At 36.8% G+C, this 58,122-nt stretch overlaps 2 protein-coding genes across 2 annotated transcripts; both read left to right on the top strand.

Moving 5' to 3' along the window:
- The first annotated feature begins 718 nt into the window (after positions 1 to 718).
- Positions 719 to 35,879, top strand: OCLN (occludin). The gene is made up of 9 exons (XM_034441185.3): positions 719 to 851; positions 3,381 to 3,459; positions 4,220 to 4,919; positions 6,360 to 6,518; positions 18,913 to 19,049; positions 25,747 to 25,944; positions 28,356 to 28,527; positions 30,214 to 30,255; positions 33,337 to 35,879. Exons 2-9 carry the CDS (start codon positions 3,410 to 3,412, stop codon positions 33,430 to 33,432), a joined length of 1,554 nt encoding a protein of 517 aa, XP_034297076.2. The 5' UTR covers positions 719 to 851; positions 3,381 to 3,409; the 3' UTR covers positions 33,433 to 35,879.
- Positions 35,880 to 40,938: 5,059 nt separating this feature from the next.
- On the top strand, positions 40,939 to 55,747 carry GTF2H2 (general transcription factor IIH subunit 2). Its single transcript, XM_034441184.3, has 16 exons — positions 40,939 to 41,297; positions 42,356 to 42,431; positions 42,543 to 42,620; positions 44,810 to 44,846; positions 45,531 to 45,617; positions 46,388 to 46,438; positions 47,516 to 47,570; positions 47,801 to 47,906; positions 49,115 to 49,205; positions 49,365 to 49,452; positions 51,062 to 51,169; positions 51,885 to 51,948; positions 52,531 to 52,634; positions 53,762 to 53,864; positions 54,372 to 54,411; positions 55,345 to 55,747. The coding sequence occupies exons 2-16, from the start codon at positions 42,376 to 42,378 to the stop codon at positions 55,462 to 55,464; spliced, it is 1,188 nt and encodes a 395-aa protein (XP_034297075.1). The 5' UTR covers positions 40,939 to 41,297; positions 42,356 to 42,375; the 3' UTR covers positions 55,465 to 55,747.
- The last annotated feature ends 2,375 nt before the right edge of the window (positions 55,748 to 58,122 follow it).

The following is a 58,122-nucleotide window of genomic DNA, read 5'->3' as shown; positions in this document are numbered from 1 at the left end:
AATTCTGAGAGTTAAAGCACTCATATCTTAACATGGCTAAAGTTGAGAAACACACAGTGCACCTCACATCTTATAATTCTGAAATGGGGGCTGCCTCCCTGAAGATGAAAATTCCTTTTCAACAAAACTTTTCTCTGTGCCGTGCAGTGCATAGTTGCGCATTATGATTCCAGTGATAATTTACAAAGAAGTAAAGAAGATATAAACCCCATCTGAAACTTTCCATCACCCAAAAAGGTATATAGCACCAACTTTTCCGAAGTGGCTGTCCAGGAGCGCCTCTTCTTTCTTTGAGATCCCGCCTCCACGGAAACCAGGCAGGAAAACAAATTGCTTCCCCTTGGAAGGGCTCGCTATCTAGAATGGCTACAGTAAGAGGAAAACGCTGGACGAGCCTTAGTCTAATTATTTATCAACCGGGCTGCTGGTGCTTGTGGTTGAAACTGTCAGAGGGCAGCGAAACAATCCCTGGAAATAAATCTTCCTTGCGTTTAATCGGACTCTCCCGCCCTGAAGGACTCATCCGACCAACCTACGGGTTGCCCGCGGGCGAGTTTCAGGTGTTTGGGTCACACGGAGAGACAAAGGCGCTTCTCTTCGCATCTCAGCCTCTTGGGTGCCTCCGCGCCCCGCCCCCGAATTGGCCTGGAAGGAAGCGCTCGGCCAATGGAGCCGAGCGGGGCGAAGGCGCCTCTCCCCACCCTTTGCTCAGGTATGTAGGTATTGCGCATGCCCTCTCCGGGCTTGGGTGTGGCTGGCGCGCGATAGCCTGCCTGGGCTGCCGAAGGAGGCGATGCGCCTCTTAAAGAAGTGCGAAAGCGCAACAGGTGTTGGAGCTGCGTGAAGGCGAGGTAAGGGTTGGCTTTCAGCGGAGCTGGTGGTCAGGGCTGAGCGGCATTAGAGGCGCTCAGAGGAGAGCGCGTGAAGGGGAGCCCGGGAGGAATTCTTTCCCGAATTCTTTTTGCTCTGAATTGACTCTGATCTGAGATAAGTGTCCCTGTGCCTATCGCAGTGGCGCTAATTTTAGGGCTTGGGAAAGTATGTCGGTCCCACGGCCTCTGAGCTCCGATCTCTCTGGATCAAACTAGTTCGTTCAGGCTTCTCCTAAAGTTGAGCAATAGTGGCTGGAGGAGTGGGGAGGGGGGAGAGCCGAAAGGAACGCAGGAAATGGGGGGGGGGGTTGGGGGTGGAATGTGCCTTGGTTTTCCCTTTTATTTTTCTCCTCAAGTTTCAAGGGATATTTATTTATCCCTTGATAAGGATCCCTCGGGGATATTTATGCTAAGTGACAATCAACTTTATACTTTTGAAGTTGGAGGCTGCGTTTCAAACAAGCAAACTGCATTTTTGACTTAGCTTGATACGTGTGCTAAGCCTCAATCTGTCTACTTTTCCTCTGGAAAGGATTTCTGTTAAATACCCATTTATCAAGACTTACTGTGTTTCCATATACCAGTAAGCTACGCTCCTTAGTTGTAGCAAATATAGCTGCATTTCGCAGGTGGCGAGATGGTTTTTAAAAGTTGGCAAATATCTCTGTAGTTATTCTACTGCTCCCTGTTATTTATTTTCTTGTAAGAAAAAAAACACCCCAAAACAGTGCGATATCATGACAAGTTATAAAAAAATTCCTACATGTTCCATAGCATTTTACGATTGAGAAGATTATGCCACATGAAAGTCTTGTCAGGAAACATCCAAAATTGTATGCTACCTTAACTTTTGTACTATACCTACTCTACATAAATTTCTTGATAGCAGTTTAAGCATTTTGATTAACATAGTACATACAAACTGATTCCATAGCCAGTTTTTAAAGTGCCACGGTTTTCTTCTACTGATACATTGGAAAGCATCTTCTAGTAATGTTAATGCCTATTTTTCTTTAGTATTAATTTGACTTGCAAGTGTGTCCAATTTAAATATATCTGGCAGGTACTTGGATTTTTCTGCTCTTTAATGAAGTCATTTTGTATTTTACATTGAGCTGGGTTTTCCAGTATATGGTTGCGAACATCTTTATCTTCTATCTATCCCAGTGCAATAACCATATTGAATTCTACGGTATAGTGCAATATCGGATTTTCAATTTCAATTATATAGAATGTAAAGGATGTATGTTTGTATTTTTATTTTAATAGTTATAATGTACACTGGAGACAGCATTTAATTTTGTTGTATCATGTGCAATGACAATAAAGTAAATTAAACTAAACTTTAAGTTTGCTCTTAAAGAACCAAAGACAAATCTTCAAGAAATTTGCTAAAAAATGAAGTCTTTACTATTAGGCTCTATTACCTATAACAAGAACCCGTTTCTGCCAATGTTGCCATTTTGTCCATTAATGTGATTCCTTTAATAATCTTCCTTTAATTTATTCAGATATGTTTTAAATAAACATATTTATGATATTAATACTTTGGTGTATTTATGTAATATAGCAATTTATATGTTACTATCATCCTAGTTCTGGTTCATAGTTGTAAAACATTCTGCACAGTATTATTTTTTTACTACATTTTATTAAAAAAACAACAGGTGCTTTGAGAGCAAGAATATTTTTCAGTAGATTTGAACTATTTTTCTGTTTTTGAGGTTTAAAAAAGTGCATGCCTTGTCTATAGTGTGATATAAGTTTTTTCTGATTGTTACTTTTCTTGAAAGAGGTGAAAAATGGTTTCATTAATAAAAGGAGCGTTATGAATGGAGCTTCTTTGTCATTTCCTGCGACCTCCTTATTTATAAAATATGTTCAGAATGCGAAACTGCAGTTTTTATCTAGACTAAAAAGACTACTTACTATAAAAACTTTGAGCAAGCGGAATTTATGATGCATATTTCAGTGGAAGTCTACATATGTTTGAAATAAATATCAGAGAATGCAGAAGAATTAATCTCCAAATTATACCTCATTTTGGGAATTATCTCATTTAGTGACCATTACAATGGTGATGGAAAAGTAACCTTGCAACCTATCCTTGCATTTCTGGTACAACCTTGGCAAGTGCATAAAGCAAAGGAAGTAAGATCATGAGCATAGTTCAGTTTCACTTAGAGACCACTTTACTTATGAAGTGCTGAAATAATTGGTCTCAATTATGGTCACAGAGTGAGGAGTGCCTGCATTTCTGTTAGATTGCATAGTGAATCTAAATAGTCTGAATTACCAGGATAAATTATACAATTAAAAATAGGTAACTGAAAATAGCTCTTTGCAATATAGAGAATTAATAATTTAACTCATCATTCCAGGTATTCTTGGCTAAAAGATTTGTGTTGTGCCCTGAGCTTAATCTTGAAAATTAGCATTTCATAAATTTATTAGCATTTTGTTTCAATTAAGTTATTAAATAACTTATTGGTATATTTTTCTTTATAGGTAAAAACGTCACAACCCAAAGTTCCACTATGTCACCAAGACCTTTTGAAAGTCCTCCACCCTATCGCCCAAATGAATTGTAAATATCTATTTCATTTACTATAGATAAGTAAAGTACACTATTAAAATATGGATTCTGGCAGTTTTTTCCATTGTTGATATAATTTCTTAATTCTTTATAATGACAAAGCTATTAAAAAGTATGTACAATGATTAGTGTAGCTAAGATATTCTGTAGCACCTGCTCATTTTGTTAAAAACTTTTTTATATTTCCAAAATAGCTGAATATTTCACAGCAGACACACAAATGTTTGGGAGCTTTGAATCTCATGTAATACAAATTTGAGCTGAAAGGGAGGTAAAATGTACTTCCTCAGTGACAGAAATATCACAATAATTGGCCATAGCTTCATTTAACCAAGGTATTTATTTTAATGGAAGAAATATTCATTGCTGATCCAGACTGACAGCTCAATTTAATGAATATGTTAATAAAATATCTTTTCCGTCTCATTTTCTAATTTTCTTCCATATGTGTAAAAAGCACCATTTATGGAAATGACTTCCATCTCACCACATAATTCCTTACTTCATTAAATCTTTTGGTCAGACATTATCATCTGAACACTACTTAATGATAAACTTTTTTGGAAGCAGCAATAAATCTTATGGACTTTCTACATGCATTTGTAGATTGTATTTGATCATCGCAGATTATGCATGTGAATATGTAGCATATATAAATATGTTCTGGAGAAATGTAAAGAAGTTAAACTGGATGTTTAATGTTATTTGCTTTGATAAAATAGTGTCTTAATAGTTTCTTTAATCTTTGTAGTGTACCTTCACATTATTTACCAAGCAACAATACATTTGGTGGTGAATTCCATTCTCAACTTATGCACTCTCAACCAGCATATTCTTATTATCCGGAAGATGAAGTGCAACGTTTCTACAAGTGGTCCTCCCCACCAGGAATAATCAAGATCATGTCAGTTCTCATACTAGTCATGTCTATTGGGGTCTTTGCTTGTGTTGCCTCTACTCTGGCTTGGGATATGGACATGTATGGAGGTGCACTAGGAACTGGTTTGGGATATCCTGGCTATGGAGGTTTTGGAACCAACTATGGTGGATACATTGGCAGCAGTTTTGGAAGTTATGGTGGCTATAATAGTGGATATGGCCTTGGAGGAAATTATATTGATCCACGAGGAGCAAAAGGCTTTCTACTTGCAATGGCAGCTTTTTGCTTTATTGCTGGATTGATGGTTTTTGTGATTGGTGTTACAAAGACTAAGATTGCCAGGACAAGGAAATATTATCTCTTTGTGATAATAGCAAGCTCTATATTGCTCTTCTTGATGTTCATTGCTACAATTGTATATACACTAGCAGTCAACCCAACTGCACAGTCTTCTGGATCAGTGATCTACAATCAGATCTATATGTTGTGCAGCCAGTTTTACACACCCGCAACTACTGGACTCTACATAAATCAATACTTATATCACTACTGTGTGGTGGAACCTCAGGAGGTATGTAAATAAATTAGTATCATCCCCAATGCAAAATATTAGTTGTATTGAAAGTAAAAATAGAATTAAAACTTAGTTTTATGCAGAAATGATTTCACTGGTCTGTCCAGGACACTGAATGTTAGCCACCCATTTTTGTAATAGTATGATTTTTTTTATTCTTATTATAGGGAAAAAACAAAAAAAATGGAAATGTCTTGGTTCTCATTCCTTATAAACAGATTCTGACACAATGCTTGCTAGTTGTTTTGGGGGGAATCTTGGTGTGCTCTGTAAGCTTGATTATTTTCTTGCAGACATTTCATGACCCAAACTAGATACATCATCAGTGCTCCAACATTTATTTTACCTACCTCGAAAGGATGGAAGGCTGAGTCAACCTTGAGCCTGGTGAGATTTGAACTTGCAGTAATTGCAGGCAGCTGGTGTTACTTAACAGCACTTTAATCTGCTGCGCCACCAAGGCTCTTAACATCAACATTGTTGATGTTTTGCCTAGAACACCCACAATACCTGCCATTAACTATGGGATTATTGAAATTCTAGTGCAGTTCATTAGGAGAATACTACCTCCATAGCTATCTAGTTTAGATAAGAATTAACCTACAAAATGATGAGGTGGAAACTAAAACTTATAAATCATATAAGTGCAGGATTCCAACAGTGGTTTGACTGTATTTGTATACCATTATATGCTTGTATCTTTACATTTTCAGTCCAACTCTTATGTCCCCCAATTAAAATTCTACATATATAAAACCTTTTGCTAAATATATTGGCTGCAGTTGTATCTATTTGATTACACTAACTTATGCTATTGCCAAGGGAAATTCTGGAAATGGATAAGAATTTTAGATATATCTAATGCAATTTGTGCAAGCTTAATTCTTTGTAAGCAAACCAATATGAGTGCGGAATCTGGAATTTATCTGATCATTAAAAGGCTTTTTATAATTTTATTGAAAAAAGTGAACTTTATTACATATTTTGATTACTATATTCAAAATGTATGTATTTGACTAGAAAAATATACTGTAGATTAAACATGGAGAAGATTAGATTCTTTTTTCCAAAAGCAGTGTTCCATCAGACTGAGCTCAGTAAAATAAATATGAAGGACATATTTATTTACTGCATAAATATTATTGTTAAAATAGTGCATGCTATGTGCATTCATGTAAATAATAATGCTTATTTAAGAAGCATTTTAAGATGTTTAAGAAGCTCTTCCCCAATTTGTTTAGTTTTCTCTATAAATCAAAATTTCCCAATAAAGTGGAAACAGCAGGTTGAATATATTTTTGAATCTTGCATTTTTCAGTTACCATATAATGATTCCATGTTGTTTATTTGTAATTTGAAAAAGACAGACATTCTATTTAAGATTATTTGTGGTTGTAAAAGCAGTAGACTAAACATACTAATCTGCTTTTTCCCCAGGCTATTGCCATTGTATTAGGTTTCCTGATTGCTGCAGCTTTGGCTATAATAATATTTTTCGCAGTAAAAACCCGAAGTAAAATAGGTTACTATGGCAAAATGAGTATACTCTGGGATAACACAAAAGGTTATGATGAAACTCCTAATGTAGAAGAATGGGTAAGTTAACTATTTAATATTTATTTGGGAGTGTTGCAGTGTTTGTGTTTGTTTTATAAATATGTGCCATGCTGAAATATGCTTTGCAGTAATGTGCAGGTGGTAAGGCAGAAATAAGACAGAAATATTTTTTATCCCTACTGGAATTACATTATAGCCAATTGTGAATATTCATCAATATCCGTGTTTCTTAACCTCAACAAGTGTAAGAAGTATGAACTTCAAGTGCCAGATGACTGGGGAATTCTGGGAGTTGGTCCAGACTGATCTACGTAATAGTTATTTCTCCAATAAATAGTTGCTGAATTGTTGGAAGGGGGAGGTTTATAGAGAAATAAATGAGAGTGAAAAGAGAAGAATGAGTAAATATGTAAACAGCTGCAAAGATTGCTGCAGAAAAATATGGTGGTCTTTAGGATTTGTCACAGGATCAGCTGGGAGCATATGTGCTGGCTGCCTCCTTACTGATTTTAGTCCTTTTTATAATGGCTAAATCAAGGCTCTCTCCTTTCCTTCTCTGCCAGTTATACCTTAATGCATCTCTGTTTTTCTCTGCTGGAAGGCAGTTGGGAATGTATCTACATCAATGGGTTTCTATGAGAGAAAAAAATGAATTTTATATGAATGAATGAATGAATGAATGAATTTTTATTATGTCCTCTGGCCAATCAGGATAATATATGCAAATAAGCAATTGCTTTTATAAGTAGAATTTATATGTTATTTTATAGGCAATTCATTTTAATAAGTAGCTATTCAATTTATCTTGCATCTTGGCCTTGCTTCTATTTGAGAGGAGGAATGTAGGTTTGGGCAGATGTCAACCTATCTATACATCCATCCAGCTGCATGCAAATCTGGTCAAATTGGTTTCAATGGATTCCTGGGTGAAAAGAAGTTGAATCAATTCCACATGACACAAAGTTAAACAGACCATTTTTTACTATTTATGTACAGTTTATGAGCCCCAAATAAGAAAATAATGAATATGAGAGAACACTTTAGCCACTTCATTATTTTATTACCGTGTTTCCCCGAAAATAAGCCCTCCCCTGAAAATAAGCCCTCCACCGAAAATATTTAAAGGCATGCACAGCCTATCCCCGCCATTTCCTCTGGTTAGGGTTAGGGAGACAGAGCTGGAAATCAGGTAAGACGGCAAGAGGAGCCCCGTCTTGTTCCACACACCCCAAAATAATAAGTCCTCCCAGAAAATAAGACCAAGTGCTTATTTCAGGGTTCAAAAAAATATAAGACAGGGTCTTATTTTCAGGGAAACATGGTAAAAAGGTAACAGTTATAAGAAAATGCTCCTTATTTGGTTGTTTCATATGGGAAGCCACATTTGCAGTTTAAAACATACTGAATTGGTGGGTGAGGGATTTCGTAATCCACCTGTGAAGTTTTTAAAGGGAAAAAAAAAACTTCAAGGGGCACAAAGTGCTAGGAGTGCCCCTCACCCTAACTGAAGGTGTTGACCACAGGTTAGAGGGTGAGGGGCATTCCTGGCACTTTGTGCTGCAACCAATAAAATGATGAGGTTATTCTTGAACAACTCAAGTACACCAGCCAAACAGACTACAGCAATTGAAGCAATATTGGCAGGAAAATGTGCCTGGACGTTGTGTTCATGATACCCTGGACAGTCTGATCCATTCCAACAGACTAACAGATTAACAGAGTTGGGAGGGACCTTGTAGATCATCTAGTCTAACCCCCTGCCCAAGCAAGAGATCCTACACCAGGGGTGTCAAATTCAAGGGCCAGGGGCTGGATCTGACCTGCGGGGTACTTAGATCTGGCCTACGGGGTTGCCCTGGAAACAGTGAAGGATTGGCCCACAGTCCTTCTGCCAGCAAAAATGGGCTCCTGAGCTCCATTTTCAGCTGCCACAGGCCCCTTCAACTCTCTGGCAGTGAGAACAGAGCTCGGGAAGGCTTCATGCCTCTCTCCCGAGCTCCATTTTCACTGGCAGATCATTGCAGGAGGCCGTGGCAGCCGAAAACGGAGTTCGGGAGCCCATTTCTGCTGGCAGACCGTTTGGGCCACCATAGGCTCCCCCAATAGGAGTGATGTCAAGCTGGCCATGCCAACCTTGGCCCCTCCACCCCAGCCTCCCATGGTCAAATACAAGCCTGATGCGACCCTCAATGAAATCGAGTTTGACACCCCTGCTCTACACCATGTCTGACAGATGGCAGTCCAGTCTCTTCTTGAAAACTTCCTGTGATGAAGCTCCCACTTCTGAAGGTGAGCTGTTCCATTGGTTGATTGCTCTCACTGTCAGAAAATTTCTCTTATTTCCACATTGAATCTCTCCTTGTTCAGTTTCCATCTATTATTGCTTGTCTGGCCTTTAAGTGCTTTGGAAAATAGCTTGACCCCCTCCTCTCTGTGGCAGCCCTGCTATCCAAAACTGATTATTGGCCTAAATGAGGCAAGGTACCACTGTAGACAAGCTCTTAGGTAAATCCCGTTTTTCTTCTACCCCCATGTTATTTCCTGTGTCACTGGCTGTCTCACAACCTCAAAACATAAGAGGCTTCCCTCCCTGGACTTAAAAGGTTGGCATTACAACTTTTTCATCTAAAAACAAATAGGCATTATAGATTGAAATCAATTTTTTATAGTGTTAGAAATAATGAGGTAATTTACTTTCTTAATTGTCCAATATGTAGAGGACTTGGAAACTAAAAATAGTAGAATAAATCTTGTATATAAATTGCCTGTTTGTGTTTGTACTGTGCATCCCAGCCCCTTTTGACTTAACTGCAACATTGCTTTTGCATTGACCTTTATCAAGAAGCTTATTGTAAAGAGAATGATTACTTCATCTAGGGCTTTAAATGAGACAAAGTGAATGTTTCGGTGAGACAGTTTCAGGGCGTGTACTTTATTAGCTAATGAACTTGTTTACTCATGTTTCACCTGATAGAGGAGAGAGTAAAACCGAACAGCAAATCAAATCCTAGTGAATAACTTGTAGCTGTGGTTTTTGTATTTATCACAGAACAGTAATTTGTATTTGTGCGTAAGTGTAGACTCTTGATTAGTTCCTCGTCTCATATTATGATTTTAGTCTTGGTAGTAGTTTTCTTTCAATTCTGTTGACACTTGTTCTTGTTGTTTTGCTTTTTGCTTTGCAAAATAAATAGGGAAGAAAACCACATTCTGATGACTAACTTTTACTTAAGGTTTATGTGTTTGTCATGGACCAATCTTTCGTGGAAATCATAGCAAAGGCTATGTAAAGAAATGTTTTGGAGAAAATCTGTCCGCACAGGAGGCTTGTTGGAGGGTGGGAGGAGCACTACTGCTTCTTTGCACTTGTGTTGTCATTTTTTTTTCTCTGTTTCTTGGAGGACTTTGAAATGTACATAACAACTTACTCAGAATTACTCAGTATGCGGAGCCATTTATAGCACATTAATCCATTTCTCTTAGATTATAATTGCTAACCAAAATTGCCTGAGGATTAAGCAGAAGACCGCAAGATTGATGTTGTCTTCTTTGTGTCCACTAAATGTCCTTGGTTACAGAGACTAAATACAGTTATTGTAACTGACCAAAACATTAAATGGCTTCAGCAGTGCTGAGTGTGTTGAGCTGTAAAACCTGGGGAGGTGAGCTGTCGCAGGATTTGCAGTAGAGAGAGTCAAATCATATAAAGTGCTTTATGTGCATCTGCACAAAAGTCATTTCCCACAGTTTGGAGCTGACTATGCCCTTACTGCATTTGAGCCCAAAAGCAATTGAGGCAGAGCCATGATTGCCAGGTCAATCTGAGTCTGTGAAGCTGCTGGAAGTTGCTTCTGAAATGTCCCAAATCATTCTGAGCCCCTTAAGCAGGCTGGGTTTTTTGGACATAGTAATTTCTCTATAGTCATGATAGCGAACCTATGGCACGCGTGCCGCAGGTGGCACGCAGAGCCCTCTATCTGGGCATGCCCGCCATCGCCAGCAGCTCTTTGGATTTCTGGCACACCAGCTGGTGTTTGCGCACGCCAGAGTGCCAGAAACCGGGAGACCAGGTGGCTGGTGCACAGGACTCTGGCTTGCATGAAGACCAGCTGGAATGCGTGTGCCGGAAACCTGAAGACTAGGTGGCCGGTGCGCACATGCACAATGGCCACCTGGTCTTCCAGTTTCCAGCATTCCAGGGTGCACGTATTCCAGTTTGGGCACTCGGTGCCAAAAGGTTCGCCGTCACTGCTCTATAGCATTTTCAAAGCAGAATGGAGTATCATTAAAAAAAAACCTCTCATTGAGAGGTGTCAAGCACTGTTACTTGCCTTAGTTCAAATAAGAATGAGTAGTTTTCACTTGGAAAGGGAAAAAAGTTTCTTTAAGGATAAGAACAAGCAGAATATGCTTCTATTTTTTTCCCTTGCATTCAGTAATAGTAATGCCTTAGTTCAGTGATGGCTAACCTTTTTGCTGTCGTGTGCCAAAAGTGGGGGAGCACAGGGGGGCACACGCAGGCGTGCCCACATCCATAATTTAATGCGTCCTGCGCATGAGCACGCAACCCCCCCGTGCTTCCCCCACTTTTGGCACGTGATGGCCCGGTGGGCCCGATAGGCCTGTTTTTCACCTTCCCCAAGCTCCAGAGGCTTTCTTAGATGAGCCTTGGTGATGCAGTGGACTAAAGTGCTGTTAAATTAAGCTGCCAGCTGCCTGCAATTAGTGCAAGTTCGAATCTCACCAGACTCAAGGTTGATTCAGCCTTCCATCCTTTCGAGGTAGGTAAATTGAGGACCCGGATTATGGGGGCAATAAGCCAACTTTGTATAGAACAACACCACTTGGGGGGGCCGAAAGCCCTAATAAGCAGGTATATACAAAAAAGTATGCAGGCTATTGCTATAATGCATTGTAAGCCGCCCTGAGTCTATGGAGAAGGGTGTCATATAAATTGGACTAATAAAATAAATAAATAAATAAAAACGGCCTTCCCCACCCCCTTGGAGGCCCTCCAGAGGCAGGAAACGGCCACTTTCCTAACTTCCGGTGGGACCAGAAGTCCCATTTTTCTCTCTCCCCAGACTCCAGAGGCTTTCTAGGAGCCTGGGGAGGGCGAAAATGGCCTTCCAACGGGTCTGGAAGGCCTGAAAATTAGCTGGCCAGTGCACGCATGCATGCTGGAGCTGAGCTAGGGCAATGCTCACGTGACCATAGATATGGCTCTGTGTGCCATCTGTGGCACGCGTGCCATAGGTTCGCCATCATGGTCTTAGTTTCTCTAATGCATTCCTTTGGTGTTGAAAAATACCATACGAAAGTGAGACTGTTATCTTTGTTTGGATTTAGTCCACAGAGATCTAATACTGTGCCTATACCAGTGATGGCTAACCTTTTTGCATCCTGTGCCAAACGCGTGGGGAGCTTGGGAGGGTCACGCATGCATATGCCCACACCCATAATTCAATGCCCCCGTGCCCTGCCCCCCCACACATGCGCGCCCCACACTCCCCTCACTTTTGGCACGTGACAGCAAAGCGGTTACCAGTGGGCCTGGTAGGCCTGTTTTTCACCCTTCCCAGGCTCCAGAGGCTTTCTTGGAGCCTTGGGAGGGTGAAACGGTCTTCCACACATTCCCGGAGGCCCTCTAGAGGCCCCTACACTGGGCCCAGAAGGCCTGGAAATCAGCTGGCCGGTGCGCACATGCATGCTGCAGCTGAGCTAGGGCAACACTTGCGTGCCCACAGATATGGCTCCACGTGCCACCTGTGGCACCCGTGCCATAGGTTCACCATCACGGGCCTATACCATACATCCCCCCGCTCCCAAAACAAAGCTCTGTGACATAGTGTTATTTCTTAGATAATGTTCTGTCTGCAGCTAATGCCAGAATTAGTGAATCACTATAATGCTAAATTACACAGGGCCATTGTGGTGTTGTATGTAAGGCATGTCCAACTTGTGGCCCATGGGCCGCATGCGGTTCTGGACAGCTAGTAATCTGGCCCCATAAGATCACGCACGGATGCGCTCACACACACACACACATACGCACACACACGCACACACACTTGTTATTTATATACATTAACTATATTATATATTTTATGCACAGCCTGAAACAATTCCTGTTTACTCATTGTGGCCCAGGCAAATCATAAGGCTGGACACACCTGAAGATTAGATTAAACCAGGGAGATCTAGATTGAAATTCAGTCTCAAGCATGCACCTATGCAGGCTGTCAGATCAATGTATCTTATAAGGATGTCATTGTTGAATTACCATATATACCATCTTTGAGTTCCAGGGGGGATGGGCAGGATTTAAATGTAAAAATAGTAGTCTAGAAATAAATTTAGCATGTAGATTTAGTCTAATACTACTTATTGATTTAGTAGTCTAGCATTGTAAGAAAAAATCTATCATTAAATTGAGATATTTTGCTTATTGTACTAATTCTTCTTAAACACCACAGTTTATTAATACTTCCTGGTTTGTGACCACCTATAGTTGGTGATTGCATATTTAACAGAAAAATGTCATTTACCATGTGACAGGATATGTTATTAGGAGCTCTGAGTGGGTGTCTATTCAAGGATTCCCAGATTGCTAAACCATTGCTTAGTTCATACTATATATGAATGGGCTTTATGTTATTTGGGAACAATAAGAAACATCCACATGATTCAGTGTTCCATAAACACCTCCCAAACAATTTAGCTAGAATTCTTTCATATATGACAGATAAACTCAGCATAAATTTACACCTGAGCATGTAGATAGATCTACCAAGAATAGTTATATGATACTGGGTTCACATTGAGATTTTATATTTTTAAAGTCTAAGTGTTAAAATGTAATCTACCACATTCTTTCTTTACATGTCTATTCTTCCTTTACTCTTTTAAAAACATTGTATACCATTTGTATGGCTACTCCCAAAAAAATGACTTTTTCATAATTTGGGCTATTTGCTTATAGTAGCAATACTCCCACCACAAAGATCAACAACAAAAACAATAAAAACACTTATGTATTCTGGTTTTATTCAGTGCAGAATGCTGGGAACATGGGAAAGACTCATTGCTAGAGAATCCTTTACAATAAAGTAGTTTTCCCCGGCTTTATATGTTAAGTTTTTCTTTGAGTAATTTCATTTTCACAGAGTAAAAAAGATAAACCTATGTAATATGAGTTTTCTTCCTCTCACCCCAGATGAGTCCACTTACCTTGTTATATATTGTTTAACCATAGTTTATTGAAACATTGTGAGCTGCTTTACATATAATGTAATCCATAAAGTACAATTTGCAGATCAGATAGCTCATTTTATATATCACACTAACCCAGAATCAAACCAAGCCTGGTATGCTTTAGCAAAATACAAGTCCTCACCAGAGCTGGCTGCTTCTATTGCTGTGCTCTGGAAATCTGAAGTGCTAACCTGTGTATGTGAAACTTGTAAGCTATTAGCAAGTCCTTTTCAATTTAAATTTGTCCCAATTCTTTTTGAGATGGTAATGTCACGAAACAAATCAGAGAAGAATGTCAAACACTTAAAAATACCTTCCCCCTTTTCTTTGGAAAAAATATTTCTACAAAGCTTCATAAAAAGCTTGAAAAACCAGTTGTGCTGTCTTTTTTGTTTTCCCTTTCTGTTAGAGGAAATCCTAAAGTGAACCTAGACTGATACCAGTTTGAGAGTTAAGTCTATAAACACTGAATATTAGCTGCAGTTTGAAAATATGCTTTTGTGCTATGTGGTTATGCTTATAACATATACTAGCTTATAAAATATAGTAGGCTAAAGCCATATCCTTAGTGGTATCTTAGGTCCATGTACATATTAAGCAGCTATTGAATAATCTTAACCTAAGTACTGTTGTCAGCAAGAAATATTTTGCCCTGTTTATAATGTGAGAACACAGTTGAAACGTCAGTTACCTACCTCGGGAGATCCTTGATCTTCTAAAGCAACTAGAGAAAGAAATTACTACAATAGTTTTTAACTTACAACCACAAATTGAGCCCAAAGTTTGTATGGCTAAGCAAGACAGTTGTTAAGCGATTTTTTTCCCATTTTACTTTCTTGCCACAGTTGTTAAGTGAATCACTGCAGTTGTTAAGTTAGTAGCTCGGTTGTTAAATGAATCTGGCTTCCCCATTGGCTTTGATTGTCAGACGGTCATAAAAGGTGATCACATGACCCAGAGACACAGTAACTCATAAATACATGCCAGTTTCCAAACATCTGAATTTTGATCATGTGACCATTGGGGTAGTGCAGTGGTCGTAAGTGTGAAAAATGGTCATAAGTCATTTTTTTCAGTATCCTTGTAATTCTGAATGGTCTCTAAATGAATGGTTGTAAGTTGAGGACTACCTGTATCAATAAACGGACATCTGGCAATATGTTTTTGTTGAAAACATTTGGCACAGCACAGTGCACAAAAACCCTAAGCCGTTATATGATTTGTGTAGTGTATTCATTATGTATTTGGAACCTGTTTTTTGAACTTTGGCAGTTGTGATTTATTCAATAATTATTAAACAATGGTTTATATGATAGATGAATTGTAGCTCTCTCTTCATGAAGAATATATTTTGTCTTTAGAGTTTTGTGATAAATTGTTTTATACAATATTAAGACACAAAAAACAGCAAGGCTTCAGGATTGTTGCCTTTTTGTAATTAAACATTTGAATAAAAAATATAAACTAGAAAAATAAAGGAATATTTCACTCTAATAAGCCCTAAAAATCACGTTTTGGACATGTGATGTGACCCCCAGAAAAATACAGCATACTTCACTTAATCCTCCAAGGAAAGATTGAAGGCAACTGAGGTCCAGGCAGAAAAAGAACATCATGGCTTCAAAATCTAAGGGACTGGTTTGGACAAAATTCAGCAGCACTTTTTCGTGTGGCTGTTAATAAAAATAGGATTGCCAACATGATCACCAATATCCGATGACGGATATGGCACAACAAGAAGAAGAATATATACGAAACAATTAAATTATAATCCAGGTTTAATTTCTGATTATAGTAGAATAAAATTCAGATTTACTTTGAAGACACAAAGTTATTTTGAAGATTGAAGATTCCTCCACAGCTTGTTACCATTTTTCCAAGGACGCAATAATTTTCAGCACGAAGCTCAACAGTCTTACAGCAGTTAACATATATAAATCTACCTCAGTATACAGTGGTGCTTAAAAGTTTATGAATTCTTTTGAATTTTTAATATTTTTGCATAAGGATGATCTAAGATGAGTTCTATTCTCCATACAAGTACTAAAACTAGTTAAAGAGATCCCAATTAAGCAAACGTGTCAAAATCATTACACTTATCACTGATTCTAGAGGGAAATGGTCCAAAGCTACATAATTGTGTGTGGCAACAGTAGATGAACTTTTGCTTTCAGTACTGGTTTGTCCAATCGCCCCCTCTCCTGCCGTCCCGTCCCGGGCAGCAATAACTGCAACTAAATGTTTCTGATAACTTGTTGGCCTTGTACATCAGCTTGGAAGCATTTTAGCCTTTACAGAACAGCTCCAACTCAGGGATGTTGATAGGCTTCCTAAGGAACTCAGGTCCTTCCATAACATTTCTATAGGTTTAAGGTCAGGACATTGGTCTTGGCCATTCCAAAACATTAACTTTCTTCTGCTTGAACCATTCTTTGCCATACAACGTGTGTGTTTTGGGTTGTATGATACACTTTCTTGAACTTCAGTTCATGAATAGATACACTGACATTCTTCTACAGAATTTGCCGGTACAATGTTTTTAACTCATTTATTTAATTGGGTTCTCTTTATCTAGTTTTAAGATGAGTGATGGGAATAGATTGTTCTTAGGCCATATTTATGTAAAAATATTGAACATTCAAAAGGATTCACAAATTTTTAAGCACTGCTGTACCTTGAAGGAATATATGGATTGCTGTCTTTAGATACCAGATATTGTTCAGCCACATGGTCGTCTTAGCATGAAATTATAGCACATTATTTATCTGACCATATCTATTTCTGTGACATCTTGCCATGCAGTTAGCATTGCTAATCATTCTTGTTAACAAATTATAATATTTTGGGCAGAGCATTCCTGAATATATAAATGTGTCACTCTTACGTTTGTCTGGAAATTCTTTTCGAGTATGACTTATTGATCTGTCAGTCTGTCCAGTCCCCATAAATACTGGAGTTGGGCTTGTAGGTGGATCCTTAAGTGAAAGGAAAATGTCCTTAAGTTTTATCCAAGTGCTTCTGTAATTTGTTTCTTGTTCAAAGATTTGTATGAACCCAGAGATTGGGTAACCAATTCACTGTGCAAATTAATCATGTGTAAGTACCTCATACTGATACACAATAGTTCCTATGATTGTGCAAAGGTAGAAAATCTGTTCTCCAGACATTAATGAATCATAGTGCCAAGCCACCCTAAACAGTATGACCAATGGTGAGGACTGAGTTTTACTTCAGCAATTATTTGAGTGTGTCACTGAACCTCAATCTTTCAGTAGGAATCCTTGCATGCAACTGCTCACACTAAGAACAGAAGTTTTACTAGAAAGTTTTCTTCCTATTAGGTAAAAAAGGAGCAAAAACAGACATTTAGTCTTATTCTTTACCACATAACAGCATGTGAAGCAACAACATCTCAATTAAACCAGTGTAAACAATTATCATGCTAGGGTAAGAAAGCAATCCAACAAAAGCTCAGTCCTCCAGGACACATATGCTAATTAAAAGCATTGTTTAGTGTCACTTTAAAGCTATAGCAACCTCGGGGAAAAAGTGATTTACAATCACTTCTTTTTTATTTGCACTTACAACTATTGTATTACCCTCGTAGTCACAGGATCACAATTTGGGCACTTGATAGCCAGCTTGTATGTATGACCAGTTCAGTGACTAGTCAAATGATCATGATTTATGATCCTTTTGAACAATTTCTGGCAAAAAAAATTTGCCCTTTGAGGAAGCTGGATTCACTTAATGACAGGCAAAAGAATTATTGTAAAATTGAGTCTGACTCAATTTAGGAGTCCAACAATTTACAGCAGAAATTGTGGTCACAATTGTGATCATAAGTCAAGAATTACTACATGCTTTTTTCTAACTGAAGCCCATATGAAAATTCCTAAGATCACATCAGTAAGTGCTGGTTCTCCTAGAATAGGGTCCCCAACCCCCGGGCTGCGGCCCGCTACCAGGCTGTGGCCTGTGCAAGCAGCAGGCAAGTGCACATGTTTGCAGCTTCACTTGCATGAGTGGCAGGTACTCACGGTCACGCCTCCCCCCCCTTGCTGGGCCACCAGTCGGAAAGTTTTTTTTTTTTAATTTGATTTATATGCCGCCCTTCTCCGGAGACTCAGGGCGGCTTACAATGCATTAAGCAATAGCCTTCATACTTTTGTATATTTATACAAAGTCAGCTTATTGCCCCCACAAACTGGGTCCTCAAAGTTTGAGGACTGTTGTCCTAGAACAGGGGTGTCAAACTCAATTTCATTTAGGGCTGCATCAGGGTTGAGTTTAATCTCGGGGGCCTGGGGTGGGCATGGCCAGCTCGATGTCACTCCTTTCAGGGGCGCCTGTGGTGGCCCGAGCGCTCTGCCAGCGAAAACAGGCTCCCGAGCTCCGTTTTAACTGGCAGAGGGTTGCAGGAGGCCATGGCAACTGAAAACGGAGCTTGGGAGCCCATTTTTGATGGCAGAAGCATTGCGGGTTGGTCCTTCGCTGTTTCCAGGGCAACCCCGCAGGCCAGATATAAGTATCCCACAGCCTGGATCCGGCCCCCGGGCCTTCAGTTTGACACCCCTGTCCTAGAAGAAATGGTGATGATGATGAAGGGAAAACCCATCAAATTTGTCACATCACCTCATCAGATGGAAAGTAGAAGTAGACAAGGAGGTTATAGAGATGGCAGTCCAGTGTTCTCTGTGGCTAATATTCAGAGCTGTGCTACTTCTGATTCTAGAGATAGTAGGTATAGCCAATATGACTGAAGCCATTGTTGATCTTATTCTCCATGAATGTTGAAACTCCATTGGTGGCCAATCCCATCTAGAGTCCCATAAAACTGAAATGGGTGGCTATATTAAACAAACATTCTTGTGTTTATTTCTTCTGCTAAATTGCAGTGATTCCTGTTTATTCCTGTTGTGCCAAAGAAAACTTAGGCCACTATGCTCCAAATGTAATTTTTCACTATCACTGGAACCTCATATCTTTGTTAGTGGTGTGCTTCTATTGCAGAAGCTAATACCGTCTCTGCATTCCAATAAGTTATTTTTGTTTGTTTGTTTCCTGATAGTGTTATGTAATATTTAAACATACGAAATCTAACCAATTAAAACCTGAAGTACTAGATTAATAGTATCCCTTTCAATGTCAAACATTTATCTCGTGTGTGCTTTTCCAGGTTAAGAATGTAAGTCCAGAGCCAGTGGCAGTTTCCCCGGGGCCTGACTATCCAGATCGAGTTGCCAGTTCTACAGGATACTCCGTTTCTGATGCTCCTGCACATCAGATTCGCAAGGACAACTACACAGCTAGTCCGTGAGTAATCCTTCCCATTTTTCTGCTTGCTTGTTTGAATGAATAAACTGTTCCAACTCCTACCCTCAAAGCGACGCTATAGAGCAGTGCACAGCAGAACAACTAGACACAAGAACAGTTTTTTCCTGAATGCCATCACTCTGCTAAACAAATAATTCCCTCAACACTGTCAAACTAGTTACTAAGTCTGCATTACTATTAATCTTCTCATTGTTCCTATCACTCATCTCCTCCCACTTATGACTGTATGACTGTAACCTTGTTGCTGGTATCCTTAAGATTTATATTGACTGTTTCCCTATGACTATCATTAAGTGTTGTACCTTATGATTCTTGATGAATGTATCTTTTCTTTTATGTACACTGAGAGCATACGCACCAAGACAAATTCCTTGTGTGTCCAATCACACTTGGCCAATAAAGAAAGAATTCTGAATGCAGTGTATTTGAAAGAGAGGGCAAAAACATGGGTGCAAGTCAGGGGTGAAATCCAGCAGGTTCTGACAGGTTCTGGAGAACCGGTAGTGGAAATTTTGAGTAGTTCGGAGAACCAGCAAATGCCACCTCTGGCTAGCCCCAGAGTGGGGTGGGAATGGAGATTTTGCAATATCCTTCCCCCAGGAATGGGGAGGCAATGGGAATTTTGCAGTATCCTTCCCTGGAGTGGGGAGGGAATGAAGATGTTGTAGTATCCTTCCCCTGCCACGTCCACCAAGCCACACCACGCCCACCAAGCCACGCCCACAGAAGCAGTAGTAAAAAAAATTGGATTTCACCACTGGTGCAAGTTATATGAGAATTTTCTCCTTCCTAGAGCAATTTTACAGAGCATGAATCCTCATTATATTGCTGTTGGTGAAACTTTTAAAATCAGTGTTATTCATTCTAGCTTTCAGTCCTTTCAGAGATTTTTTTCTGCTCCTAATTGATTTACAATGTACCAAATGTACTTTTGCTCTTTTTTCTAATTTTGTAAATCATCCTATTTTTCTTTTATAAGAGCAGCATATACAGGTAGCCTTCGAGTTACAACAGCCTGTTTACTGACCATTGGAAATTACAATGGCACTGAAAAAAGTGACTTATGACTGTTTTTTACATTTACGACCGTTGCCGTATCACCTTGGTCACGTGATCAAAATTCAGATGCTTGGCAACTGACTCGGATTTATGACAGTGTCCCAGGGTCATATGATCACCTTTTGAAAGCAAAGTCAGTGGGGAGGCCAGATTCACTCAGCAACTTTGCTACTAACTTAACAACTGTAGTGATTAACAACAGTGGTAGAAGGGTCATAAAATGGGGCAAAACTCACTTAATACCTGTCTTATTTAATGACAGAAATTTTGGGTCCAGTTGTTTTAGTAAGTCAAGGACTACCTGTATTCCACTAAATATTAATATGCTTGTACATGATCAACCCAAATACTTTAACCATTTTAATAACTGGCTCTAATAAATATCATAAATCTGAGGTATTAATTGGCCCTAATTAATTCTAGAATGAGAGGCTTCCAAGGTTTTCCAGATTGCAGCTAGACTGGGAAGTTGAAAACTAACCCAAAGAAGGCAAACAATTTTTTAATGTTTTCTAAGGAAAAAAACATGGGCATCTCCACATTCACCAGGAATAAAGCTTGCTCTGAAGACTCATCTTTTTTTTTGTTTTGTTTAAATCAAACACTTGCGCTTGATTTATTAACTGTAGTATTTAAAATTAAGTCCATAAATTGAGTTATACATGGTACTCTACAAGCATATTCAATACACTGAAAAGTTATAGGTTATGCAGACCTAATGACCAAACTTTTTAAAAAGTTCTAAATAAGGGATGGGGGAACTGCAGTCTGTTCAAATATAGTTTTGTATTAATGAAATGATTGTCTTATATGTATGTTCCAGTTCTAATCTTTATTTGTGTAAGATAGGCATTGTTTGGATAAGAATAGTCAATTTGCCTTTTGATAACGTAGTATATAAATACACAATTATAGCGAACCCTGTGCTCTGTGAGACTGCCAGGGCTAGGTAAGAAAGTAGAGCTGAGACAGACAGTCTTGCAATCCGGGATCACATAACTACCTTTGGAAGTCTTGGGTGCAGCCGACAGAACCCTCCCAGAGTTTATCACACAGTGGTAAATGATTAAATTTACCTTCCTCCCCCCCTCCCCCCCCCCCCCCCGCTTTAATTTTTGCTTAAGTTGCTTTCTGGAACCCCAGTCTTTCCACCTGAAATAAGTTATACCGTCATGATATTGTCTTTGTTTCTTGTAGTATTTTCTACTACAGCATCGTCTTTGTGTTGCAGTTTAGATTGAATAATATGATTAAAGGAAGCTATGATGAAAGTTACAGTAAACAGAAGGCATGAAGCCAATATTTCTGGGTCTTAAGGCAATTAATCTAGTTTGGCTTCCTGATTGGCAGTAATATTCAGGTTTCCTTCATTTGTCTATACTTAATGGAAAGATGATTATCTGTGAATTGAGAATGTCAGCCTGATTTGTTGTTTGGGACTACATGCCTGCCAGATTTGACTCGTTCTTTAATCCTTAACAAGATGTTCTATCTTACAGTATTGTTTTTCCTGACCAGTTATATCTTCCCATCTCATCCCATCATTTCCATCCAATTTTGTCTCCTTCCTTTTCACTGTTTTCCTTCCAAATACAGCAACTTTTTCTTCTCCCAGCTTCTCCCTGCTTTTCACCTCCTTTATACTGTTTCTGCTGGAAAGAGGAGAGAAGTATGTCAGAGTGTGTGTTTGTGTATTTCTACAGAGGAGGCTGATTTGTATGTAAGAGAGGCAGAGGTACTCTGGTGCAGAGGCCAATTAGTTTTCTAAATGAGATCATTCGAATCACCAGTAGTTAATACAAGTTAACTCTTGAGTTAACAGCCTTGTTTAATGGACTTTGGATGCTATGAATAAAATCTGTAACTTGTAATTTCCTTCAAATGTGTAGAATCCTGTTTGCCATTTTATGCATGCATTAAAACCTATTCCCTATTGTATGCATATATAACTGCCTGAAATATGCATACATAAAATAAATAAAATATGCATGCGTAAAATCGTGTTTCCATGCATAAAACATTCACATTTATAGTATCATTTGGATTTAACTGTCATTATTTTCTTAGATACTACTTTCCCGTGTTAGTATGTTATATCCAGCATTTAGTTGTAATTCAATTTATGCTCCCCCATCACCACTAGTTCTGGCTCTTCTTTTTTTTAGATAGGCTTTTGATGTTTGTGTATGTGCGTCTGCATGCATGCAGTGTATAAATGTATACTCTCTCTCCCTCTCTCTATCTCTCTTTCTCTCTTTCTCTCTCACATACACACACACACACATTATGCACATGCAAGTGTTTCACATGCATGTATTTTTTACAGAAAAATATTCCAGAATTGGTTTCAGTGGGACGTGGTGACCTAAATTAGTAAAGGGGAGCAAAATAGATAATGCACAGGATTTTTGTCTAAATAAATATTTCTTGCTGTTTACTTTTCCATTAGAGATGGAGGTGAATTTGTCGTCCTTTGGGATAAATATGATAATGTTAGAAAGATTCTTTTAGTTCATTTTCTCCCATGTTTTTTATAAAGTAGTATTTTTGCAAGAGCATTATATGAGAAACATCAGTAATTTAGATTATTGGAGAGATGCAGGGCATTTCAAAGAGGTATATTGAGATATTTCTATTTGTTTAGAAGTCTGGCTTGCTTTTTCTTACTTCCATTATTAGCTTCCCAGTAATGTATGCTATACTGCCAAGAGGCTTCTATACGAGTTTGCTTTCTGATGAAGTATTTTGAGAGTACCATGGAGCTATTTTGTAAACAAAAAGCCCTGCACTCTAAAAACTGAAAGGTAGTTTTTAGAGTGCCCTTCAACACTTTAAAATTTTCAGATTTGCCTGCTGATCTTGAAGATTTCTGGTTTGTTGCACCATTTTAATCAGGTATATGCAATTTAGATATATCTTTGATATAGTTTTCAGGTCTTGTCACATGCTACACAGTAGCTGGTATAACCGATGTGTCAAGGTTCCAAGCAATACGTCCTCAGAATAAAAGTCCAAGGCATCCATTTTTCTTTAAAGTCTGTTTATTAGGAAAACATCAAATTGGCACGGTCTTGGTGCAATTCCGACTCTGGCCAGACTTCAGAATTACACCCAGTAAAAAGCAAAAGTTTGAAACTTCCCCCCATAGTTTCAATCTCCAATCAGTTCTCAGTCCATAGTCCGATGACTCCAAACTCCACCTTCCTCCAGCTGCAGGCACCATCTCAATTCCCACGAGAAGGAATGCCACCTAGCCATAGGTGGCATTACAACTCCCCTTCCTGTTGCTAGAATGTGGCGAACCTCAAGCACTGTTAAATTCCTTTATAGAAAAGCTAAAGAAAGCTAAGAAAAGAATAGACAGAAAAAAATAGACAAAGGCTACACTAAAATATGGCTACACGTATGTCAACTTCAGGATCGACACGATGTCCATTTTGAGAAGGTTTTAAGGGATGAAATAAGTAACCGAAGAATTTAAAACACTTAAAGCACCCAATTTGGTTTTTTCAAATTACCTACTGTAGATGCTCTGTAGATACTGTAGAGTACTGCACACCAAGACAACTAGACACAAGAACAGTTTTTTCCCGAACGCCATCACTCTGCTTAACAAATAATTCCCTCAACACTGTCAAACTATTCACTAAGGCTGCATTACTGTTACTAATAGTCTTCTCACTGTTCCTGTCATCCATCTCCTCCCACTATGACTGCATGACTGTAACTTTGTTGCTTGTATCCTTATGATTTATATTGATATTGATAGTTTCCTGATTTCTTATTTGTACCCTGTGACTATCATTAAGTGTTGTACCTTATGATTCTTGACGAATGTATCTTCTCCTTTTATGTATACTGGGAGCATATGCACCAAAGACAAATTCCTTGTGTGTCCAATCACACTTGACCAATAAAGAATTCTATTCTATTCTAGATGCTCCAAATTTTTGATGCACATGGGGAAGGGCATGGTCACATTTTGCCTCCCTGATCTACGTGATACAGGGGAAGGTTGAGATTTGTTTTTCAGATGGTAGGTTGTCCAAAACAGTTGGACAGGGTTACTTGAATAGTAGAAAATAAATAATATTTTCCTTCCCTTAGTGTTTACAGTGTGAAGCTAGATAAAGAAGCATTATTGTTGTTTCTCTAGAGAAAAGAAAAAGACCATGGTCTAACTAACTGGAGTTTACAATAAAACCATTTTTCCAGTAAACATTAAGTTGTACTTAAAATGATTGTAACTTGGAAACTGCACCTTGGTTCATGTCATTCATTAGCTTAAAAAAGACAACAAAGCAGGGTGAAATGCTGCCGGTTTGGACCGGATCCCCTGATCCGGTAGCGATGGTGGCAGGTGGTTTGGAGAACTGGTAGCAAAAATCCCTGAGCCCCCCCACCCCCACCATGCCCAGCTGAGCCGCACGATCATCAGAGGCTTTTTTTTTTTACTTTTAAAAGCATTTTTTCTACAACCTCTTCCGACAAAAAAATACTTTTAAAATTGAAAAAGAAAGCGTCTGATGATCGCGTGGCTCAGCTGGGATTGTCAGAGGCTTTTCAAAGCATTTTTTTCTGCAACCTCTTGGCCGAAGAGGTGGTAAAAAAAATGTTTTGAAAAGTCTCTGACGATCCTAGCTGAGTTGCCTGATCGGCAGAGAGGCATTTTTTTAAAAAGCCTCTCTGACGATCGCAGCTAAGTTGCTTGATCGGCAAAGGCTTTTCAAAGCATTAGAAAAAATGCTTTGAAAAGTTTTTTTTTTTTAAAAAAGTCACACCCACCCAGTCACATTGCCCCCCCACCCCCCAAGCCGGTAGTAACAAATTTTACATTTCTCCCCTGCAACAAGAAAAGAGAAAGAAGTAGTAATGGGGAGAGTATGCAATTATTTAATTTATTAGCTCCAGAAAGTGGTCAGTGTATGCCAGTTTTTTCAAACTTGACAACTTTATGATGTTGGGCTTCAACTCCCAGAATTCTGGGACTTGAAGTTTATATTATACATCTTAAAGTTGCCAAGTTTGAAAACACTTGTAGGCTGTAGGCTTTGCAGACTGGCCATTGTGTAATGAGCAACAATTGTATTTAGTCATTCAGATTCTGGAAGTGACTTGCCCAGTCATTAATGCTAAATAATTATGTTTCAATTTTGTAGAAGCCTATAATAATCAGTTAGTTTTAATAATCACCTAATGTTTTTTCATTCTATTTCAATGTTCCAAAATATAAATATTTCCAATACAAATATAATTCGTATTCACAATTGAGTACATTCTTTTGCTTTTCTTTTTATTATTAGGTAATTACAAACAGAGGAATAACTTAAACAACCATTGGTTAAAGTATACTTGCAATTCTAATTATTAGATATACAACTAATAATTTGTTTATTATTTGTGCCTTTGGAAAAAGATATCGGCTTATACCACAAAACAGAATATAAACAATACAGGTAACAAGACTATTACGCCATTTGCCACTGAAAAATTGCCATGTTGCAAATCCATGTAACAGTTCTTTTATACCGTTTTTTTTCTGCATAATCCAATTAGCCCCCTGGATTGTTGATGTTTTTGGCATGAACCTGAGCTTATTATCTTTACTTTTTAACAGGGTACCTGAAGTTGTTGCTCCCTTAACAAAAGACCTAAAACAGTCCCAGTATGTGAACTCCAGTTACAGTGGGCCAGCTAAGGAGCCCCAACAGAAAAAGAAAAGAGGAAGAACAAGAAGAGCCAACAATGATAATTATGATGCTGATTATACCACAGGTGGCGAATCTTGTGATGAACTGGATGAGAATTGGGACAGGTATTGGCTACTCCACCTATTTGGCTGTGGTATAGCACTAATAGCCAGTGAGGTCTATAGAAGATTTTAATTCTAGCAATATCTATAACTGTATGACAGTTGATGATGATGGGAGTGATGATGATGATAATGATCTAAAGGTATATGCTGCCTAATTTCCAGCAACTCTGGGAGATGTTTATGTGCTATGGAAAGAGGAAGGAATAAAAATCGGGGTTCAGTCTCACATTAGGAATCATCAGCTAATATTTTGACAAAAATGGGTGAAATACCTTTCCTGTTACCAAGAAAAGAAATAATCCTATGGTTGAGATGAAGCTCATGCCTTTTATGAAAGCAGGTGCACAATAATTTAAGGTTTTGGAATTCAGTAGAAGTGAAAAATATGGTAGGTAGGTAGGTGGTAGGTGTAGTTGCTGTATTAGTAGTGTGTCAGAATGTGCACAGTGTGATTATTTTGAGACAACCCAGGAGCAAAATACAGTAAACAGAAGTTTGTCATTCAAACAATTGTTGATCTACAAGGAATATATACATACACATACTAGGCAAAGTCAGGCAATCAATTATCAACTATAGCACGGAAGCACACACGGAGAGAGAGACACCCTCACAGGGCCTAAATTATGTATACAGCCTCTTAAAGTCGTATCAGCTCAAAAATCTTGCTGACTCATTCTCTGCCTTATATCATTGTAGCAGCTGGTCAGCTTTTAAAGTATTTCCCTGACATAGTATCATTTGATATCAACTTATAACTATTTGTGTATAAGTGTAGAACAGTGAAGAGAAATGCAGCCAAATATTATATGCTGAAGTGCAGTATCTGAAACTGTAAGACCATCAACTTTATTTTGAGATGCTACGTATATATATCAATGTCTGATTATAGAATTATGGTGAGGATTTTGATGATGATTCCCTCCCTTGATGTTTCAGTCTACCCCTTTGGCACTTTTAAAAAAAATCTTAAGTTTTAAAAAGTCATCCACACAATCTGCATTTTTTAAAAAAATCTATTAACTGGCTTGCAATATTTACACTATGTCTATAGTGTTATTATAGTTAAGTGATTTTTCTTGTTGACTATATAATTTTTTAAAAATGATGTTTGACAGATTATGTCTGGAGTTATTTGTTTCTGATTGAGTTTTATGAGAAATCAGTCTGGGTTAACTGGGAGTGTTTAATGTATGAATATAGTAAATAAATAAAAGAAGTGGAGCAAATTGTTTAAGACAAAATATAATATCATTTTTTAAAAAGGAAAGCCATAACTGCTCTACATTTTGGAAATATATCTGTTCACATTTTAATATTTGTTCAGTATTGCATTAACCTGCAACAGTATGTTCATTCATAATAAGTATTTATCTAGTTCATTTTCTTTCCATACATTTTTAAAAAATCACCCACACAAAATGTGACTATAAAAATAGAAACTTAAGGAAACCTTAATTATTTAATTAGCATTAACTAGCCCACATGTCAACATTAAAAAAAAAAGTTTGCTGGGTTGGGTTGGGTTAAGAAAGAAGGCAATCTGAGTATAAAATGTTGCTTTATTTTGTAGAAATCATTTTCAACCACAAATGCCTATGCCAAGATGAGAATTGCCTGTAGAGAATCAAATTATAGTCATTATATTTTGCTGTTTGGTCAATATGCTACTCATTGTGTGTAGTTCATTGAAAAAAGGATGCAGAAAATACAGCCTGTCAAGTACATTTGAAGAATTGGTGGAATTTGGGACAAATTTGGAGTGCTTTAAAAACAAACTTAATCAGTGGTTTCCAACATGGGGCTCACGCCCCACGCTCCACAAGGAGGCAATTTGACTTTTAAGGGGGGCAATTGGAACCTTGTTTAAACCAAGTTAATGGCCTTTTAGGCTTCCTCAGAGTGAGTAGGAGTCACTTTTTGAATAATAAGAATTATATGGCACGGGGGGGGGGGGGCGGCATCAGGATTTTAGAGATACTTAGGTGGGGCATGGTCAAAAAAATGTTGGGAACCACTAAACTAAATACAAGTTTCTTCCTTTAAAACCCCAGATATTTTTTGGTTAGATACATTTTGCGTAATTTCAGTGTAGCCCTCCAGCTAATAGAAGCTCTGTCTCCATTATAATATGAATTAAAAATGTGGAATTGCAAATTGTTATTATAAAACTGCATGTTTGTACTTATGAGAGTACTAATGTAAAAGAGTATTCAATTAAATGTAAGTGTAATACATATATTGGAGAGCAAAAATGAAAGGTGAATTTAACTCCTATGTTAATATACTTGTTTTTTTGCTTTTTTTTTTTTTTTTTGCAAACGTAAATCGGTTTATTTTGAGTATAATCTCACTGTAGTTATGGACCCAAATCATTTTATAAAATCCATTTTAAATTATTTGTCATCTAGAGAGTATCCATCTGTATCATCAGACCAGCAAAGACAAGCATACAAGCGAGATTTTGATGCAGGATTACAAGAATACAAACGATTGCAAGCAGAACTTGATGAGATCAGTAAAGAATTGTCTCGTCTTGACAAAGAGCTGGATGACTACATTGAAGGCAGTGAAGAATATAAGGTAGCCTCTTTATTTAAAGTTAAATTGATGCAAACCGATAATTCATGTATTTTCCACTTTAAAATATATAAGGAATTATTATGTTTGTAGTTAATGTTGGTCCTAAAGTTATCCTAGAAGTTGGCCCTAGAGTTGATCCTAGAGTTAAGGATGTTGCAACTGCTTTTTATTCAGGTCATGTCCAGAAAATAGGTTGAAGTAATTTTCAGTAATTACCCAAACCTTTTTCAGCTGTCTCACTGAGTGAATCACCTTCAGACTCATTTAACATGACTGGGATTGCTTCACAGCTTCCTATTTTTGTTTTTTGAAATGTTCTAAAACATGAAGCAATATATACTTTTGCAAAATCAATAATAGGTTAAAGACTATTAAATTATTTTGTTCTCAGATGTTTATAGGATACTGAAAATGAAAACATTTCATTTATAAACAAGGACCTAGGGAAAAACACATTAGAATTTATAATCACTATAATTTTGTTTCCTAGAAATTAGTCTTATTCTTTAAAAGGCTTACAAGCATTTTTCTGTTTATGAATTTCACAGAACAGTGGAGTTTATCTAACAAATAAGATTACCTGTGATTAAAATCCTTTATTTTTTTGAGCAGGGGAATGGATAGCAATCTCTGATCAACCAGTCACTAATCGCTGATGGGAGTTGGAGTCTATCAGCATTTGATATAAACTCTGCATCCCTGATTTAGAGGAAATGGCATATTAAGGAAACTTTTAAAAGTTATTCAGACAATAAAATTGTCTATTTGCTATGGTGGTTAACAAAATAAAAAGTATTTAGGAGTTCAACTTTCACATGAGGAAGGTTTTGTGCCTCAATACTCATTGCTTCTTCCTTCCTGACACATTAAAAACTTAACCTTCTTAAAAGATCATATTCTGAGCTTAGTCTGAGAATATTGAAGTCTCTTTTCACTATTTTTTGGTTTAGACATCCTTCCAGTATATTCAACAATGGTTAAGAAAAATGCTTTGGGCTTCTTTTAGAATATCTTTTCACAAATGCAGTTTTTTTTGTTCCTCTCTGCCAATCATCTTTTTTTGTGTTCCTCTCCATATAAACACAATGGAGACCAGAATTTCATTTGTAAGTCATTGCAGTTGTTAAGCGAGACCCACATGACTCCTTCATTCAATGACTGCATTTTCAGCACTCACAGTTGTAGTTATTAAACAATTGCATGGGTTGTTAAGTGGAGTGCCCGAGTGCCTCAGGTACAGTATAAGCTACACAGTACAGCAGTAGGCAGAAGCACTGGGTCGAGCTTGAGGTAGTTCAGCAGTCTCAGCCAGTTGAAAGTGATTTCTTTAGGCTTGCAAGAAAGCTTGAAACAAAGGCACAATTGCTTTAAAGATATGTTCATATTCTGCATGTTTTAACATATCTATACATATTTCAAATATTTCAAATGTAAAGAGTTAGCAGTAATTTGCCTTTAAATGCATTGGGTTTCAACTCAGTGGGTAAATTACCCCAAATTAGGTAAAAGTGGTTTCTCTTTGGGTAATGACACACAAACCCCTTACCCAATTTAAAGCAGGGTTTTCTTATTAGTGATAAACAAGATTGTTTGATAAGTGGTTTGGGTAATGAAGGAAAAGGATTGGAAAGTAATGAACTACTACATGGTTGTCTAATTTGACACTGGGTCTTTTTTTCCCCATAGGCTGCAGCTGATGAATACAACAGATTGAAGGATATCAAATCAGTAAGTGGTTTTAAATATTAAAGTGGCAAGATTCAGTTTTAACTTTAATAAATTTTCATCGTTGAATCTTTTCAGGTCCCTCATTTACATTTCAAATTGTTTAGTTTATTTTCTTCTTTCCTTACTCATTCTTCATCTTCAGGCTGCTATGTGAGCTACTCATCATAACTCCTGTTTAATAGCAGCTTCCCATTTCCCAAATACTCCAGATAGATAGGATCATCTTGTGGAAACAAGTCTTTGGATCCGGCAAAGAAGGCAGAGGCGCTTTCCCCAGAGCCAATTCTCTATCTACTAGGGCTTTATGACACCAAACCTTGGTGGCACAGCAGACTAAAGTGCTGTTAAATAGCACCAGCTGCCTGCAATTACTGCAAGTTCAAATCTCACCAGGCTCAAGGTTGACTCAGCCTTCCATCCTTTCGAGGTAGGTAAAATGAGGACCCGGATTGTAGGGGCAATAAGCTGACTTTGTATAAAAAAGAACACCGCTTAGGGGGCCCCGAAAGCCCTACTAAGCAGGTATATACAAAAGTATGAAGGCTATTGCTTAACGCATTGTAAGCTGCCCTGAGTGTCCGGAGAAGGGCGGCATATAACTCGAACCAATAAATAAATACAATAAATAAATAAATAAACCTTAAGAAATAAGTCAAAGTGAAGAAAGAGTTATATAGTAGTCAAATTTACAATAATCACAGTGATTCAAGATGTAAGAGTGTATAGACTGATTATAGCAAATCTTATACAATATAGGGTTCATAGAGAAAGGGCACAAGAACAGTTCGATCTTCTCATAGAAAGAGTTTGCAACCAGTAGTAGGAAATGTAGATGGGTTGCCTTAGGAATCCCAACTGTCTTCCTGTTGGGGGAAAAATATTTTTATTCCTAGGGCACTTTGCATAACAATAATACAATTGTCATGCTAACTGCTGTGTGTTGTTAACTCTCAATCCATCTCAGATAGGGAAAGCTGGAAGGGCATTTGCTATCTGCATCCTTAAGGGGATGGGGGTTGTAAAGACCATCAAAGTTTATGGTTCAAGGAGGACATGCCTAAGGTAGATGATTTAAATGTATAGAAAAAGCTGCCACAGTTAAAGCAATTGTGATAGACCTTGTATCACCAGAAACAGAAGACAGGAAATAAATTCAAAGGTTCAAGTGATGGTACTAATTCTAATAAAGGATAGAAATGTAGGTCAATATGTGTACCAACTTATAAAATTAAAAAGGACTCAACTTTGCCTCTGTATAATGCTAAATGTAAAATTAGCTCCATATTCAGTACAATAGTTAACAGTATAATCTTTCTTGAAGATACCAGCATATAAGCATAGCTTGGTCTTCTCAAATTTCTGATATCAGAACCACAGCAAACAAATTTCTCTCTCTCTCTCTCTCTCTCTCTCTCTCTCTCTCTCTCTCTCTCTCTCTCTCTCTCTCTCTCTCTCTCTTTACTTTTTTTTTTTTTTTTTTTTGCTTACCTCTGTCCCTAATAAATGTTGAGATTTCTTAATGCCTGGTCTGGCTGACAAAACACAAGTTAGTCACAAGAAAAAACAAGTTCATACAGATCTGTAATAGTAATAAGCAGATTTCTGGTTTGTAAGATCTGTCAGAGCCAGATTTCAGGGACATAAACTAGAATTAAAAGCTGAGAAATTATCAGAACCAAATGGCACTACAAGTATTTCAAACACAAATTCAATTCTGGTTACCCCAAGTCTTTTTTTATTTCAGTAATATAATTTAAATGAGTCAATTTGTTCTTACTGTAAATCTAATAGAATCTGGCCTGGCTTCATCCCACTATTGATTTATAACATCCCAGAGAGCATATTTGGTCCATTAGGATGGGTTCTATTCCATTAATAAAAGAGAAGTGCTTTATTTAATGTAGCTACTTAATTTGATTTTTAAACTGCAATTCTGGATCTGTTTACTTAACAATTCCATAAAAACAAGCAGGAATTAGTTATCAGGTTGTAATGTGTAAGACACTAAGATTCTGAAAATTGTAATGACTCTTCTTGGATGATGCAAATTAACTCACACATTTTGTAAGAACAGAGATAGAGATATTTTTTTGCTTGTTTAAAAGCAGTACAATTCTTTGGATTCAATTTGGAAAAGGTGTTTCACAATGCTCAAGAGCACAAATAGGACTTATTAAAATAACTGAAGTGGGATTGCCCAGTTCTAGAAATAGACCCAGTGGCTTCAATAATTCACAACACATGCTGCTTTCAAGTTTCTCTGCATTCTGAAGCATCTAAGCCAAATGTAAAGACAAACAATTTTAGTTTGTTCAGCACATTGTCATTTAAGTACCTTTTGTGCTATTATGGCTGTAGGAACTATAATTTCTTAATTTTGAAATATAGGACAATTTAATTTTATTACTATTCATTACGGTTATGAAATAAATAGCCTTTTTCAAGTCAAACTTCATTCCTGGTGATTTCTTGGGTACATAAATGTTGTTGTTTTCTTGACCTCAAAATAAGAGTGATTTTTCATTGTGTTCTTTGGGATGTTTTATGACTTCCCAGAAGCCCTGGGATGTCCTGGTGATTTTTGTTGTTGTTCATGTTTTATTTACTTTATTTGAATAACATATCTCAAAATTCCATTTCAATCAAACAGTGTGTTGTCTGGGTACAGTTGTTTTGAGGCGATCGTAATCAAAATGTTTACAACAACTTCACAATAACATTGATACTATAATAATAATATTTTGTTTGTCTATTTTATCAAATTTCCGTTTTAACATTTATCCTTTTTATATCCCTGCATTTCTAACTTCTGTTTTTATTGTCTAACCATTGGTAAAATAAGTCCCATGTCAAAAAGTATTCAGTTTCTTTTTTGTCCTTAATAGTAAGTCCTGGTGATTTCTTTAATCAGGTCCCACTTTGCTTAGCTTTTTTTACAATAAACTAAAATTGGCTAGCTACTGCCATCTGCTGTGATTATTTTTATGGATTAAAATAGAAGTATTAGTTACATTAGCATTGTATTCTTAACATTAATTTTAATAAATTTGACATTAATACTGCTTTGCACATTGTCCTTAGTCCACAGATTATAAGAACCGAAAAGCACACTGCAAGATGCTGAAGAGTAAATTGTCCCACATCAAAAGGATGGTCAGTGATTATGACAGTCGGTAGTCATAACAAGAAGGAAACAAATCAAGTTGCATAATTTTCATTCAGCTGGAATACCTTTGTGTTGGACAATAGCCTGAGAGATCCTTTGTATACTTTTATATACTTCATAATATTTGTGCCATGTTTACCATGAAATAAGAATTCAGTATATGGGATCTTTTATAGTTTCACTGAGTCAAGGAATTTTACCACCTATGTTTTCAGGATCAACAGTGGACATTTTAAGCATTTGCTTTCCTTGCCTTTGCTAACTCATTCCATTTTTCTCAGCATATTGCAATCTTAATTTCAGAAAAAAATGATAAATGTTTTTCACTGCAACTTATATAGTACGGTATAAGCTATGTCCTTTATCTAAAACACCTGTCTTCCTCTCTTATTTTTAACCAATTTTATATATCTAGGTTACTTGTAAATAAAAAACTAGCAGGCTTTACTTTTAAATGGCGTCTAAATGGACCCATTGTTGATTAGCCAGTATAATATATTATTGACAATGTGAAACAATGTAAATTTATTCTGTTAAAATCTCAACTTGTATTTTAAGTATCATTTTATTACAGAAATATAATTTTTAGTACTAGTGTGTTTAATTTGACTGTCCAATTTGTAACTCTTATAAAAATGCCTCTATGTTATATTTGACTATATAAGCAGCTACAATTCTATACAAACTTAATGGAAAGTCCCAAATCAATGGGGTTTATTTCTGATATTGTATGCACATTTAACCAGTCCTTTTAAATTGCCAAAAAATCTAGGCTATTCTGTAAAGACATATGATACCATGGCCAAATGACAAAACTGTAAAAGCAAATGTATTCACATTATGAGTAGTCCTTGTGTAACAACCATTCATTCAACAACTGCTTGAAGTTACAGTGGTGCTGAACAAGTGGTACTTTTGACCAGTCCTTGAAGTTTTGGCTGTCCCAACACCCCTATAGTCATGTGATTGCAATCTGAGTGGTTGCCAACTGGCTCACACACTTAAATGGTTGCAGTATCTTGCAGTCATGGGATCGCCATTTGAAACCTTCCCTGCCAGTTTCCCCCAAGCAAAGTCAATGGGGAAGCCAACAGAGAAGGCTACAAGTTGGTAGGTTGCTCATGTCCTCCCCCAACTGGCAGAAACTACCTCTGGCCCTGCCATGTTCAAACCTGCTTGCAAACTGTCTGGGACTTGCTTAATGACTCTTCATCCTGGCTTAACACCACCAATGGGGGAGCGTTGTAAGGAAGTGATGTGGTCACGTGACATTGCATTTTACAACCACATTGGTTAGCAATAGAAATTCTGGTCCGAATCACCATGGTTAACCAATGGACTACCTGTAACATATATAATGTCGTAATGCAATAATATTGAAATATTAAAATATTTCATATATTTTATGATATAAATTTTACCATGAAAACAAGTACTATAAAGCAAGAGACCCTAACTTTTATACTAATTCTGATTCTCTGTTAGTTTTAAATGCAGGCACTCTTGACAATTATTTCTGGTGATAATTGATTGAACACACTTGCTGATATCGAACCCTGATGGAAAAATTATAAGCACTGAATTGAAAAAACAGATGCATTCATTTCAGATGTGTTCCAGTGTTGTACCTCATGAATGGAATTGGGGAATGTATTTTCTTTTGGTGGGTCCCTAAAATTGCCCAATTTTAGGTTTCTGACAGTGGCTCTATCCAGAATTCTTTTAGATTAGAGGTGGGGAGAGATGCTGGGGAATAAAATGAATGCATGCCATACAATTAGCAGAGGTATATGATGAGTCTGAACCAGGGGTGAAATCCAGCAGGTTCTGACAGGTTCTGGAGAACAGGTAGTGGAAATTTTGAGTAGTTCGGAGAACTGGCAAATACCACCTCTGGCTGGCCCCAGAGTGGGGTGGGAATGGAGATTTTGCAATATCCTTCCCCTGGAGTGGCATGGGAATGGAGATTTTGCAATATCCTTCCCCTCCATGCCCACCAAGCCACGCCCACCAAGTCACAGCCACAGAACCAGTAGTAAAAAAAATTGGATTTCACCACTGGTCTAAACTATGGGATTGCAAGCAAGTTTGATTGTAGAACCATAGAGTTGGAAAGAACACCAGAAGTTATGCAGTCCAAAGGTCTGTTAGACACTGTTGCAAGGTCTCTTGAACCATGTTTTAAAAAATCCATTGAGACCAGTAGGATTCCGTCATGACTAATAAGTCCCGAAATGTGACTGTTTGGATCTATCTACTGTACATTTATGTAAGCACTGTAATAATTTTTGTTTTAAAATCACTTTTTTAAAATAATGGAAATTATGTCTAAAATATGTGGCTAGAATGCAATACCTGTATGTTGAAAGACTGGATTTCATTTTGTAATTCGTAATTTGTGATACAGTGATACAACGTCAATAAAAATAAAAACTTTGTCAATGTATAAACAATCAAATCAATTGTTTTGTTTCATATCAAACCAGGCTTAGGGCCTGGTTATTTACGGGACCGCCTACTACCACCAATAGCCTCCCACCGGCCAGTACGCTCTCCTAGAGAGGGACTCCTCCGGGTGCCGTCAGCCAAACAGTGTCGACTGGCGGCCCCTAGGGGGAGAGCCTTCTCTGTGGGGGCACCTACCATCTGGAATGAGCTCCCCCCGGAGATACGGAGGATCCCGGATCTGCGCTCCTTCCACCGTGCTGTGAAGACCTTTTTATTCCATCAAGCGGGCTTGGCCTGATCTCTTCCCTTTTTAAATATGTAAATTTTAATCTGTTTTTAAATTATTGGGGTATTTTAATTTGTCTGGGCCAAAAAGTTTAATTTGATTTTATCGGGTTTTTAAATTTTGTGTATTTATGTATTTTATTGTTGGCTGTTCACCGCCCTGAGTCCTTCGGGAGTAGGGCGGTATACAAATCAAATCAAATAAATAAATAAATAAATATCATATGTGTAGGAACATTAGGTTTAGTTTCATTTCTGGATTATCTCAAGTTTCTTCATGAATGATCAAATTAGAGAGTTAGAAAAATTCATCAATCCTTTTCTCTGTGAAAAATAACCAAGACTCTGTTCAGAAGCATTATCTTGGGGAACAAATAAATTGTAGGAGATGATCAGGTTGAGTCCAAGGGAAGGGTAAGGCACATAATCATTTTGGAGTCCCTTCATGCCCACAAGAGATCTAAAAAAGTTCAGCCTTCCTTGAATGTTGTTGACTTTTTATCGACTGCCAATTTGCCTTGACCATTAGTAGTTCAGATTTTTGTAGAGCGATACCATGGAGTAAACTTGTAATCATTTGAACAACCCTAGTTCCCGATTTCTTGCACCTACAGAAACGTCTTTGAAATATTTACCTGCCAAATTGGAAATGCAATACTTTATCAGACCAATTTAGTAGCACAGTTTGGGATTCTATTATTGGTAACCCTAATATGTATATTAGTCTACTCATTTGATAAGTAATATGGTATTGGAGTCGATCCCTGGAGATAAAATGGAATTAAAGAACTATTTAAAAGAATTTTTAAAAAGATATTGCATTAGATGCTACTTGCCAATGTGTTTATAGAAGTAATAATGTAATATATATCAGGAATCCAGAAGTGTGCCTTCCTCATAGCATTACCTACTTTCTGGATTGCTCCCCTTGAGATCAAGATGGCCCCTGTTTTGTTATTGTTTAAAAGAGCTTGGAAAACCTGACTCTTCACCCAGGCCTTTAGTGAGATAAAGAGATCCCTCACTTCATTTCACCTAGTCACTTGCAATCTTTTATATTTTTTTGATTTTCTTGTAACTTCTGTTACTGTATTAATAGCTCATAGTTGCTGAGAGTTAATAAAATTTAATAAATTGTTATATACTGTACAAAGATGGTTTTTAAAATTGTATGTATATTGCAAAAAGGGAAGAAAAAAAACTTCAAAGTACTGTATATACCTTATATGCATTAAATCTAAGGCAAGAGACTGTTTATTTCAGTTTCAGTCTGTTTTCTGCAATACTAATGAACTGAATATTGTTATAATTTCATTTTTGTAACTTGTCTGCAACTTATATATAACTTAATAGCAGTCCACCATCACTTTAAAACTAATGGGAACAGGTTATATAAGGAGAATAAAGCTCAGTAACTCAAGCCTAAACTAATTTACACTAATCACATGAACCATAACAAATATTTTAGTATTTTGTATATCCAGTCCATTTCTATTAAGCATTTGAGTGTCGGCAATAAAAGATACTTACCTTAATGCAAATATAGTTATTTTTAAATATCTACAGTACTTTATATCAAATAAAGTTTGATAGTTTATTTCTGCTCTCATGGAATCTTGGGATCTGCAAATTTATTCATGATGGAAATTGAATATACTGTATATTCGTGTATTTCCATTGGCCCAAATAATTGTCTTTAAGATTTCCTGAACAAATGAAGTAAATGAGAAATAAGTTAGAAGGCTAAACATTAGAATCACAAGCTATTCTGATTCACAAACTCATCCAAACCTGTCCCTTCAGGTGTTGCAAGAAATTATCTCCTGCTAGAAGAATGTTTTGTTAAGAGTATTAAGTTGGAAACTTATCTGATTAAAGAGTAATGTTTGATGCTCCTGTTTTGAACTGGGATATGTAAATACCTGGATCTGCCCTATACCACAGGGAAGGAATTTCCAAAGTAGAAAAAAAGGAACACAAGGTTCACACCAAGTTTCAATTTTAGTTAAGGAAAAAAAGGCTGTGGGTACAGAGCAGTGATGGCTAACCTTTTTGCTGTCGTGTGCCAAAAGCGGGGGGAGCATGGTGGGGGTCTCTCTCGCGTGTGCCCACATCCATAATTCAATGCGTCCCAGCCCCCCGTGCATGTGACCCCACCCACCCCCCCGCTCTTGGCACGCAATAGCATGGGGGGCCAGGTAGGCCCATTTTTCGCCCTCCCGAGGCTCCCCAGGCTTTCTAGGAGCCTGAGGCGGGTGAAAATGGCCTTCCCCACCCCCCTGGAGGCTGGAAATGGCCCATTTCCCGACTTCTGGTGGGCCCGAAAGGCCCAAAAATCAGATGGCTGGTGCACGCATGCACGCTGGAGCTGAGCTAGGGCAACGCTTGCGTGCCCACAGATATGGCTCCATGTGCCACCTGTGGCACGCGTGCCATAGGTTTGCCATCACAGGTATAGAGCCATGGATTGCAGTCAAATATTTTATATGACATTTTCATTAACATTTTCTAGATTCTATTAATTGCCTCAAAATAAATAGATGAAAATATCTGTATTCTTTCTGAAGAGTTAATACAAGACCTATGGAATCTGAAGGGCAGTCTCATTAAAATTAGGGTGTTGATCTTAAAATAAATTGCAATTGTATGTATTTGTTTCATATGGGAGTGTACTACTTACAAGAACACATTGTAAAGTTTGTGAAGTATATGTAAATTATCAGCTATTAATAGAACTAAACATATCTTAAGCTCTAAACATAAAATATATATCCAATACTGTTCTTCAACTGAAGTATTACAGCTAATCCTCAATTTATAACCACTCATTTAGCGAAGTTCAAAGTTGCAAGACACTAAAAAAATAACTTGTGTCTGCTCCTCACACCTACAACTGTTGCAGCATTCCCACAGTCATTTGGGCACTTGGCAACGCTGCATATATTTACGATGGTTGCAGCATCCTGGGGGTCACATGATCATCATTTGCAACCTTCCCAGCTGGTTTCCAGCAAACAAAGTCAATGGGGAAAGCCAGATTTACTTAACTGCAGTCATTCACTTAATAACACTGGCAAAAGGCACAAAAAAATGGGCATGAGTCACTTAACAGCTGCCATGGAAATTCTGGTCCCAATTGTGATCGGGATTCTACCCGTATTGAGAACTACCTGTATTGGAATTTTTTAAAAAATTAAATTGCTTCAGTTTTATACTTGGGATCCTACCTTTTTTCTTCCCTTCCTCCCTTTCTTGAATTTTTATGTACTTCAACTGAAAAACTTAAGTATTTTACAAATAAAACATCATAACAAATAGATATAATAAATTAACCTATCTGTTCATGCACAAATTCTGACTCATAAAACCACAATAGTATCATCCACATATAAAGCACCTTCTTACCACTCTCCTAATCCCTGAATGTGAACTTTAATAGCACTGTTTTCAACAGCTTTGTGAATGCTAATAATGAGGATGCAATTCTTATTTCTAAAAACAACTGGCTTCATAGGAGTATGAACAGAGAATATTAATCTCCAAGTATCCTTTTGCCATAACTCATGGCAGGAGGCAGGATATAATCTTTCTTGCAAGTGCTCTCAGGAGGGGAGATGTTACCCAAAGCAAGCAATCGTTTTTTTAATAGAAGTATGCTTTTATAAAGCAGCAAGCTATGGATAGTTTTAAAGAAATGTGCAGGTTTGGTAGCAATATTTAGAGGGTATCCAGATATTTCTACATGTTTGTAGTATAATGGTCACCATTCTGAAAGTGGAAAACCATCATGGAAAAAGTCTTTTCTTGTGCACTGATCAGATTAATATCCCTTGACGAGAGCACCTGATCATGTTGTTTGAAATCAATATTGCATTTCATAGGCAATTTGCTATACACCTAGCAATAGTTGTTTTTAAGTATGCCTAGTGGAATTTTATCACAGAAAATGACAGGATTCTATACAGCTCCCTTAAAAAGTCTGTTAACCCTTCCCCTATGCAAACATTTTAAAACAGCATCACTTATGAAAGTCCAACTATAGCGTAGCCTATGTTTCCAAACTGCAAGTTGCAGGTGCTGAGTTCAGCAACCTTAGGCTGAGAAAGAGTGGTTTATTACAATTTTCCAGTGTTGATGGTACAGATCATAGTAAGAAGCACACAGTATTTTTTGAACCAAATCCTTCCTATGCATACCCATTCAACTTCCTTAAATTGATCCCTCCTGACCAATTCAATCCAACCATCAGTCGTATCTGCAGAAACCAGCTGTGCTCTTGACTTAAAATGCTTCATATTTACACAGAAAGCATGTGGGTATATTATATACTCTGATGGTGTCTTTTTTCCCCTAACTAATGCAAACTATTCAGTCAAATTGAACCCTTCCTCCTCTTTTGCTATAACTTGTAGCTGCTTAGCGAGTGGGGATACATTGGTATTCAATCACAATTGTACTGCAAACTATGACATGCATCCTCTCCCATCATTTTTTTAATAAATTGCTCTCACTCTCACGCCTAAATACTGCACATAAAAACAGAGAACGATGCGGTGTATGATCCAGAAGCGAATAAAACCCAAAACTCAAGAACTGGGGTTTTTATCTTTGATACAGCTACGCAAAACAACTTCTTTTCGATTCAGCAGAACTCTTTCGCTATCAAGAAGATACTTTAGAACAGAGGTCCTCAAACTTGGCAGCTTTAAGACTTGTGGACTTCAACTCCCAGAATTCTCCAGCCAGCTGTGCTGGGAGTTGAAGTCCACAGTCTTAAAGCTGCCAAGTCTCCTCCAGAAGTCCCCTTTCAAGGATTAAGCCTCTCTAAGCCATTGCCTAATAACAAGAAATTATATTTATTCTGTATCTATATGGTGTTTTCTTCCCGCGATCTCGAGCTTTTTCTTCGGCGGAACTATGCTGCACCGTTTCCGCGCTGCGACCGGAGTGTTTAAAGAAGGGAACTGAATGGGAGAAGGGGCGGTGTTTGGTTGGGTTGTTGCCGGTTCTTTCAGGGAAGGGTGGGTGGGTTTACTTTGCTCGTCTCCTCGTTTTTCCAAACAGCTTTTTGACGAAGGCTTGGTGAATCCGTCCGGTTCCGAGTTTTTTTTTTTTTTTTTAACTCTGTCAGCGGAGAAACGCTGTGAGTGCAAAATGCTTTTCTTTTAAAATTGCTGCTGCTGCTCCAGGAAAGGGAACCTTCCCTATTCAGACATGATAGAGCAGTGTTTCTCAACCTTGGTAGCTTGAAGATGGGTGGACTTCAATTCCCAGAATCCCCCAGCCAGCAGCGCTGGCTGGGGGATTCTGGGAGTTGAAGTCCACCCATCTTCAAGCTTCCAAGGTTGAGAAACACTGTGATAGAGGCTGGCTTTTCTTCGACTGTAGCAGTCTTTGGTCAAAGTTTTTGGTCTCGTGTTTTGTGTTACAAATACAATTATTGTTTTCCGTTTCTGAAGTTCACCTTGCAGCCCGCTGTCCGATTGTCATGTCTTTACCTCTCTAATCAATCATACTTTGAGATTACTGGCAATAACTGGTTATATAGTCTTTATTTTTTGCGTTATCTTGTACAAACGTATCTGAATAAATAGATGTGTCAAAAAACGTATTACACATTAAGTTACATAAATTCCAAGGATATACTTGTAAAAAGTATTTTTTCCCCTATGTACACAGTAAAGGTATAGGGACAACAGCTTAAAAACATACCTGAAATTTATGATTATTCACAAGTTGGTCCCTTTGATAGTGAATTAAATCAAATGTCCAAGATGCGTAAGAATAGTGATGTTAACCTACATGGATCAGAATGTATTTAGAAAGTAAGGAAATGGGCTGATTTCCCACAGAAGGAATAGAAAAAGGATGTGGAAGTGCCTTGGAATGGAGGGAAAAGAATTAACAGATTTGCAGAATTCTAAATGAAAGGATATGAAAGCTGATGGTGAACTTTGTGGCCTCTATTAAGTCTTAGCTGGATGTTTTCCATGTAGCAAATATACAGGAAACTGTTTTTCAGACGTGAAGGGAACACAGTTACATAAATTTAGTCTGAACACTATTCAGGGATGTGATTATATTAGCTTTATATCATTTCATGTTTGCATTGTGTGTGAATATGTGCATCTGTGTGGCTATTTGTACAATGTTTTAAAATCTTTAATTAGATTGTGATAATTATTTTTGTTACTTAACTAGGAAAACATTGACTCAAAGAAATGGATGATGAACCTGAAAGAACCAAACGGTGGGAAGGGGGTTATGAAAGAACATGGTAAGTTTGCTTTTTTAGCACTTAAATTTCCCTCCATTTTTTTAAAAAATGTGGCATCCTGCTGTAAGTACAGTACAGAATTCTTACTCTTTTTGTTTCTTTTGTTTCTAGGGAAGTTCTTAAAGAAGATGAATCTGGATCATTAAAAGCGTCTATAGAAGATATTCTCTTTAAGGCCAAGAGAAAAAGGTAAGCATTTATTGAGTATGGTGTATAATACACTATATTGATATAATTTTACAAGAAATGTGTAAATTTAAAGGTAGTTAATTCCATTCCAATTGGATGTGGAATATTCAGTGCTCCCTTGTTTGAAGTTATATTCAGTCAGATAAATGAAATATAGCACTGTTCTTATCTTTAGTGCTTTATTTTAAAATTCCAAAATATGCCTTAGTAATATTTGTTTATTTATTTAAATATTTTACTCCATTGTTCAGCTGAAAACACTGATTTTAAAATTAAGCAGGTAGGATATTTAATGCTAATATTAAATAAGTAGGCAGTCACATGTCAAAAAAGAAAAGAGAGATTTGGACTGAGAAGGTAAAAATGGAATTCAAGCCCACTTTGTAGATAGCATTATCATATAACAACCAGTTAAAATGACATGCTAATATTAGTTAACATAAATATTTGTGATTTGTTTAACAATTGTGACTCAAATGCCAGTTGAATGTGATAGGATTTATATCTCAGTAAACACAAAACTATACCTGTAATGTGATGTTCTTAAGATAAGATAGATAAAATAACTTTTATTGTCATTTTTTTGTGAGCACACTGGCACATTAAAAATAAAATTCTGTTGCCTGCTCTCAAGAGAAAGTATATATCTACCTAAACACATACATAATACACATATATACATGGTACATATGTATTAATCACTGTCCATTTTGAATACATAGTGGAAAAAGGAAACCTGAGAGTTCATAAGGTTGATGCTATATGTCCTTGATTTCATTATAATTAAAAATTAAGGTACAATTTGTTTATACATTTTTAATGTAAATATAGTAGTACAAATAATGGAACATAGCCTGATACAGTTATTCAGTTTGTTTTTAGTATCATAAACGTTTAACTATTCATGTAAATTGTGTAATTAATTTTTTCTGCAAATTAATTTTATAGATTTCTAGATACTGCTTTAACTGTCAACATTTATTTTTAACAGTTTCTAATTTTGCTGTTCATTTGGTTTAGAATTCCAGTTCATTAAACCTTGTGTCTTTTCCTAGAATAGGAGGCTTCTCTCACAGTAATTAATATGCTAGACACCATGTGACTAGATACTGAAATGGGTCTGGCCTTGAAGACTACTTTCATAAAGCCCTTCATAGTACTTGGGCTGGATATTTGCAGGATTGCTTCTCCAGTTGTATCTATCTACCTGATGAGGTTTGGAAAACTTGATATCCTCCAGGTCCAATCACTTAAACAATGGCACTTTATAGGACCCAGGGGACATGCCTTCTCGGTTGCCATATGTATCCTCTAAAACAGTATAGCTTCTGAGATCCATGTGACCCTCACCTTGCTGACCTTTAGGAAAGAATATGTGCTGTGAATTACTTTTATACTGTATAATGTTCTAAGCACCATAAATGTAATATATCTGATTTGTTCCTCGGGTACGGCTTTTTTTATAAATTTTTTATTGTTTTAATCCTTTGTAAATTGCTCAGAATCATCAATGAGTAGGCAGCCTAAAAATAAAAAAAAAACATAATTCAAATAAGCACTTTAAAAAAAAGCCAGTAACTAAAACCTTAGGGCAGAATATGGTTGTTAGTATGTTAGGAGATGCAATTTCCCCATATGCCTTAAGTACAGCTTCAAAGTGAAATGGACACTCTGTTAGGAGAAGGATAGGAAAAGAAAGCTCTGTACTAATGATACCAGGAGAGAGTTTTATTAATTTCTGGTTCTAGGATATGACGGCTGCCAGCAAATAGGCCTATTTTCTTATTAGTATTTAAGTATTTAATTCACTCCTTGCCAAGTTATTCTCATTAGACCGACAGATTTTATTCTGTCAAGATGCTTCATACAACTAGGTGTTATGCCACATAAGGCTTTTTAGATCATACACTGCTTTGAATTGGAGCTGGTAGCCTGTGCAGTAATTTCAGAAGCATTATCCTACAATGAGACAATTAACCCTGTAGGAGTCTTGTCATGCTACTTTGGACCAGTTGTAGGTTCCTGTTAATATCTAAAGGATACATAGAATGTGTTACAGGAATCCTGATGGGTAATGATCAATGCATGAATTACATGGATTATACCTTTTAGAAAATGTACAAAATGACATATACAAACAGTTTACCTACAGATCATGAACATTACAACAATTATTTCTTATTTTATAGAACTTTTGAACATCATGGACAAGTTCGACTTGGGATGGTACACTTTCATTTTCTCATTTTGCTTCAAATAAAATTGCTTAAATTAGACTTAGGCATTAAATGAAGTAGGACAAAGTGGATGACAGCTTCTTGCCTGGGTTTCAGTGTGGGAGGATCAGTGATTAAGGTACCAGGCTAGAAATCATGAGACTCTGAGTTCTAGTGCCGCCTTAGGCATGAAAGTCAGATGGATCACTTTGGGACAGTCACTCTCTCAGCTCAATCCACCTCACAGGGTTGTTGTGGGAAAATAGGAAGAGGAAGGAGTATTAGGTATGTTCGCCACCTTATTTATAAAAAATAAAGGCAAGATAATAAATAAATAAATAAATAAATATATTTATTATAAATATATCTTTAATTGTGGTAAGTAATAAATTACTTGGACTAGTTCAAGTATATTTTATAATGCTTCAGGCAAAGATATTAGGGTGAAGCCTCAAAAAAAATCTGATACCTGCAGTCTCTACACTTATGTATAATTTTATTTCAGTGGATCTTAAACAAGTTTATGTACGTTTGCAATTTGTAATTCTACATTAAAGGAATTATAGATTTTTTTTTTTGAAAACTAGAATATAAAAAAATTTGTCATTTTAGGTTAAGTTGTATATAAAGGTAATTAATGCTGTTTTTGAATGCATTAATATAATATTCAGTTTATGGTTTTTTAATTTTATAGATGCGTCACCTGTATGTAGTAGTAGATGGATCAAGAACAATGGAAGATCAAGATTTAAAACCTAATAGATTAACATGTACCTTAAAGGTGATTATTTTTGAAATAATTCAAAAGTGCTCCAAATCTGTATAGCAAATATAATGTGGGATTTGTATAGGAGACCCAAATTCTTATTGTTGACCATAGACCAGTGATCATTTCTTAATTTAATGACCTTGCACAATTATTCTAATAGAAAATGGTAGGAAATGACAAAATATAATTGGAAAAGTTAAATATATAAATATAGTACATTGTTCACTATTATTTTCCCATTCTGCATATATAAGAGTCTTATATTAAAGTATTTACATTGTAGCAGTTTTCCATTATGTAAGTTATCAGCATGTATTAACCTGCTTTGTTTCAGTGAATTAGCATGCAATTTAATCCCAAACACATTAGCAACCTCTGATTTCATTGGGAATTAATCCCTAGAAAATGTGTTCCAGAGTGCAGGTAATTACAAATACATCAGTTCAATTTCAAGTCCTGCTAAACTCAACACGTGTCGTAGTCAAAAGATGTACATACTGTAGATTCCACTTACAACTGTTTTTAACCAAATATGTGGACTGTGCAGAACTGGAATCATCATTTTTGAAAAGAAGCTGACCTTGAAGTGTGCTTATTTATATAAATATAATGATCAGATTTCACAGTATTTTTTGCTATTAACTCCTAGATATATTTTTAAACCACTATAGTTTAGAAATTAGTTTGAAGAACATTTTTCTAAAAAGATGCAAAGAATTCAATACATTTGTCCAATATAAAATAGTATTTGATATATTGTTTTAATGTTTCTCATTCTGTAGTTACTGGAATATTTTGTTGAAGAATATTTTGATCAAAATCCTATAAGCCAGGTATGTGCACTGTTGAAAGCAATAAAGTTTCACAGTTGTTGCTTAAACTTCATCTGTTTAAATATACAATTTCTCTTGTAATGTTGATGGTAGTAATAAGTTATTTTGAAGTTTGAAGCCCTGGAAAAAGATTCTAGTGTCTAAGCAATATATATATTGTAGAAAAATAGGATTAAAAACCACTAGCATAAGTTTCAATTCTGCCCTAGGAAAAATCAAAGCTCCAGTGCATATTAATCCTGTACTAACATTCTTATTGAGTAAGGCAGCATGAAATAAATAATGGAAGATAAAAGATTATATAGAATTTGAAATTATGTAGGGCAGGATGCTGCATGCATAGAGCAGCCATTCCTGTAATTTTTTCCCCTTAATGTTTGGTAAAGTGGTAGTGATTAGTTAACCATGTGGAGTTGGGGAAGCAAGCATACTTCCTTTTTTCCCAGTTGTCGCAAGTGGATTCTTGGCGTGGTTCAGAATGAGTAAAGCCAGTTTGGTTCTGCAATCTACATAAATGTAATTAATCCTTGTTTGTTTTCCTGGATTATAGACAAATAGTGCATGATAATCCTGAAGTTCTAACTTTTAGAACTGTGATTTCCTTCGCTCCTGGGCTTCCGATTTCATCAGGCAGCATCTATCAAGCCTGCTTTGTAGCTAAATAAATTAGAAACTTAAAAAAAAAAGTTTGGATGGGAGAGCAATGATTCCTAGCATTCTGAAATCTGCATTATCAGATTCCATGGTTTTACAGCACAATTAAGCAATAAATAACTCCTTTATGTAACTTAATTAAGATGCAGACTACAAAATATTTCCTAAAGTATTTTGCTCCAGTAAATATTTTGCAATAATTTAATTTAATTTAATTTAATTTAATTCAATTTATATGCTCCCCCTCTCTGAAGACTCAGGGCAGCTGATAACTGTTTTGACTAAGTCTTTCTCAGCAAAATCTTTGGTAATATAAGAGAAGCAATAGTGTTTGTATGTGGAGCTATCTTACTCTGTCTATTATGAAAATATAGCCATACATTGCTCAATGAATCCTTTTAACGGCAAACAAATTTCTTGCAGATTGGCATTGTTGTAACTAAGAGTAAAAGAGCTGAAAAACTGACTGAACTTTCAGGTACTGATTCTCGTTTCCTCAGTTCTTATTTCTTCCTGAAATGACCATTGTTTTTGATACAAGTAATATATATGTATTTGATCTTGTAAACATGTACATTAAAATGCATTTTTAATTTCCTAAAGGCAGAGAGAGTAACAGCCAAATACATGTCCTAAGGGAGTATTTTCCATAGCCTGGGAGTGAGTTAGGACACTAATATGTGATGACAGGTTAATTTCTTTTCATAGGAAATCCAAGGAAACATATAACGGCTCTAAAAAAAGCTGTAGATATGACCTGCCTAGGAGAGCCTTCGCTATATAATGCCTTAAATTTAGCCACCCAAACATTAAAGTAAGTATATGTTGGAAACATAAGTGATTTTTTAAATTTTTATTTTAAAATAGCGGTAAACAATTACACTAATTAAAAGAGCAAAAAATTGAAATGGCAATTTAATAAATGTTGAGTCTAAATACGTATTTTTGTCTCATGCTCTGGTCCTTTTCTTGTCTTGCTTTCAGTGTAAAATCATAATTTCTTGTTAAATCTGAATAATTATATGCCTTGCCTGCATGCCTAACTGGCTGCCTTAATTTGTTCTTGTTCCTCCAATCATTTTGAAATATAAGGATCCTAGAATGGCTTTTCTAATCCTGTTTCCTCTAGCTCTGTTGGATTTCAACATACAGAAATCCTGGTAACTTTTGTTGCTGGAAGGTGTGTAGTCTTGCACAATTATTGAAATAAGTTAAGACTGTGTTAGAATAATGCCACCAATAGCCTCCCACCGACCAGTCCATTCCCACAGAGAGGGTCTCCTCAGTGTGCCATCAGCCAAGTTATGTCGGCTGGCGACGCCCAGGGGGAGGGCCTTCTCTGTGGGAGCCCCAGCCCTGTGGAACGAACTGCCCCCGGAAATTCATAAGATCTCCGACCTCCGGGTGTTTCGCTGCGCATTGAAGACCCTGTTGTTCCGCCAGGCCGGACTATCAACACAATAGTTTTAAATTGGGGTATTTAAATTTATTAGGGTTTTAAATCTGAGCCACTTTATTTAATTATTTTAAATTTTATATTGTTGTTTTGTCTGTGTTTTTAAATAGGCTGTACACCGCCCTGAGTCCTTCGGGAGAAGGGCGGTATAGAAATAAAATTATTATTATTATTATTATTATTATTATTATTATTATTATTATTATTATTATTATTATTATTATTATTATTATAGCTTTATCAAATTGGGTCTTGTTATTAATGATTTTGGAAAATTGTAAAGTCTTGATTTTTTTTTCATTTGTGTTTTTTATCTTTTATTGCTATCAAAGTAAACTTTGCATTTGTATATAGCCACATTTTTTCAAACTAGATATATGTATAACTTCATCTATCTGTATCAGAAACTTGGGTTTGCTTCTTTTAATAAGAAAGGATTTAATAAAACCTTATTCATCTGTTTGCAATTGAAGGTTCAAACAGACTTCACATATTCAATATAATCACAAATAACATTTGGAACTTGTTCTTGTAACTATTAGAAGAGAATATTTTATTGTCTTTAGGCACATGCCAGGACATACAAGCCGAGAAGTTTTAGTAATACTCAGCAGCCTAACAACATGTGATCCCTCAAATATATATGAACTAATAAAGGTACAGAATTTATTCTGTTTTATTATTTAATTGTCATACTGGGCCAGTTTGATAATTAATTAATTGGGGTGTTATGAAATATTGGAAATTTCTTTCCTTTTATAATTTTCTATTCTGATGGTGTATGTTTTTTTATTTCTGTCTTTTTTTCATCCAAAGTCCTTAAAATCTGCTAAGATCAGAGTGTCTGTTATTGGTCTTTCTGCTGAAGTTCGAGTATGCACTGTGCTTGCCAGAGAAACTGGTGGTATGTATATTTATATACATAAAATGAATTCATAAATATGAATATGGATTTTTACCAAAGAAAATGATCATCATTTTATAGAAAGTTTATATATATATATTTAAAGTTCTCTATTTTTCCTGACCATGCAATATAAAGAATTTTTATTTGTAACCATTCTCTTAATATATTTTTAATATGCTTCTGGTTGTGTTCAATAACCATTGTAAAATGTTGAATTCTTTGTTCCCTGGAAAACATTCACAATACCAGTTCCCCCTTTCTGTCGTGCATTTGAAGCATGGCTGAGAAATCTTTTGATGGTTGTGGGTGACACTAAACATGTAATGAGTCTCACAACTGCAGGGTGATAGTGGAAGGAAGTTGGTGATGTGATTTTAAAAGAGTTATTTCCTTTCATTTTAGAGGGAAATTCTGGACTTGTTCTGGTTTAAATTATGTTAGCTATTTTAATGTTTATACTCCAGAGTTCTTTTTAAAAGTGTATTCTGCTTCAAAATGATAAAAAACATGCTACAAAGTGGGTTTTTTGCTGCCTAGAGAGACAGAGGACACAACAGCAACAGCATGATGGGAAGTGTGTTCAGTGTAGCTGCAAGGAACTTAAAATATATATATTTCAAACAATTGCCTTGCAGCAAATTTTAAATTATTGATGTATTTTCTGTTTTAATCATCATCATCTTCATTTAACGACCCCATAATCCCTTGTGGGGTGGAGTCTGAGCAACTGAATGGACCTAGTGTTTTAATAGCCAGATGCCCTTCCTGTCGCCAATGTGGAGTTTTGTTCAGCAGATATATTCTCAGTGTGCCCAGAGAGAGAAATATCTGCCTCTACCGAAAATCGAACTCACAGCTTCCTGATTGTGAGGCAACAGCTCCACCTCTAGGCCACCGCACCACTCCTATTTTCCATTTAATAGCACAAGAAAATAAATTAGGAGCATATGGTAACTTTAATAAAGTAAAAAAGAAGGTGAACCTTTCTTAGTATTTCATATAAATTGTGTATCTGACAATCAGAATTGACCAGATCTTTCAGACTCTTCAGTTGCAATAGAATTTGATCTAAGTATTTTATTCAAAATTAAATTATTAAAATTGTTACATTGTAATAGGTGCAATCAATGTAATCAATGCTTCACTAATATTTTTTTTAATCAGCCTTACAAAAATTCAAGGGCATAATTGGTTTCACTATTCCTGCTATGTATTGTTCTCTATGTATTAGCTAAACTGGGCTTCCCAACCCCTGGACCACGGCCTGGTACCAGGCCGTGGCCTGTTGGGAACTGGGCAAAGCAAGTGGTGGATGAACGCGCGAAGCTCCATTTGCGCATGTGTGGGATTATGTTGTGCCCCAAACCACCCCCTCCCTGCTACTGCCACCGCTGGGCCACGGAGCTTGAAAGCTTGGGGATTGCTGGGCTAGACCAAAAGAGAAAACAGTACCTTTCCTTTTTAGAGAACTTCTTTACTTGCAAAGAGTCATTTTTTAAGTCTGCAGGACACTTCTCACTCCTCCAATCAGGCAATCAGGCAGGTAGCTTTTGATACATATGCTGGCAGTGGTTGCAACTTCCATTCTATTATTTCTGTATGGCAGGAACTTACCATGTTATTTTAGACGAAAGCCATTATAAGGAACTCCTGATGCATCATGTCAGTCCACCACCAGCCAGTTCTAGTTCTGAAAGTTCTCTTATTCGAATGGGTAAGAATTCTGCTCCTTTTAAGAGTTCAGTATTGAACACACAGCATTTCTGTAAATGTTCTATGCAATTCTGTTTATTCCATTGTTTTAACATGAGAAATGCAGGTCATATTATGGACACCCAGAGGTAAAATTCCACCAAGTCTTTTTTGTCTCTAGGTTCAGCATGCAATATCTCAATAGCAGTGGTGGGTTTCAATTTTTTTTACTACCGGTTCTGTGGGTGTGACTTGGTGGGCGTGGCATGGCTTGGTGGGTGTGGCTTGGTGGGCCTGGCAGGGGAAGGATAGTGTAAAATCTCCATTCCCTCCCTAATCCAGGGGAAGGATATTGCAAAATCCCCATTTCCTCCCAATCAGCGGGGACTCGGGAGGCAGAGAATAGATGCGGGCGGGGCCAGTCAGTGGTGGTATTTACCAGTTCTCCGAACTACTCAAAATTTTCGCTACCGGTTCTCCAGAACTGGTCAGAAGCTACTGAAACCCACCTCTGCTTAATAGTAGCTTGTTTTACCATATGTAAAACAGAACATGCAGCTTCTTTCAGTACAGCTGCTTCTTATCAAAAGAAACAGCTGTACTGAAAGAAGCTGCATGCTGCTGTTCATTGAGAATTTGCACAGATTGGACCATTTTTTGATATTATGTCCTGTATCTTGCCTGAATGCAAATTTGGACAACTTCAAATTTTTTAAGTATCTTTTTTTCTTACATAGGCTTTCCTCAGCACACAATTGCACTAATGGCTGACCAAGATGCAAAACCATCTTTTAGCATGGCGTAAGTAATATGTGATTACCTATTAGATATTGCATTTCATAAGGGCACAATCTTAAGGTATGTTAGATCATCCAGTAGCTTGTGATTCATTTTCTACATCTTCTCTGTAAATGTAGGCAAACTCCGTCTTGCTTTTTCAGCCACGAGAAATAGGGGATGATATATTGAAAACTACATTTTTGATGCAATCCTTTTCTGCATATTTTAAAATTTTTATCAAAATTAGCTTTCACCAACACCTTCTTTTGTTCATTCTAAAAGTATTAATCAACTGATCTTTTTAGATGTACTAATTGCCAATAATTCCGTTGCTATTTTGCAAGTGAAAATAATCCTGATATATTTTTAGCATTTTATTCATTGCAGGACACTAACATTTTCCCTATAAAATGTAGCATAATTGCTGGAAAAATACATTATAAAATAAAAGCATTTAATAGTCATGATTTCTTTGATGTATGGCAATTTCTGTAAGTATTACTTTATTACTTGTACAAGCTTAACATATCTCCCTTTAATTTTGTTCAAATAATTCAAGCACATTCAGTTCAAGTATTCAGGAAACAATATGTTTCTATACAGGCATCTGGAAAACAGCAATGACCCAGGCCTTACACTAGGAGGATATTTCTGTCCCCAGTGTAGAGCCAAATATTGTGAGCTCCCTGTGGAATGCAAAGTGTGTGGTGAGTATCAGGGCATTTATACTTGTCTATCATAAATGGAGCTTAATAGTATATTCTCCTTTTTTGTTCTTATAGTTAAAAACAAAGAGGGATAAAAACTTGTTCCACAGTTACAGCATTTCTACTATAGTTAAATGACACTTACTTCATTTTTCATAAATGATCTATATCTCAGTTGCTTCAATTGTGTTACATTCCCTAGAAAATTGTACCTTTATCTGTTACATGGGTCCCAAGTGGCTGCTATTATTATGACTTACTTAGCAATTTAAAAATCCAACTCAAATATAGTTAATCTCCTGGAGTCTGAACAATGGTTAAAGATTTGTTGCAGTTTAAGGTAGAAGGAATTTGTTTATGGAATGAATACAAAATAGTTTCAAGTAAGATGTAATTTGAAGTACTACTACTTCTACAAGAATTTAACAATGTAGAGCTGATTAAAGTTTCCTCCTGTACTTAAGATTGTGGTTTGTTTATCTGATGCTCCGTTAATGAGTATCTATTAATGCTTAAAGCATACCTAGTTTATTAATCTTTTGCACTTTAGCACATTGCTAGATTTGAATAAAAGTATGTTTTGTGATACCTGAATAGACATTTATAGTTTTGGGATTATAATTTTATTGTCCTGTTTTTTATGCCTGAGTTGAGATTATGACTTAATTGTAATTTACATCTCTGTGTAAGTATTTTAAATAATACTTTAAAATTGTTGCTGATCTATTAAAAAGATATGTTTACTAGAATGGGAAGTCCACATGCACTTGTATCTGTCATGTTTCATTAGAAATTTAATTCCATTCCTGTGTGCAGGACATTCCTAGTTGATAACACCTGAATGAATTAATTCCACAATGCACTAGGACTGAAATTAGACTCAACTATAAATCATGATAATTAATCACAGATGTTGGATTCGATGTGGCTATTCTGTTAGGACTAGACTTCCGTATGCATATGCTCGTTATCATACTTTTACTTCAACCCTTTTAGGCAATTAGAATAAGCTTATTCACTTTCAATGTTACATGGCTAAAAATAAACTTGAAATTTTTATATACTGGACATACTATTTTGGAATGAGGAACAGAGGTTTGAAAATCAACAGAACCTATTTTATGCAGGGCTTACACTAGTGTCTGCACCACATCTGGCTCGATCTTACCATCACCTATTTCCTTTGGATGCCTTTGAGGAAGTCCCAGTGGAGCAGTATAGGGGGGAAAGGTATGTAAAAAATATTTAGGATTATCAATCCAAAATTCGAGGAGTGTTGTTTTTCGGCTAAATGGTATATCCTTTAATGTTTCTAGTTAAGTGTTTGACTAGCCCCTTGTCTAAAATACAACATATTCACTACTAAGTAAATATTTCCAAATTATTTTTTTCAGTTTATGAAAAGATTTCTTTTGATTCTTCATTTATTACTTAATGTTTCTACAGTAATTTAAGGTTTGAGGCAGAATTCCAACTTTTGGGTACACAAAGAAGAGCCTTTTCCTATCTTCATCTCAGGCAGTTGAATCCTATTCCTTGACGGTGTGAATCCCTAAAGAAAACTTGGTTAAAGGTTTCTTTATGGAAACCATTGTATTCTGTTTATTTATTTTAAATAAAGGGATTATATAGCATTTACAATGGCACCACCAATCTTCTTCTAATTCTGGTAATAAATTGGAAGAAAAAGATTAATACACATTTCCTAATAGAACTTTGCAAATATTTTTTAAACAGGTATTGTCAGGGATGCCAGGGAGAAATCAGAGATCAACATGTAAGTATTTATTAACTTCAAATTATAAACAATTTCATATTTTATGTCCATCCAAATAAGAAACATCCTCATATACTGTATTTTTCACACTATAGGACACACTTCCTCTTCCCCAAAAAGTGGGTAGAAATGTCTGTGCGTCTTATAGAGCGAATATTGCGGGGGATTGGTGTGGCAGCAGCATTTGCTGCTGCCTGTCACTGCTGCCGCTGTTCACCACTGCTGGGGAACCCTGGAGCCTTCGCTGCCGAGCAGCTGATCGGCAGTTGGATTGGCCTCCCAGAATATTGCCAATTAGCTGTTCTAGGCAGTGGGGATCGCGATTGGTGGTGAACAGCAGTGGTGGTGCACGGCAGCAATTGGCAATGGCAGTGATAAGTAACAGCGATCACCACCACCTAGAACAGCTGATTGGCGGTATTCCAGGAGACTGATCCAACTGCCAATCAGCTGCTCAGCAGTGAAGGCTCCAGCATTCCCCGCCAGCGGCAGCAACTCAGCTCAGCTGACCAATGGTGGGCGCAACGGAGCGGAGCCCTGACGAGCCACATGCTGGGGCTGCAATAACATGCTGAAGCTGACCAGGCTGTTTGCTGTTTGTTGCAAGGACGTTAGCCAGATGAATACCGAATGGATGCTGGGAGGCAGATTTTTTTTCTTGTTTTCCTCCTCTAAAGTTAATGTGCGTCTTATAGTCTGGTGCGTTTTATAGTGTAAAAAATATGGTATATATCACATTAGATTTTGGGCCTTGAAAATAATTATTTTCAATCTTAACATCAGAATAGGCCAGCTTTCATTGCAATGTAATAAAATTATTGCTTATATCATTTGCTTAGCAAAATTTTAAAAAGCATATGAGGTCATTACTATCTTATTAACAATAAGATGATGTGCTAAGATGTAACTTGTAACTTTCATTTCCCCCCTCAGGTCTACATTTGTAAAGTCTGTCATAGTGCATTTTGTGTTGAATGTGATCTTTTTGCTCATGATACCTTGCACTGCTGTCCAGGTTGCATTCACAGCCATCCTGGTCCTCCCTGCATTTGATGCCTCTGATTAAATATTACTTCTTGTACATTCCTCTGAGCAGAGAATCCTCACCAGTTATTGAACATTGTCAATAAATTAAGTTAAAGAGAAAGATAAGGAAGATGAGTCAGCTGGAGGCGTATCTAAATATGAATCTGCGCACCCATTCTATGATGTATTTAATGGAGACATAATTCTCTGTGTTACATGTATTTGTTTTTGATAATGTTCTTTTGTAATAATATGGAATAATGTGCCAAATATATCTTGAAAGTATTAAACTGGATGTCTGCACTTAAAATATGAATCTTATTTATATATTGCTTTTCTTAAATATAATTTCTGAAATTATAAAAGCTATAATCTGACACTTAATTGGAAATACTTCATGGCATTTATTTTTATGTACCTGTGTATTATGTCTCTGGGACGCAGTGGCTCAGTGGCTAAGATGCTGAGCTTGTTGATCAGAAGGTCAGCAGTTCAAATCCCTAGCACCACATAATGGCGTGAGCTCCTGTTAGTTGTCCTAGCTTTTGCCAACCTAGCAGTTCAAAAGCAGGTAAAAAATGCAAGTAGAAAAATAGGGACCAGTTCGGTGAGAAGGTAACAGCACTCTGTGCGCCTTCAGCGTTTAGTCATGCTGGCCACATGACCATGGAGACGTCTTCGGACAGCGCTGGCTCCTCGGATTAGAAACAGAGATGAGCACCGCCCGCTAGAGCCAGAAACGACTAGCACATATGTGCGGGGGAGCCTTTACCTTTATATTATGTCTGAATTTACAGAACATGAAGCTTCTATTCTGTGATAGCCCCCTGTGTATCCTAGCTTCCTTTGTCCATTCCATTAAGGGTAAGGAAAAGTTGAGACTGATTCCAGATAATTAGTTTTCTTCCATGTCAATAATTTTAAAGTACTATGTATTTTGCTGTAACATTGTTTACAATTTAAAGATGAAAATTTACAAATGTCCAACTCTTCTTTAGCTTCCATAGGCAGAAGAGAAAGCTGCTCTCCATAAGCACAAGATCTATTTAAAGTAATTTTTCTATGCAGAATTTTTTATTAGAGATGTGATTGTAATTAGTGAGACTTGGAATATAATTTTAAAAATTACTCTTAAATCTGTTAACAAGTTCTGCTAATATCTAGAGTAAAGGTTGACTCTCCAATGACATCCAAAGCAACTCATTATGATACTAAAATGATGACATATGTGATTATGTAATTATTATGTATAATGTGAACTTAAGGTCAATGTATTTAATGATCCTGCCTCTTATTTTCCCCCCAGCAACTCTGTTGGGCTGAGAGAAAGTGACTGGCCCTAAGGCAGGTCTAGACCTCATAGTCTCCTAGTTTCTAAGCAGCACCTTAATCACTACACCAAACCCGGCTCTCATAGAAATTGTGTATTTATATATTTACATCAAACATCTGGCTTATATATGTAAATTGGGGCAGTTGCATTATTACATTTCTGCAAATGTGTATTAATTTGCTCCTCCACCTGCAGACACTTTCGTTGCTTTGTTTCAGTCATACCTTTAGCTATACTTTTAGCAGCAAAGCAGATGATTATTTGCAGAAATGTGTCCTCTTAATTTTTTATTGTAATTTATCTAATCATATGTTCTGTATATAAAAAATAAAATCTAAATATGTTTTATTTTCATTTGGCATAGCCTAGTATGCCGCCAGTCACTGTTAAAATCCTGGTTTTTGTTTTCAGAGTACATAAATAGTTTCCAGCTCCAGTGATTTAGCAATAAATAAATAAATAAATCAAGCAGGATATTATCGTTGATGCTTCAATAGATGTTAATGAACTTAATGAAGGCCATTCACCAGAATGACCAGACTGTTTTTATCCCGTGCCCTGGGCTGAATCCCAACTGAAAAGGATCTAGATTAGGGTTTTTGAAACAGCGCTCCAAGGAACTTGGGGTTTCACAAAGACTTAAATGGGTTCCACAGATATAAGGGGAGGAAAACCCGTTTGCAAGAAACGAAGAATAAAAAACAAAGAACACTCCTATCCACCTCCCTTCTCACTTGCCTCAGCACTGGCTTTTGGGAATGCTCTATGCAGGAGACAACCGGCTGCCTTTCCCACACCATATGTATCCATGCAAAACTTGATTTCCTGCCTGCCACCAAATTCTGACACATTCCTAGCTGCACAAGAGCAATTGCAGGGAGTCCTTCCATCTGTCTTCACTTTCCACATTGGAAACACTACAGTCTTTGTGTCTGAGTCTGTAAGTCCCCAAGAGGCCCACTTGATTATTTTACTTGACATTTTGTGCACACCTATTTAGGTGTAAGGCTTATTGAGCTGTGTGGGTACTATAATGAGATTTGCAAAGACAAGAGGAAGATGAGTGCTAATGTGGCTTCAGTTAGATATTCACATCCCATTAACCCCCATCCTAAATATATGCCCCTAAGGTATACAGTGGGGCAAAAAAGTATTTAGTCAGCCACCAATTGTGCAAGTTCTCCCACTTAAAAAGATGAGAGAGGCCTGTAATTATCATAGGTAGACGTCAACTATGAGAGACAAAATAAGAAAACAAATCCAGACAATCACATTGTCTGATTTGGAAAGAATTTATTTGCAAATTATGGTGGAAAATAAGTGGTCACCTACAAACAAGCAAGGTTTCTGGC

Source organism: Pantherophis guttatus, chromosome 2, assembly GCF_059756535.1.
Source record: "Pantherophis guttatus breed Tessera chromosome 2, ASM5975653v1, whole genome shotgun sequence".
Taxonomy (NCBI): domain Eukaryota; kingdom Metazoa; phylum Chordata; class Lepidosauria; order Squamata; family Colubridae; genus Pantherophis; species Pantherophis guttatus.
Note: the sequence above shows the minus strand (reverse complement) of the source record. Positions and strands in the feature narration are given on the sequence as shown.

Excerpts from the sequence above, each read along its gene's own strand:
- OCLN (XM_034441185.3), top strand. The coding sequence starts at position 3,410 with ATGTCACCAAGACCTTTTGAAAGTCCTCCACCCTATCGCCCAAATGAA. Across the intron at positions 6,519-18,912 it reads CTCCTAATGTAGAAGAATGG|GTTAAGAATGTAAGTCCAGA; the intron begins GTAAGTTAACTA and ends GTGCTTTTCCAG. Across the intron at positions 25,945-28,355 it reads CTGGATGAGAATTGGGACAG|AGAGTATCCATCTGTATCAT; the intron begins GTATTGGCTACT and ends TTTGTCATCTAG.
- GTF2H2 (XM_034441184.3), top strand. The coding sequence starts at position 42,376 with ATGGATGATGAACCTGAAAGAACCAAACGGTGGGAAGGGGGTTATGAA. Across the intron at positions 49,206-49,364 it reads ATATATATGAACTAATAAAG|TCCTTAAAATCTGCTAAGAT; the intron begins GTACAGAATTTA and ends TTTCATCCAAAG. Across the intron at positions 54,412-55,344 it reads GAGAAATCAGAGATCAACAT|GTCTACATTTGTAAAGTCTG; the intron begins GTAAGTATTTAT and ends TTCCCCCCTCAG.